This window comes from Panthera pardus, unplaced genomic scaffold, assembly GCF_024362965.1.
Source record: "Panthera pardus isolate Hobbes unplaced genomic scaffold, ASM2436296v1 HiC_scaffold_17, whole genome shotgun sequence".
Lineage (NCBI taxonomy): Eukaryota > Metazoa > Chordata > Mammalia > Carnivora > Felidae > Panthera > Panthera pardus.
In genome coordinates, this window is record NW_026526732.1 from 114,230,318 (window position 1) to 114,302,406 (window position 72,089).

The 72,089-nt window shown below is 45.3% G+C and overlaps 1 protein-coding gene across 1 annotated transcript; it reads right to left on the minus strand.

Moving 5' to 3' along the window:
• Positions 1 to 905: 905 nt before the first annotated feature.
• LOC109252695 (60S ribosomal protein L21-like) lies at positions 906 to 1,476 on the minus strand. The gene has a single exon (XM_053904850.1). The coding sequence runs from the start codon at positions 1,425 to 1,427 to the stop codon at positions 945 to 947; it is 483 nt and encodes a 160-aa protein (XP_053760825.1). The 5' UTR covers positions 1,428 to 1,476; the 3' UTR covers positions 906 to 944.
• Positions 1,477 to 72,089: the final 70,613 nt, after the last annotated feature.

Genomic DNA, 72,089 nt, shown 5'->3' on the forward strand with positions numbered 1-72,089 from the left:
GTGGTAATAGATAATAAGGGATTTAATTCTATCATCCCAAAGCAGATTTTCTCCTTTGATTCCAGTTTCATTCCTCTCCTTTCTCCTTAAAATACATTAGGGAAGGTTCACTTATGACATGCAAGGTGAACAAAGGACAATCAGAAATTCACCAACTTTAGAAAGCACAGGCAGTCTTGGGCAAAGGCAAGTGCAAAGGACCTGGGGCAACAAAGAGCGTTTCCAATAAACAAATTTTTCCTAACACCATATAGAAAAACACTTAACAGGAAATGACAAGGAAAACAATTTAGTGGGAACCAGAATGCTTTAAATAATCTTTTTAAGTAATGGGCTTCAAATGGAAGTTCTTTATCCTTAAAACATAGCTACTTATGACTTAATACAATTACAAGTACTCAACTTCCTGTGCTTAAATGCAATCTCAACAGATAACCTTTCATTTGTTTTTAAAAAAATCTTTTTTCTTAGTGATTTAGAGGAACTATTTTCAAACTACTATAAAATATGTTATAGGTACTATCTGGCAGTTCCTAATCAATTGAGTATATTGTACAATAAACCACATCTTTCAGCAAAAACAAAAACCCCATCATATTTTAACGTTTATTTTTGAGACTCTAGAGAGAGCACAAACAGGGGAGGGCAGAGAGAGAGGGAGACACAGAATCCAAAGCAGGATCCAGGCTCTAAGCTGTCAGCACAGAGCCTGACGCGGGGCTCAAACTCATGGACTGCAAGATCATGACCTGACCCAAAGTAGGATGCTTAACTGAGTCATCCAGGTGCCTCAAAACCCACAAAATTTGAATAAAGCCATCCCCCAGTGAATTCGGATATAAAGTTTGCTTTAAATACTTCTTTGGGGAAGACAATACCACGCTGCTACTCAATTAAAAGAAACATTTGTACAGTCTTGATGTCTTTTATTTTTTTTTCATTTATCACGCCATGAATTCATAGGGAATGGGTTCCAACAGCTCAGGCTCCTTTCCATTGGTTCTCACAAAGCGTGCTTCTCTGGGTGGGGCAGGCTGGCGCTTCAGTTGAACCCAAGTACCTTTCTCCTTGGCTTCCTTCTTTTTCTGATCATTTTCCTTCACGCACTTCAGGAAGCTGTCTCGGCTCTTTGAGTGCTTAATGTGCTCGATACGTACATTAATTCTCTTAGCAAGAATCTTGCCCTTAACTTGTTTGTTTACAACAATGCCAACAGCATGCTGGGTAACATTGTAGACTCTTCCAGTTTTGCCGTGGTAACATTTGTGGGGCATTCCTTTTTGAACAGTGCCCATTCCCTTGATGTCCACAATATCACCTTTCTTGTAGATTCGCATGTATGTTGCCAAAGGAACAACTCCATGTTTTCTAAAAGGCCTAGAGAACATACAGCGAGTACCTCTCCTCTTTCCCTTTGTATTGGTCATTTTGGCGAATTACTGGAAGATGGAGGTTCCGGCCGAAAGGAAGGCTATACAACATTTTTAAAAAATGTTTATTTCACGACTGGGGGAGGGGCAGAGAGAGGGTGACACAGAATCCCAAGCAGGTTCTAGGCTCCGAGCTGTCAGCACAGAGCCTGACGTGTGGCTCGAACCCACGGACTGTGAAATCATGACCTGAGCCGAAGTCTGATGTTTAACCAACTGAGCCACCCAGGTGCCCCAAACTTCTTTAAGTCAGTATTGATTGTTCAATTTTACTGTCCTTCCTATCACCATGTATTTATTCAGCCCAAATTATTTAGTAGCTTACTGGCAAATAAAGGTACAGCTGAAATTCAGTATGAAACACGAAACAGTGGAGAGATCTCCAAAGACCTGTGAGACCACAGAGGAAAGAAAGTTGAACCTAAAAACCGTCAATTGTACAACAATTAATTTTCAAATCACTTTGCAATTAACTTGTGGACTTGAATAGAAAATATCAATTCATTCCCTAGATTGAAAATGACTTCCCAGCAGATTACGTATTTTTTTTTTCTTTATACGATGCCTAACAGAGCCCCTGTAGCACTGGCACTTGATAAATCCAGTTGGTAATTGAGAAGAGTAATTAACCTGTTTTAGCCTATTAATTTCACCAGACTATCAAAATTCTAAAATAAATAGAACAGTCTTCATTATTCAACTTTCCCCAAATAATGAATATTTTATTCGATTTTTTAAAAAAAATGTTGTTTTACATGTAGTAATATCAAGAGTGTAATATCGAGTTATCAGGTATGGAAACCTGGCTTTGGGGTTGGGGAGACCTTGACGTTACAGAGGCCAGTGGTGATCGACACAATCAGAGCTCACTCCTGAGGACACAGGAGGAAAATAAACACAAATGTTCAAAATATTTTTAATGTTTATTTACTTCTGACAGAGAGAGAGAGAGAGAGAGCAGGGGAGGGGCAGGGAGAGAGGGAGACACAGAATCCGAAGCAGGCTCCAGGCTCCGGGCTGTCAGCACAGAGCCCGACACAGGGCTCGAACTCGTGAACCATGAGATCGTGACCTGAGCTGAAGTGGGACGCTCAACCGGCTGAGCCCCCTGGGCGCCCCGAGAATGAGCAAGAGTCACAATTTCAGGAGATGAAAACCTCTTACAGAGATCACCCTCACTCGTACGTTGGGAAAGTGACCCGGCAGCCAGGGAATGACCAGTCATTGCAATCTCTTTAAACCATCTTCCAGCAATTTGATGCCAGAGGCTTAAGGTGGAGAGACTTCACACCAAAGTGCAAACCCTTCCCTGGGCTTCCTGCGGGCTGTGGGGTCAGCCGGATGTCCCGAGGATGGCAGCTTTCCTCTGGAGAGTCACCCGCTGCGGGGTCCATGTCCCTGTCTGCCTTTTGAGAGTTGCCAGCAGCTGTATCCACTGGGAGCCCAAGAAGGTAAAAGTCCTCCCCAAGCCCAGGGCCTTGACCTCAAGGGGTGGGGGCGGAGGGAACCCATGCCTCTGCAGCCGCAGGAACTTCTGAGATAAAACTGATGGCTCAGGTCATGATCTCAGGGTCCCGTGGGTTCGAGCCCCACATCGGGCTCTGTGCTGACGGCGTGGAGCCTGCTTGGGATTCCCTCTCTCCCTCTCTCTCTCTGCCCCTCCTCCACTTGTGCTGTCTCTGTGTCTCTCAAAATGGATAAGTAAACTTAAAAAAAAAAAGAAAAGAAAAGAAAGGAAAGAAAGGCACTGGAGAATATTTTTATAAACTAGTGTACCAGAAAGATTGTCAATTCTGGGACAATTACAAAATAAATTGGGTTCATCATTGTTGCCATTCCTTTCTGCTTTTATTACCCCTGTTGGATGCTGGGGGCCTATTTCTACCTTGGGGCCTCCAACTGTCTGGCTGTTTTCTGTCTACACAGCAATCTGCACTTTGAACTCCTCAGAAAACCATTTTCTTGTGTGTTTTTTAATTATTTTTTTAAATTAAGCTTATATATTTATTTTGGCACAGAGAGAGAGAGAATCCCAAGCAGGCTCCATGCTGTCAGCATAGAGCCCAATGTGGGGCTTAATCTTACAAGCCATGAGATCATGACCTGAGCAGAAACCAAGAGCCTGGCACTTAATCGCCTGAGCCACCCAGGTGCCCCAAACCCATGTTCTTTTTTTTTTTTTTTTAATTTTTTTTTTTTTAACGTTTATTTAGTTTTGAGACAGAGAGAGACAGAGCATGAATGGGGGAGGGGCAGAGAGGGAGACACAGAATCGGAAGCAGGCTCCAGGCTCTGAGCCATCAGCCCAGAGCCCGACGCGGGGCTCGAACTCATGGACCGTGAGATCGTGACCTGAGTTGAAGTCTGACGCTTAACCGACTGAGCCACCCAGGCGCCCCCAAACCCGTGTTCTTAAAGCACACTGTCCATTGAAACCATCCTTCCTTTTCCTCGCCCTGGGTCTATTTCCAGTCTGTGGACCTCTCCAGATTCCTTTCTCACAGCATAACTGATTTCAGGCAAAAAGCAAACTGACCAGTTATTTTTACTAAGGTGTGAACAGCAGCAGCCAGTCACTCGCTCGCCGAGCTCGTCTTCCTTGGAGCCATCAGCCAGCTGACTCGCTTGTTTGCCCAGTCTCCTTTTTAGCCCAGCGTGACCGCGAGTTATGGAGACACAAGCCCCCGACTGGGGGGGGGGTGTATTTGAGAGGGTTTTCCTGACAGGAGGGGACAGACACGTCTGGTAATCTGAAATCCTTCTACCTGCACGCAGCTACGTCAGCCGGAGGTGTGGAAGTGATGCTGCAGCCAGCAAGAGGGAAAGGCCGAGAGAATCGGGCCAAGGCGAGCGCTGGCCTGACTTCCCCATCTCCCTGTGTGGGATCCTCGATCCTTCCAGCATATGCTCTTGCTGAAGCACTCCATTCGCTGTGACCCCCGGCCCCGACCCTCTGCCCCTCAAACCCACCACTCAGGCTCTACCCCTTTGAACAGATTTTTAATTTTTTTTTTTTTTTAACGTTTATTTATTTTTGAGACAGAGAGAGACAGAGCATGAATGGGGGAGGGTCAGAGAGAGGGAGACACAGAATCTGAAACAGGCTCCGGGCTCTGAGCCGTCAGCACAGGGGCCCGACGCGGGGCTCGAACTCACGGACCGCGAGATCGTGACCTGAGCCGAAGTCGGCGCTCAACCGACTGAGCCACCCAGGCGCCCCTGAACAGATTTTTTTTTTTTTTTAATTTTTTTTTTTCAACGTTTTTTATTTTATTTTTGGGACAGAGAGAGACAGAGCATGAACGGGGGAGGGGCAGAGAGAGAGGGAGACACAGAATCGGAAACAGGCTCCAGGCTCCGAGCCATCAGCCCAGAGCCCGACGCGGGGCTCGAACTCACGGACCGTGAGATCGTGACCTGGCTGAAGTCGGACGCTTAACCGACTGCGCCACCCAGGCGCCCGCCCCTGAACAGATTTTTAAGCATCCGACACAGCACTGTGAACTGTAGACACAGCGATGCACAGATCTCCGGAAGGTACTCATCTTGTACGACTGAAATTTTATGTCTTCTGAACAGCAATGCCTCCCCCACCCCGGCCACCACCGTCGTCCTGTTTCTAGGAGGTTGACTGGTTTAGATTCCTCGTGTAAGTGGGTTCGTGCAGTGGATGCTCATCTGTGACCAGCTCATTTCACTTAGCACAGGTTCATCCATAGTGTCACATTCGGCAGGGCTTCCTTCCTTCCTTGAGGCTGGATGGTATTCCGTTGGGTGCACATGTGTGACCTTTTAGCCACAGTTTTAACTTCTCCCCAGGCCCCATCTGCAGCTAGGAACACACCTATCCTTCCCCGAGGCTGAAGGAACGTGGTAAGGACTGGAACTCAGTGACTTTCCCTGGCACTCCCAGCTCCTGAATCTTGAATAACCCTGCTTTCAAGAACACTCCGTGATCTCCGCCTCCCTGTTCTCCCGGTTCTTCCCCCCTGGTTATTACATAGTAACGGTTCCAGTTTCGGTCAGAAAGGCCCCGGTTCCTATCTCAGTTTTGCCAGGAGAACTGGGTAACGTGTGATTTCTTTCACCCTCCAATTCCTCCCTTGTAAAATGAAATCATGGCGCATTTCATCGCGGGTCATTATTACATACAAACGACTTAACATGTAAGCGTGTAGTACGTGTTTAATGACCATGAGCCATGACTGGTCTTATACAAGTAGGGCTTATACAAGTAGCCAGAAACACCTGTGCCACCCTGACTTGACAGCAGGGATGCATTCCCTGGGTCGAGCATCTCCTCGTCCCCCAAACTCCCTTAATTCTGGAGAGGGGAAAAGCGCATTGTTACGAAGACAGATTAAATTAGTTTTTAACTTTATTTTTAATGTTTATTTATTTTGAGAGAGAGAGAGAGACAGACAGACAGACTCCAAGCGGGTTCCGAGCTGTCAGCACAGAGCCTGTTGGGGGGCTCGAACCCACGAGCCCTGAGATCATGACCTGAGCCGAGATCAAGGGTTGGATGCTTAACCCACTGAGCCACCCAGCCGCCCCAGTTTAAATTTGTTTTTAAACGTTCGTGTATTTAGTGGAAGAAGCTGGGATGGAATGAGAACCCGAGAGCTACAGCAAGAGAGAGGAGAGGAGGCCGGGAGTGTTGGGAGGGAGACGAAGGACATCCAGAGGGAAAGCAGAAGGAAGCGGGGCTGATATGCAGTATGTCCCAGAGACAGCCCTAATTACACTCTTTTCTTCTCTGTTGCTGTTTTTGCTTCCTTTGGTTTAAAAATAAAGTGTCCTGTTTTAGCTCTAATTATGCCTTTTAATTTTCATATTTATAAGATTAAAATTGCATAACCTGCCCGGGACAAACTGTGATCTAAGGCATTTGATATCCCTTAGAAAGGGAAGGGGGGAAGAAAGAGCCCCAGGCTCAACCCGATGAGGCAAAATGCTTCCGTACTAGGAGAACCTTCTTGACTTCAGTTTCTGGATTGTTCTCCCAGGCAAGGAAAACCATCTTAAAAAACAAACAAACTTGTATTCTCGGGCATTTCCCAGAAAAGACGCAGGTACGGTTTAGTAAGACGGGATTTGGTTTTGTTTTTGGAGCTTCGGCGGGGTGGTAAAAGGTCAGCGCTGTGTTGTAATCCTCTCTGGTGCCTCGCTCCCGTAATCCTAACCACAGCCCTCTGCAAGCTGTGCAGCGTGGCAATTAGTAAAATGAAATTTCGTTTTCTAAACATCTTCTCCTCGGTGCCTTAAAAAGTTACTGCTGAGTTTTGAAATGCCCTGGAAAAACTCTGGTGGTCGAAATTCCAGAATAATTTCCTTAGGAGGAGACTGCTAAAACTATTTCCCCCTAAAATAAGTTAATAGGATGGAAAGATGGGGGCAAAACAGCGTGTCGAACATGACATGTTGAGAAGGGGTTGGGGGCAAAGGAGGCAGTGCTGTGTGGGGAGGAAGAGGTTTTTTATTTTTATTTTATTTAAAAAAAATTTTATGTTTATTTATTTTTCAGAGAGAGACAGAGCATGAGCAGAGGAAGGGCAGAGACAGAGGGAGACACATAATCTGAAGCAGGATCCGGGCTCTGAGCTGTCAGCACAGAGCACGACGCGGGGCTGGAACTCGTGAACCGTGAGATCTTGACCTGAGCTGAAGCGGGAGCCTTAACCGACTGAGCCACCCAGGCGTCCCCAGAGGTTTTTAAAAATAAGGGCTGTATTGCCTTCTGGCCTGCAAACAGGGCTGTTCGTGGGTAGGAAAGCCCACCTTCTCATGCCCTCGTCTGCTCAATGCACCACCCATCCTGGGCCCTGGGCCTCCACACAGGGCTGCTCCCTGGAGTGAGGGCGTCCTCAGGTCAACCTGGAGCAGAGGCAGCCCCCTACACACGTGAAGGTGTCAAACAAACAGATCCCACGGCAGCGAGCACCGTTAGAACACGACACGTAAGGCGCGCCTCCTGACTTCAAACTGGATGACGGTGCTTCCTTCCGCGTTGGTACTGACAATTAGTTAAGACTCTTTCGTACTCAGTCACCACCTCATTCTTCATCATTGTGATGGGGAGCCACCTATACCCACTGTGAACTAAAAGCCTCATTTGACCCCCAACCTGTTACCAGAGCTTTAGTGCAACAAAGTGAGATATAGGGGCTTGAACTTTATTGTTTTCCCCTTTATTTATTAACTTTTTTTTATTTGAGAGAGAGAGAGAGAGAGGGCATAAATGGGGGAAAGGGGGAGAGAGGGAGAGAGGGGGGGGGGAGAGAGAGAGAGAGAGAGAGAGAGAGAGAGAGAGAGAGAGAGAAAGAGTCTTGAGCAGGCTCCATGCTCATAGCATGGAGCCTGATGCAGGGCTTGATCCTATGACCCTGGGATCATGACTTGAGCAGAAATCAAGAGTCAGATGCTCAACTAACTAAGCCACCCAGGCACCCCTATTAACTTTTTAAAAAGTATTAAGTTTGTATTTATTTATTTTGAGAGAGAAAGAGAACGAGAGAGAGAGCAAGTGGGGGGAGGGTCAGAGAGAGAGAGGGAGACACAGAATCCGAAGCAGGCTCCAGGCTCTGAGCCGTCAGGACAGAGCCCGACGCGGGGCCTGAACTCACGAACCGCAAGATCGTGACCTGAGCCGAAGTCGGACACTCAATGGCCTAAGCCACTCAGGTGCCCCTGTTAACTTATTATAAGCAGTTTGGCAGCAAAATAGAAAAGAGGGTCAACAGCCTGTATTATCTATAAACCATTTAATAAACTCCTAAGTTAAGAGACCAACTCTTTTGTTATGGTTTGAATTGTGTCCCCCCCTGGTTCCTATGTTGATGTTCTAATGCACAGCTCCTCCGTATGGGACCTTATTTGGAAAGGGGATCATTGTAAAGATAATTGGTTAAGATATTGTACTGGAGGAGGGTAGGCCCTACTGCAGTATGACTGGTGTCCTTATAAAAGCAGGAATTTGGACACAGACACAGGCACACAGGAGAACGCCGTGTGAAAGTGAAGGCCGAGGCCAGGGTGCTGCTTCTCAAAGCCAAGCAACGCCAAAGATCGCCAGCAACCACCAGAAGCTAAAGGAGAGGCCGGGGACAGGTTCTCACTCCCGGCCTCAGAAGGAGCCGGCCCTCCCCACGCCTCGATCTTGCACTTCCAGCCTCTAGAACTGGAAGGCAGGAAATTTCTGCTGTGTGAGCCACCTGGTCTGTGGCCCTTTGGACCACAGCCCTAGAGAACTCAGCACGTCTTTGTATGGAAAAAAAAAGAAATCACGGGATTTATACACAGGGCCCTCTGATCATGAAGAGTGTGGGCACCCACGTCACTTCAGACAGCTTCCTGAAGGTCCCCTAGTCCGTCTTGTGTTTGCAGAGTGACGTGTGAGGTTCTCCTGGTCTCAACGGGAATCTTCACCATGATTAAGAGTGTCATTTCTCAGTCATTCGCCCCTGGGTCAGGTCATTAACAGGCGAATTTAGTTCCTGTACAGCTGAGGTCTGATGAAGACGAGAGGGATCCTAATCACTGTCTCCAGCGCCTCCTATGAAAACACCTCACTGTATTCTTCCTGCTACTTTAACTTGCCCAACACGTGCCATCCCCACTCCAAGACCAAGGAAAGACAGCTGACGGGGCCTTGACATCCACATTTCCTCTGCCACACGACAGCGATTCTGCGTTAAACCCTTTGCTATATGGAAGTCTATTACCGACCAGACCAGCTACCAAGGGCGCAGCAGGAGTCAGGAAAGGAGGCGGGAATCTTCCGAAGCACCGATTGATTTCGTTCGGTTTCATGAATGTAATTGCCAGCAGATCCCAAGTGGGACCGTGCCTACGTTACCCAAAGCAGACCGATGTGGGAAGGCTTCCAGCCTGGGATCGCACCTCCTTGTGGCTTGGGGGCACCTGCCTATGCTGGGAAACACTGGCATCAACGGGAAAGCAACGCAGGTTGGATGGCTATTATCAAGCAGATTTTTTTTCTCCAAATGTTTTATTTATTATTTTTTAAATTTTATTTTTTTAAATTTACATCCAAATTAGCATACAGTGAAACAATGATTTTAGGAGATTCCTTAATGCCCCTTACCCATTTAGCCCACTCCCCCTCCCACAACCCCTCCAGCAACCCTCAGTTTGTTCTCCATATTTAAGAGTCTCTTCTGTTTTGTCCCCCTCCCTGTTTTTATATTATTTTTGTTTCCCTTCCCTTATCTGTTCATCTGTTTTGTCTCTTAAAGTCCTCATATGGGTGAAGTCATATGATTTTTGTCTTTCTCTGACTAATTTCACTTAGCATAATACCCTCCAGTTCCATCCACGTAGTTGCAAATGGCAAGATTTCATTCTTTTTCATTTCCCAGTAATAGTCCGTTGTATATATATACCACGTCTTCTTTATCCATTCATCCATCGATGGACATTTGGGCTCTTTCCATACTTTGGCTATTGTCGATAGTGCGGCTATAAACATGGGGGTGCATGTGTCCCTTCGAAACAGCACACCTGTATCCCGTGGATAAATGCCTAGCAGTGCAATTGCTGGGTCGTAGGGTAGTTCTATTTGTAATTTTTTGAGGAACCTCCATACTGTTTTCCAGAGCGGCTGCACCAGCTTGCATTCCCACCAACAATGCAAAAGAGATCCTCTTTCTCCGCATCCTTGCCTACATCTGTTGTTGCCTGAGTTGTTAATGTTGGCCATTCTGACAGGTGTCAGGTGGTATCTCATTGTGGTTTTTGATTTGTATTTCCCTGATGATGAGTGATGCTGAGCATTTTTTCATGTGTCGGTTGCCCATCTGGATGTCTTCTTTGGAGAAGTGTCTATTCATGTCTTTTGCCCATTTCTTCACTGGATTATTTGTTTTTTCGGTGTTGAGTTTGATAAGTTCTTTATAGATTTTGGATTCTAACCCTTTATGTGATACATCATTTGCAAATATCTTCTCCCATTCTGTCGGTTGCCTTTTAGTTTTGCTGATTGTTTCCTTCGCTGTGTAGAAGCTTTTTATTTTGATGAGGTCCCAGTAGTTCATTTTTGCTTTTGTTTCCCTTGCATCAGGCAGATTTTCTGAACTCACTTTTGCCAAAATAATCCATCCGGGTGGCTACTTACAAGTGAACCGATCACGCAAATACGTTTCTTCTTGGAAATACACAGTGAGATGGACTAGAGTTTCATCATCCTCTCCAGGCTGTTTCCTTATGTTTACATTTCCTCACATTACCTCACTTTGATCTTACTTTTTCCTTCCAAGCTCCCAAGCTGGAATTTCAACAAATTCGCACCCCCACCCCCCACAGAAGCTGCTCCCTGCACAACCGGTCCTAATGATTTTTATAAACAGAAAGACAGAAGTCGGGTATAACATGAAGCAGGCAGAAAATTATGGTTTTCACTCTATGCCCCTGAAGGCAGCACCTTATGTCCAATCTGCAAAGTTGCCAAAGAGAGCATTCGGTGCTAAAATGGAGAGAAAGAATGACCCCAAATGGGATCCGATATGTGGTTCTTCCATGAGGGTTTTCCAATCGAGTCATTGCGAAAGGAGAGATTTCTGGGCAAGGTCGTTTTAAGCAGTCGTTTGCAAAAGAAAAGATGGAAGTAATTTGGCAATTAGATGCTGCGCAAGGGATCGAGTATTTGCCTCACACGGGCACGCAGAAGATACGCCTTCTGTAAACCTTCTGAGGGTCTTGCCTTCATTTCGCTTCCCCGTGACTGCTTTGGAGCCCTCTGCTTAAGAGCAGCGACCAGGAACGGGAAGCCACGTGCACTGGGTAACAGTGCTGGAGACAGAAGAGCTCAGCAGCTGCAAGCAGAGAGGCCTGGGTGTAGCCGGGGCTCTGCCGTCTTGCCCCCTGCCGATCCTCAGGAAATGACTTAACCGCACAGGGTTGTTGTGGAGGATTAAAGGAGCTAATGTGTAAAATGCAAGCGTCGATGGGGAGCAAGTACTCAGCAGTAGCTTTCAGGCTGCTGTTCCAGTCCCTGTCGGGCACGGCGGCGGGAAATCCGGGCGGGAGCGTAGTGGGCTCTTTGGCCTGACCCCTCTCAGTCTGCCGCGCGGAGCCCAAATGTGACACAAGCACGAGTATCTGCATCTGTCCCCTGTTTGCGTACTTCTGTCTCAGGAGGTCTATTCAATGTCCTAGCGGATTCATACATGCATTTCTCTTGAAGCTGCTGGGTCCCCCTCTGCCGGCCGCAGCTTCTCATGCATGGTCCCAAGTGCCATTCCCAGCCCTAGGGAATTCTCACCATCCTCTGCTTTCTTTTTCTCGAGCCCAGGCTGCCGGGCACTGTTGCAAAGAGCCAAGAGATGGATCATTCATTCATTCATTCATTTAGCAAGCATATACTGAGCTCCTTGTACGTGTGGAGGGCACTTTGTGAGGGTGGACAGGACAGCCACTGTGGTCTTCATGCTCCCCACACTCACAGCCTAGTGGGGACAGCAAGCAGACGCACAACCACACGCGCCGTGTCACAGAGTGACAAGTGCCATAAAGGAAACGGCCAGAGGCCGTGACTCGGGCTGAGGAAGGCAGAGGGAGACCACTTAGCCAAGCAGCCTAAGAAGGATGAGTGGGGCTGTTCACAGGGAACAGCGTGTGCAAAATCCCCGGGGAGGGAATGCGCCTGGCGCACTGGGGGACCTGGGAAGGCCTGTGTGGCAGGGGTGAGGATATTGGGGTGAGGAGAGGGATACGTCAGGGTAGCAAGGCACACAGGGTTCAGCCTGATTGCCTGATTGCGAATAAATCTGGTTCCCAATGGGTCTCCTGGGCAGACTTCCCAAACCCTTGGTCACATTTTCAGCCCTACTGTTCCTCACCGCGGAGCGTCCGTGCCCCAGACCTCCCGGGGTACATGACCCTGCTGAAGGACGGATGCGAGGGCGCGTGGCCCCCGGCCATCCTGAAGGTTATTCAGGTGAATGCTCTCCAGATCCAATGCTGCAGACATCTGCTCACTGACGTGCAAATGGAAAGGCTTTGAACCCTCTATCCCAGTAAACAGCCGTCCCAGACTAGGAGCCTATATACACTGTACTTAAGAAGGCGAAGAGGGGCTCCTGGGGGGCTCAGTCAGTTAAGCATCCAACTCTCTCGGTTTCAGCTCAGGTCATGATCTCACAGTTTGTGAGTTCAAGCCCTGCATCAGGCTCTGTACTGGCAGTGCAGAGCCTGCTTGAAATTCTCTGTCTCCTCCCGCCTCTCTCAAAAGAAATAAACATTAAAAAAATAATAAAAAAGGCAAAAAGATTATTCTACTCCCTGGCATTTGTTTCTACAGTAAAACCTTGGTTTGAGAGCATAATTCATTCCGGAAGCATGTTCGTAATCCAAAGCACTTGTATATCAAAGTGCGTTCCAAGAACCATCAGCTCAGTTGTGATCGGGTGACATTCGGCTTCACATCCGGCTCGTCGTGCAAGACACTGCTCGTTTATCAAGTCAAAATTTGTTAGAAATGTTTGCTCATCGTGCAGAACACTCACAGGACCAGTTACTCACAATCCAAGGTCTTACTGTCTATTTTACATGTCTGCCTAGTATCTATGACGCTCAAGGGCTAACCCTGAGGACAGCGCGAAGGAGGTATTGTCATGGACCGTGCAAGCATGGCCCCTGCCCTACTGCCGTGTACCTGCCCAGCACCCCTCTTCTTCTGGAGAAAGGATCGGACTCGGGCCACACACAGCTGGATGCAGAATGGCCCATGCCGGAGTCCACGTGGCACCCCCATCAGGGAGCCCTTGGGTACTTACCAAGTTGCAAACTCCCGGCCTCACCCAGACCCACGGAATAAGGATATCAGGGACTGTGCTCGGAGGGCTGTTTCTTGCACTTAGCATGCACTTTTGTTCACGTGCTAACATATGTCAGGGATTTTTTAGTGGAAGGTGCTATGGGGGGTTGGGGATTCATGGCCAATTAGTATGGAGGGTGTGGGAGGCTGGAGATGTGTGGGGGGCATATTTTGAAAACCAGGGGTCTTATTAATAATGTTGAAGTCTCACTGCCTTTGGGTCACAGCACCTGAGTTTATTCATATATTCTGCTCTCAGTAGCTGGCACCTCAAATCTGTGCCAGTTTAGAAATTCTGAAAATAGTTCTGTCGCTGAGCTTTTGAAATGAGCTGTTGGCGTCATGAATGTGACACCCCTCTTTCAGGGGTTTTAACTTCTCCCCACATTCAGTTATAACAATTATATTTCATGCACCGTTGGAGGAGCAAATGGCCAATTAAAGCTATTCAGAGCTCTGCTCCCTCTCCTCTCCCTTATATGCATACAACCAATATATATCCCCTATCTGCACACAATTTCCTTATATAACACAGGGACGTTCAGCCACAAGAAGCCTTCACAACAGATTTGAGTGATTTTTAGAATCCAGCTAAAAGAGTTTGTGGAACAGCCCCATGCTGCATTTTTTTTCCAAAAATAATTCTCATGTGATACAAAAATACTCTTTACTAAGGAGCATTAATATTTTCCAGCCTTAAGTGAAAATTGTGTCTGTATGTACCTTAATTTTATTCATACAGACATGTGTATATGTATATTTAAAGTGTAAATAGGAGGTACATAAAATATGCACATGCATGTATATATGTATGTGCGTATATATGTGTGCATGTATACGTATATGTGCATATGTATGTGTGTCCGTGTATGCATGTGTATATATGTGAGTGTGCATATGCATGTGTGTATATGTGTACATGTATGTATGTGTATATATGTCAGTGTGTGTATGGGTGTGTACATGTGTGTATGCGTGTATACATATGTATGTGTATACATGTGTGCGTGTGTATATGTGGATATGTGTGTATATGTGTATATGTATGTGTATGTGTGTATATATGTGTGCATGTATGTGTGTATATGTCTACATATATACGTGTATATGTGTGTGTCTATATATGTGTATATGTATGAGAGTAATATATATGTATGTATATATGTATATGTATATGTATGTGTGCACATATGTGTGTATATGTATGTGCATATATTGTACGTGTGTATATGTATGTGTGCATGTGTGTATGTATGTGTGTATATGTGTGTGTCTGCGTATATATGTGTATATGTATGTATGCGTACATGTATGAGAGTGTACAATATCTATGTATACGTGTGTATATGTATAAGTGTGTATATGTACGTGTGTATATATGCATGTATGTGTGTATGTGTACATGTATGAGAGTGTGTATATGTATGTGTATATATGTATGTGTGTATATGCGTGTGTGTGTGTATATATATCTCTGAGGCTATCTTTCAGTGCATAGAGTGTGAGAGAATCTTCCTAGCTGGGGCCCATCTTTCCTGCCTCACAGGTTTTAAACAGATGAAGCCTGGTATAAATGACAGCTTTGATTGGTTGCATCCAGAAACCATGGGTGCTCATGAGAATGCCTATTCCTGGGCCCTGAATCTCACTAACTACATCAGAATCTCGGGGGGGTGAAGTGCAAGGGACTTTTTAATAAGCTTCCCAGGAGACGGTCACCGTCGTGATGTCCTATTCCAGAGCATAACTATCACAAACCTCTCCAGTGGAAGGTAGACGTGCTCTTGCCAGGCTGAGTTCATGAGAAAGTGCCTTCATTTTCTAGCGGGGCTGGGTGGCAAGGTAGGAAGCCACTCTTTCCCCTTGGAAATAGCTCACAGCGTATAAGAGGTGCCCCAAATGGATGTGTGCATCATTGCTTCCCCTGCTTTTGATGGAGAAAAGAGGGGTCATGAAATGTTAGTAAGAGAATGGCTGGGCGGGGGGCCTCACGCTAACAGCATTTAACCTATTGCCCCTTATTTTATCGGCCAGCGAATGGTGATTTCTGCTCCATGTCCCAGAGCCCCTCGGACTTGGGATGGAAGGATGGCCCCATTGTGCTCTTCCGGGGCTGGTTCTACCGTCACTGTACCAGTAGCAGACTTTACCCTGAACAGACTTCTTTTTTTAATATTTATTTCTTTTGGGAAGAGTGCCAGCGGGGGGAGGGCAGAGAGGGGGGGACAGAGGATCTGAAGTGGGCTTTGTGCTGACAGCAGCAAGCCCGACGTCGGGCTCGACCTCACAAACCGCGAGATCACGACCTGAGTTGAAGTTGGACGCTCAACCGACTGAGCCACCCAGGCGCCCCAGTACCACAGACGTCTGTTTCATCTTTCCTATTGGCTAAAGACACTTGGACCTCAGACTGACTGTAAATTCTTTCTAGAAATCAAACAACACTTTGCCAAGTAAGTGTAAGAGTATGACTTGATAGTGTCCACCACACCCTCTTCAGAAAAGGGAATACTTGCTTAATGGCACTTACAATCACCCTCATTTCAATTAACCCTCCATGGCCTATGGAATTAAAGGCTTAGAAAAGCAGTATCACAATGTATCTGGCGACTGAAAACACGCTTCAGAATCGGGAAAGGACATGGGAAGACAGGGAAAAGGACTAAATAATTCAAGAAGTAGTTTTTCATATTACTGATATTAAGAGCTGTAGCAATTGTTATAAAGTGTTAGGATTTGAATTTGGGACACTATACACTATAAAAAAAAAACCCACTGAGTTTATTTTTTAATTTTTTTACAGCCCAACTCCAGGCACCATCTAAAGCTACGTATTTCAAAATAATAATGCTGGGGCCAAGTTTTTAACAAAAGAAATTCTTTAAAACTATCATTTGGAGTAACAACCATGCATATTCCAAATAAAAATCTCATTTTGGTTTCCCTTCATTGCAAGATTCTAGGCCTGGCTGGAGCTAAAGTTTTCCTTTCCTGAGTTGGTTGGAATTTCCATGAAGGTCAGGGTGGATCCCTGCAACAGAGGGTTAGACAGGTCAGTGATTTGGCAGTAGAATAAAGAGTTCGGGAGGGACCAAAAAGCAAGATCACAGAGAGCATTAAAGTACAGTCTTACTCCCCCAAATGGAAAACAGTTTAGCATACCATGCACACACATGATGCAGATGAACAGAAATGCTTAGAAACCAAGGAAAGGAGGAAAACTGTTTTCTTTCGCGGCTATTTCCCCCCCCTCCCCCCAAAAAAAATCTTGGAGTCTGCACAGACACGCCCAACACATCTGGCTTGTTCCCAAAACTCCAGACTCTAGTGCTGCTGTAAAAATAGCTGTGAGCTAGGAGGAATGAAGGGCAGCAAAGGTCTGTGTTTCTGAAAGGGACCTTTTTCGGCTTCGGCCTCAAAGATTCTTACGGTGTACCAACTCATTTGTCCACGTGGATGAATGCAGTCACGACGAGAATCACATTTACAGGGCAAATGGTCACACGAAGTGAAAGTCTCCGAGAGTTGTTCACGCTTTGAGGGGAAAAGAGGGAGAGTCATTCCAGATGTTGCTACGATAATGCTGAGCTGTTGCCATAAAAAGCTGTAGGAATGGCATTAGCTCACATGGAAATAATGTTTTAACTAGCTGGGAGTGGCTCCTGGAGCTTGCCCCAATTCTGCCCAGATCTAACGCACCCTGGGTCATCGCAGAAACTATCCTCAGGAACCGAGCTGGTAGAGATCGCTCGGCAGAAATTCTGGTAGAAAGAGACACCACTGCCAGCCTGGGCAGGGGTGAAGATGACTCGGGGACCAGGAAGAGAACTCTTAGGACGGCTCTCGTTCACGAGAGATGCTCGGATGTCACCACAGAGATGTAACCGGGGAGCCCAGTTTCAGAGGACCCGGTGGAACCCGGTACCTCTGCGGCCAAGAAAGGCATCTTCTCCCTCCCGTAATCATTGGGTGAAATCTGCCACGGTTCAGTTATATATGTATTTTTATCCATTCTCTGTAATAAACAATCCGGGTGACGTGAATTGACTTTACATGATTTGGGTGCTAATGAAATGTCGAGATTGTCAGCTCGAATGAAAATCTTTTTTATTTCAGGGTGAATAAATATGAAAGTGCTCTTTGGAATTAGGCTTTGAGCTTGAGTCTAGAGCTCCTGAGGAAATTATGCGACACCCCTACCCGCCCCCCCCCAATCCTAGTACTGTATTATAACATAAAACAGTGTAAACATGCTCTCAGATGTGCCTCTGCCTTAACCACATGACGCTTAAGAGCTCACTCCTCACTCCCCACAGGGCCTGTCCGAGCATCCATCACTGAGCACCTTGTAGAACTCTGCCTTAGAGAGGCTCACTGTAAGAGGGACTTCTCTCCTCGGCTCGGCCGCTGTGGGCACTACATTCTTGATGTGAATACTTTAGGCAGGATCTAGCAGATCTGTCTTGCTATTAGGGGTATTAGCAGAGAAGGGTGCAGAGAACCATCTGGGCCTCAATCCCAAGTCAGCTGTTACTTGCAAGGAGGCAAGGCTGGCTCCCAGCTGTGGGTTGGGAAGCAGAGGGAATCTACAGATGACAGGAAGGGGTCGCCTTGGGAAGCAAGAAACCATCTGAAAAGCCAAATGGTGGAAGAGTGGGTAGAAGAGGAAAAAACTAGAAGAAAAGGTTAAGAATAGAAAACCACCCGAAGGACCCAGCGGGTTTGGAAGGCGGGAATCTGGGAGTGTTTCTTGCAGCCACTGGGATTCAAGGGAATGAGATTTTACAGAGAAATTGGAGAAACATGTGGCGAAGCTATTGAGGACATTAAGTCAGTTCAGAGGACCACAGAAACACCTGGACGGCCTTGAACTCAAGTCCTTATGAGGAAAACAGCAGATTTGGTTGAGAATGTTGAATAGGATGACTCTCTAAATGAGAATTAGACTCAGTTTGCACTTGTCCTGCAAGATACAGGGTAGATATTGCACAGGACAGATGCACACGAAACAGTTATTCACTGCGGATCTGAAATTCACATTTAGCTAGGCATCCTGTATTTTTATTTGCGAAATCTGGCATCCCTGTGATTACTTGTACAAAATCAACTACAAAGTGTACACAGTGGGGTTCACACATGCCTCCGATCCTGTTTCCTCTAAGGAACCAGGGGGCAGGAGAAGGGTAACCTTTAACATGATGCAGCTTCGGAAATAGTTCCCCTTGACCGCCAGTCTTCATGCTACCGTGCACACCACATGTGGCTTGTGAACCACAAACCACACCAACTGCACTATGGCGGCCCCTTACTGTCCCCAGGCCCTTACCGCCAACTCTTCATCTCCCTGATGCATTTCCTCTAAGTACGGTTCTTCAGCACCAAGTCTATAAATCGTTATAAATTAGCTTCTACAGAAGGCTTTGTTTGCCTTTGTTTGTAAGCCTCCAAAGGCTTAATAACTTACATTCCTCATTAACTTAGGAAAAGCGGCACAAAATGGCACAGCATCCGTTTTCTGTGCCATAGTCATTCTCTACATGGTATAGCTTCCCAATTGCTATACTTTCTTCTCTGTTTTTTCTTTCTCTCAGGTGCAGGAGACCAGGCCCCGTGGAGCTTTTCTACACCTCTAGAGGATTCAGGGTGCCGTGGGATTCTGTTTCCATTTTCCAGGCCCGTGGCTGACAATCTTACCCTCTGCCATGCTGCCAACTAATAGCTCTGTGGGGATGACTGAAACCCCTGTCTCCAGCTGTGGTCTCTCTCTTAAGTTCCAGACCTACATATTCAACTGCCCGCCCCACCTGGCACAAGGGTGCTTCATCAAAAGACCCAGAAAAACATCTTGGACCCACGGACTGCAGGCCATTCCTAAAAAGGCATGACAGGAGACGAAGCACCCTGTAATCACAGGAAGTGGTTTTACACTGGAAAGAAGACTGCTCTGCAGGTGGCCTTTTTCCAGGGGCCTTTGAAGGATAAAAGACCATGGACTCACGGATGGGAGCTCTACTTTGAAGAGTAGATATGGGGCAAACAGCCCCATTTTCTGAGACAGAGGGGCCACGGGAGAGTCTCTGTGGTTCAAGGAAAGTGAGAGAAGCTCCCCAAGGCTTGATGGAGGAGTGAGGGACAAAGAGGGGCAGAGGAGAGGATGCCACATGGGACTGGGGCTGCGCCTGGCTGGAAAGGAGCTTCTCTTTCCTTCGTTTATATGAACGAGGTCAGGCGAGTTTGGGGTTTGTTTTGTTCTTTCCACAGTCTTATGCAGGCTAACATTTCACGGGTGGTAACTAGAAGTTCCATAGCACCCTCCTTAAGAATAAGAGTGGTAGCATTTCGCCAATAGTATGATATGCAGGGACTGGTGGTGAACCAGCTCTGTGGTTCCAATGAGCTCTGGCTTTGGGTGACATAGGTGACTCTCCTCTTTAAGGCAAAAGCATCTGAAAAGGCAGATGTGGTCAGTGCACCGGAATGTTCTCACAGCTTAACACTTCAAATTAGATGATTGACTAGGTTAATTTTCTGTGGGATATTGGATTTGGTTTGCATTTCAAAATAAGAGTTCATTAAATTTGCAGTGCAGTTGAGTATCTCCCATTAAGAAGCACATCTTGGACTGTCATTACAGGGAAATGTGTGTGTGTTGACTTGTCCTTAGTTCCAATGCTAAGTATGCAAATATAGGCGCTTGCTGTTGCTTTCACTAAATTTCACTAGGCAGCCTACACCCATATTTTATTTTAAATCCCCATTCCAGTTTCTTGAAAAATTAACATCACTACTTACATGTAACTCAAAGCAAGGCTAGCCTTAGAAAACTGCTGTTAAATTTTATGGGTCCTTCACATAACGAACAAAGAGTAATTCAATGAATAAAGATGCTTTAAACAGTATCTCTGCCTAACTTAGCAAATATATGAGTCAATACCTTTTGAGGACAACTTAACTTATAAGTCTATTTGAGAGTTGGGTTTTGTTTTTGTTTTAAATACCACCATCCTTCTGCAGGTTTTTAAAGCTATATTGCAGATTGATAATCTAGGGGTGGTGAGTCAGATCACAGAATCTGAGCTCAGGAAAACCATCACTTGAAATCATGAAATCAAAAATATACTTAAGACCAAAGAAATAATCCTATGAAACACCAAGTCAGCTTTGCAGAACTGAAAATCTCTTCCAATTAGCTCTGGCTTCGGGTGATACAGGTGACTCTCTTCTTTAAGGCAAAAGAGTAGGTTCAAAGGAAAATGAAAATTTCAAAGGAAGAGCTCACAACTTGCAAACAATTTTTTTTTTAACCTCTCACTTGCAAGAGACCAGGACTCCTGGAGGTTTTAACCAAAGCTGCTGAGATCTGGGAAGTTCTCACTTTTTTTTTTTTTTTCTTTAACAGCCACACTGGAGACCCCATGCCTCAGGATAATACAGGATAGATGCAAAGTGGCTAAGTCCTAATAAAAGTGTACAAGTGTTCTACCTTACTTCTAAATTCTAGAAGCCATACGTTGTCCTTTCTGTTTTCTCAATAGTCAAATGAGGAATTTTAGACAACACACAGGAATCCCACGGTAGAGGCTAGGTGTTTTGTTTTTTTGTTTTTGTTTTTGTTTTTGCCTCATGCGGAAAATTTGCCCCATAAGGCAGTACAATTTAGTAAGGCAGAGTGTGAACTGTGGTCACACCATCTATCCACCTGTTCAAAGGGGCAAGGAGTTCTATGTCTGGTTACTGTCTCAGAGTTGGAGACCCCTTACAAACACCACCTTCCAGCTTCCTCCCAGGTCTTAAGCTCAAGAAGTCATGAGGACAGCAAGAACCCTGAATACATGTTTTTACAGCCTTGGGGTTGTGATCCCAGATGCTCCCCATGACCACATGTCCTCTTTGTTTAATGTATCACAGCCAGAAACTAAAGGAGGAACCAGAAAACCACATCCTGGTCACTAGAATCAAAAGTTCCACTAACATGCTTTCGACACGATTGGGTTTTTCTCTAGGAAAAGCCATATCCAAGAAGGCTTGCATAGGAAAATGCAAGTTTCAGAGGCCAAGTAGGCAGTAAGTTGGGAAAGAAGATAGTTACCAAAGGTTAAAACCCTGGCAGACTGGAGAGTCAGCACAAGGCCAACTCAATAGAAGTCAATACAACAAAAGTATAAGGTTAACCCTACAGAGAACCCAGATGTAGATTCAGGTGAGCATTGATTCTCAGCTCTGGCTAAACATTAGAATCAACAGGGCTATGTTTTACTCCAGATTAAATACCCAACCATTCCCCATACCAACTGAGTTCAAATTTGGAGCATGGGTATTTTTATGTTTAAAATAGGCAGAATAAAAAAAAAATACTTTAAAATAGGTAGCATTGAAAAGCCTTACGCTAAAGATTTCTTAAAAAGGCAAGCTGGGGCACGTAGTGGTCTCTGTCATGGACGATGAGAGCTTAATCCTACGTAAGAACAAGAATAGATCCTACCTGGCTGGAAACAGAGTGGGAGAAAGTAGATGAAAGTAAAACTTGATATAGATGATCAAGCAACTGTAACTAACCTGGTTATAAAACATGTTGGGGCCAAGGAAAAGAAAAGAAAGCCGGATCCCCAGTCTGTGGTCGTCACGTGGCAATCACTTGGCTATTGCTCCCCAGGTCTACACACACAATTCCTTCAACGTCAAGTGGCTTGGCTGTTGGCTCCACTCCCTCAGTGCCAGGTTTGTCAGTAGGGATCATGGCACTCTAGTCTCCAGTTAAACCCCCACACTCCCAAGGTCCTGCCACCTCAGAGGCTCTGAATGTGCCTGAGCTCAATTATCTACCTCCAGAAGGACCTGCATTCCCCCATTCATCCTTCCCAGTCTCCATGCATCCAACACAAGGATATTTCAGACCTGCTCCATACCTAGCAGGAAGGAGAGTTACCACATGTATATTTCTTCCAAAAATATCTTTGAGTGTTGTATTAAAATCTTGCCACCTTCTTTCTTGTCTGATTATGAATACCTTGAGAAGCACTAAGTCCTATCAAAGCCATCTTGCAGAAGGCAGTCATTGAGAAGAGATAATAATTTCCTGGTCAAGTTCAAAGACGGCAGGACTTCCTCCTCGGGTGACTCAGTCTACCCTCTAACAATAAACACAGTCAATCCCCAGGTGATTTCTCTGTTTCTACAATAATCTTCCAGGATTAACAGATTGTGGATACTTTTCCCACATAACTGGAACCATCCTGACTTTTACCGTCTTACCTTCTGGGCATCATTTTAGATTAAAACGGTTTAGCAGTTGAAGTTCCTTTGTGTGATAATTCTGGATTCTATTATTAAACCAGTATAGAAACCACCATCTGTTTTTAGTGTTGACGTCAGCACTTCCTAGGTTAGGGGTAGAATATATCCGCCAGAGGGCTCCTTCTGGCTGTATCGATATTCCCCAAATTGACCATTGCAGTTAAGAAAACCAGCACTAATAGAATTATTTTTCCCTTGACAATCATATTCTCTTTCATGCTTCTCTCTTGCTTTCATTCTCTTAAACCTTCAAGAGTTGTCCCTGTTACACCCTAAGACTCCCAGAACACGAAACTTAGCCTGCTCTCCCATTACTTTAATAAATCCACTTAAAGGGGGCACTTTATGATGTTTTTTTTCTCTACAGATCTTACTGGAGATTTGTGGATTTGCAGGAAGAAGTCACCCTGCAGACCATCTGGCCTTTGACTCTCTCATTTGCTCTGTCTTTATTTCTCTTCTCTATTGCACCACACTGAAAAGATCTGATAAAGGGTTAATATCCAAAATCTATAAGGAACTTACAGACTCAACACCCAAAAAAACCCAAATAACCCAGTTAAGAAATGGGCAGGAGACAGGAATAGACACTTCTCCAAGGAAGACATCCAGATGTCTAACAGACACATGAAAAGATGCTCAACATCACTCATCATCAGAGAAATACAAATCAAAACCACAATACCAGTCAGAGTGACTAAAATTAACAAAAGGAACAACAGGTGTTAGTGAGGATGCAGAGAAAGGGTAACCCTCTTGCCCTGTTGGTGGGAATGCAAATTGGCTCAGCCACTCTTGAGAATAGTATGGAGGTTCCTCAAGAAACTAAAAACAGAACTGCCCTAAGATCCAGCAATTGCATTATTAGGTGTTTACCCAAAGGATACAAAGATACAGATTTGAAGGGATACCTGCACCCCAATGTTTATAGCAGCATTAGCAACAATAGCCAAACTATGGAGAGACCCCAAAAGTCCATTGACCAATGAACAGATAAAGAAGATGTGGTATATATACATATATACGTATATATATATATATATATATATATATATATATATATATATACACACACACACAATGGAATATTACCTAGCCATCAAAAAGAATGAGATCTTGTCATTTGCAATGATGTGGATGGAGCTAGAATGTATTAGGCTAGCAAAATAAGTCAGTCAGAGAAAGACAAATACCATATGATTTCACTTATATGTGGAATTTAAGAAACAAACCAGATGAACATAGGGGAAGCAAGGGTTAGAAAAGAGAGGGAAATAAACCATAAGAGACTCTTAAAGATAGAGAACTGAGGATTGATGGAGGATGTGGTTGGGAAACGGGCTAAATGGGAGATGGGTATTAAGGAGGGCACCTGTTGGGATGAGCACCGGGCATTGTATGTAAGTGATGAATCATTGAATCCTTCTCCTGAAACCAGAATCTCATTGTATGTTAACTAAAACTCAAATTTAAAAAAAAAAAAAAGAGAAGAATAAATCTTCTAAAAACAGTGCTCTCGAAGGAACCATAATGAAAATGTGGTATCTCCCTCTCATTGCTTTCAACAGAAAACTTTTACAAATCAACATTTGATGTGTTTGTTGGAAACAAAGCCTTTCAAATGATTTTTTTTCTTCCTTTCCTTTCTTTCTTTCTTTCTTACCTTTCTAAAAAGTCATTTCTAATAGCCCAAGGTCCAGAGCATCCCCAAATGCATACTTCATAAGTTCATTAGTTCATGGTACCCATCAGGAACGCTATAGCTTTGGCTTTGGAAGTTGACTCTCCCCACAATGGGAATGGTTTCCTGAGAACTTGTAAGTTTGTTTGTTTGTTTCTTCCCCCAACAGACTGTTTTTCACAGCAGTTCACAGCAACATTAAGCGAAAAGCACAGGGAGTTCTTACATATCCCCTGCCCCACATAGGCACAGTCTCTACCACTATCAACATCCCACACCAGAGGGGTACATTTCTTACAAGTGATGGATCCACACGGATACAGAATTGCTATCCAGAGTCCATAGTTGACATGAGGCTTGCTCTTGGTGAACGGAAGCATTTTTGGCAAAGGGTTTATGATACCTGCTCTGTGATTTGGGCTCCGCTAGGTTTTATGAACTAATGAACTTATGAACTGCTAGGTCTTATGAACTAATCTTGTATCCCCCATCAGAGGCCAGACAACCTAAGGGCAGTGACCTTAACCCTAACTTCGGTCTAATTCCAACTGCCTTCAACGTCCTGCATAGCTATTGCTATGAACTGACCTTAAAGTTCTGGAACAGAAAAATGAACCCATCTTAAAGTTCTAGAACTGTCACAGGAATGACTTTATTAGACAAGCCCTCAGGGGCTGTTTCCATGACACCATTCGCGTGAGCTGTCAGGACAAGGGCGTCTGTGGCGCCCTATACGGTTATACGGTGAGCCAGAAGAATCCACTGATACTCGGGCAGGGCCCGGTGCCGGCTGTTCAATTCCCACCCGCAGTGTGGCAGCATTAAGATGTGGGTAACAAGTTTTAAGTGTTGTTGAGAAAGAAGAGAGAGCCTGGTCCTTGCTTCTTCGATTACATCTGGATCCTCAGCTTATTTCTAAAACAGTCTTCGTTCCAAAGCAAACGCATCTCAGTTAACGTGCCCTGATGCGTGCCTCTGAACCCGACCAGGCTCCGACAGTCACTCTCTGAGGAGTCTCGAACACACCACAGCTATTGCCGACTTTCCCACTGTGCGACTGGGAGAGGCCTTGGTTGTCAAATGATTCCGAAGACTGAACTCGTTTGAGGGGACGCTTTCTCAGGGAGCCCATGGATAACAAACTGAGAATTCTGAGGACGGTTCAGCGTATTTGCAACCCCTAAACTTCCTGCTAACACACTAAGCCGGAAAGTAATCGTAATTTTTTGGACACTGGAATCCAGGACAACAGGAGAGCCACTGCTACTTGTTTTAAGTTTGTGGAAAAGCAGCTTTTCTTTTTTCCGGAATCAGGGCTCATTTAAGGGACCACGAAAGAATGGAAATTAACCTTTCCAAGGGGCCTTTTCCACAGTGAATGAGGGTCATTTTAACATAATCAGGAGGAGCGCTTCGCTTTTGTTGCTTGCTCTCTTAAAGATAAAGCTTGATCACTCTTAAATACAGACAACAAGCTGAGGGTTGCTGGAGGGGAGCTGGCTGGGGGGGATGGGCTAGCTGGGGGACGGACATCAAGGAGGAGACTTTTCGGAATGAGCACTGGTTGTCCTGTGTAAGAGATGAATCACTGGGTTCTAGTCCTGAGGCCAAGACGACGCTGTATGTTAACGAACTTGAATTAAAATTAAAAAAAAAAAGCAATTAATAAAAAAATAGTTTGGTCCAGCAACTTTGTAAAGTTGTAAAAATTATCATCTTTAGGGCGCCTCAGTGGGTTAAGTGTCTGACTTCGGCTCAGGTCACGATCTCACAGTTTGTGAGTCTGAGCCCCGCATCGGGTTCTCTGCTGTCAGCACACAGTCTGCTTCGGATCCTCTGTCCCTCTGACTCTCTGCCCCTCCCCCACTCATGCTCTCTTTCCTCTCTCTCTCTTTCAAAAATAAATAAATATTTAAAAAACTATTAAGAAAGTAAAAATGATCATCTTTGGAGGATAGAATAAAAGGAGATAACATTTTCATCTTTTTAAAAAAAATTGTTAGCATTTATTTATTTTTGAGACAGAGAAGGACAGAGTGTGAGTGGAGAAGGAGCAGAGAGAGAGAGGGAGACACAGAATCCGAAGCAGGATCCAGGCTCTGAGCTGTCAGCACAGAGCCCGATGCGAGGCTTGAACTTATGAACCATGAGATCATGACCTGAGCCAAAGTCAGATGCTTAACCGACGGAGCCACCTAGAAGCCCCAGCTTCTTTTTTTTTGCTTCTCTGTAGTATCTTAATATCCCATAATAAATATGTGTTGCTTTTATCATTTTTAGACCTTGTTTGTAAATAAATACACATATACTGACAAATTATAGGGGCGCCTGGGTGGCTTAGCCAGGTAAGCATCCGACTTCAGCTCAGGTCATGATCTCATGGCTTGTGGGTTCGAGCCCCGTGTCAGGCTCTATGCTGACAGCTCAGAGCCTGGAGCCTGCTTTGGATTCTGTGTCTCCCTCTCTCTCTGTCCCTCCCCCCTCTCAAAAACAAACAGACATTAAACAAAAGAAAAAGAAAAAAAATCCTAGGGTTCTTTTAAGACGAATTAAAAGCTTTCTTGCGCATCGATAGGGACTAAAAATAGGGGTGATAAGGTTGACTTATTTTAAGGATACAGCAAACTCTCTTAGATCAATTTGGCCATTCCCTACACATCTCCAGAGGCTGGAGGCAGCAGTGTGCAGGTAAATGTGTGCCAACCAGCCTTCCCACAGGAAAGAAAAAGCCCTGATTGGTGGCACTATTCATTTTCGTGGTGGACTTCAAGCTGCCGTGTGATGTCACGAAGGCAGAGGAGAAGCAAGGTGTGCACGCTGACCTCCTCTGAGCCCACGTTTCCTTGCCGGTGGGTACCAGGTAACAGAATCAGGGCCAAACTAGATGACATTCCAAGAGTACAAGTGACCGGGCTTGCCGCATCCTTAATGCCCGTCTGTACGGGGACAGAGGACAACAGACGGCCAGGAACCACCTCTGGGCGGGTGTTCTTGCCCAAAGTACATACTACCCACTCCATAGTAGAGATTGAACACCCACGTCTGTAGATCTCATGCTGTGCTTGTGGAATGAATACGCCCCTGGGGCTAAGGAAAGCTGGTGCCAGCCCGGCCCCACAGCGATCCTTCCGTCCCACTTCTGATCTGCCTCTGTGAAGGCAGAGCAGCCAGGATGAAGGCCTTTGGGCAACTGGACCACTGGTGGCTCCATTGGCCATGCTGACCTAATGTCCTGGTCTCTAGATTTGCCTGCAGGACAAGTCTACTTGTTCAGTCCCATGGGCTTGGGTAAGCAGCCAGGCTTTGGGGGTTACTTGGGGGAGGGAGGTGGTAAAGACAGAAGATAGCCAAGCAGCCCACAGAACACTCAAGGCAGGACATCGGCATTGAGATACATGATGCTTCCGCGGGCTCATTTCATGGGATCTCGGCCAATGTCCACAGGCACCGGTCACGTGACCTCGGGCAAGCCACCTAGTCTTTGGGGGCCCCTATTTCCTCGTCTGTAAAACAGGGAGATGGTGTGATCGAGTAGCTGATGAAAGAGAGCCCATAAAATGCTGCCACACACACTGCAGCCACTCAAATTCTGAATATTGTTATTAAGCTTGACGAAGTGACCTCAGGCGGAAAAAATCATCGTTATTAATCTTGACTAACTGACCTCAGGCGAAAAAATCATCGCTGATGTCATGTGACAAGAAACTCTGTCTTTTTTAGTTTATTTTGAGAGGGAGAGAGGGAGAGAGAAAATCCCAGGCAGCCTCCAGGCTGTCAGCGCAGAGACTGATGCAGGGCTTGATCCCACGAACCGCGAGATCATGACCTGAGCCGAAGTCAAGAGACGCTCAACCGACTGAGCCACACGGACGCCCCAAGAAACTCTTTAAGGACATGAAATCAGGTCTTATATCCCTCGTTGCCACCTTCCTCCTCCCTCATTCCCGTCATTTATTCTGAACCCAGTTTCTTGAATCAGTTTATCAATCTACCAATTAATGAACCCCCTTATTTTGTTTCTTCTTTTTTTTTTTGTTTATTTGTTGTTGTTGTTTTGAGATTATATTGATTCCTGACTTGAGAACCATGGAGAGGGTCTGCGCAGGAAATGGGAGAAAACGCCCCGTTAAGCACTTTTACACACTAACAAAATAAGAGCTAAAAATAGTTCATCGATTATTCAGGAACAGAAGATCGGGATTTGGCAATCTCAGCCTGTCATTTCTATTTCTGCTTGACTATCATGCCTCCTACTGTTTTAACCTAGTTTTTAAAAAATTTCTTTTGCGCTCCAGAAGCATCCTGCCTGTCACGAGTAGTTTTTTATTGCTGTGATATGTCATGCCAGGAGATTTGTTGCTGCTGAGAACATCTTTAGGGGATAACATGATTTAATGATCAAGCCCCTGTAAGTAGATGTGTAAGCACTAACATATGCAGGAACACATCATCCGTAGACACTCTCGTGTTAACAAAGATTTTCCAGTTCCGAAAAACTGGCCCAAAACTCAGGACTTTGTGCTTTCCGTTCAAGTTCCCTCTGATGCCGATTACACACTCCGCAAAAAGTGTTCAAGTGGGGTCTGGCGGGCAGGCCCATGACCGCAGCATCCTTCCGCCCTGTCAGCGCCGCCTGCTGAGGGCCTGGCTGACAAGGGGTGAGCCAGGGCACAGCGCCGAGGCGGCCGGCCAGGGAGGGGCAGGGGGAGCTCACGCCTTCCCTGCTCCCTCTGCCCTCTCCTCACAAGCCTGCAAGGCCAGCGAAGGCCTCATGCCCGCCCGAAGCGCCCCCCCCCCCGCCCCCGCCCCCGCCCCGAGGCCCCCTGTGCATCATCTTCTGGGGCTGTGCCTGCTGCGCCTGTGTCCTTGCCTTGTATCCAGGCTTCCCTCAGGACCGCCTCCCGGGCAGGTGCCCCAGTGTCGGCGGGTCCCCGTCACCAGAGACAGCATTCCACCCCCCGCCCCTGTTTTTCCCCAAGGCCCCATGTTAGGGTGTAAAGACCAAGAGGCAGATATTAGTCTAATTCCTATTTCATGGCAGAAAAGATGATGCTCGTACCAAATAAAAAAGGGAGGTGATTGCTCAGTGGGGTATGTATTTAAAAGAATTTTTTTAATGTTTATTTTGAGAGGGAGAGAGAGCGAGCTCATGCAGGCCAAGAGTGGGGGAGGGGCAGAGAGAGAAGAGAGAGAGAGAAAGAGTCCCAAGCAGGCTCTGTGACATCAGTGCAGAGCCCGACGTGAGGCTCAAACTCCGTGGCCTGAGCTGAAATCAAGAGTCAGATGCTTAACCGGCTGAGCCGCCCAGGCGCCCCTCAGTGGGGCTATGGAAACATTCGCTCAGGCAGAGGCAGGTGCCTATGGCCCTGATGGACACAGTTCTGGACAGTGGTGCAGAGCTGTTGCAGCCAGAGGGCATCAGTGCCACCTGGAAGCATCGCAGACTCTCTACCCTCCACTCCTTAGCAGGAGGGGGAGAGCCCGAGGGCAGGAGGGATTCCTCTTCCACCCACAGCCACAACAGGATGCCCTGGTGGGGCAGATTCACGAATGCCCTGAGTATGGAGGGGAGCAGAGCCATGCATCCCTGCACAGACACAGAAAATCCTCTTTTCCCTCTTAAATAAAATGAGCTGGCCAGCTCCTGGAACAAGGAAGAGGGGGGAAGGTGGGCTACTGAAGCAACAAGGAAGCTGTTCTGCAGAACAAAGTGTTGGGGGTTTGGGGGTGGGAGGAGAGCCTTCAAAGCGGGTAGGAAGGGAGGGAGGAGCCCCTTACAGTCCCCACTGAGGTCTGACTTCCCTCTGGGTACTTAGGAACGGTCACCTTGGCCTCTCTTCCCTGTTCAAGCCCCTGCTCCTACTGTCGTCTCGCCCCAGGTGTAGATGGGCCTACCTCTACTCAGACTGGGCTGTAGGTTGGGTTCGATCAGGCTCTGGGCTCCAGGGAGAAAATCTCCATCAGCTTCTTGTACTTCACTTACAGTCCCAAAACAGTATTATAAGCACATAGAGATAATAAACGTATCCAGATAAGCACATATAGGTAACAAATGTATATACAATCAAAGCATATAAACCAATGTTTTATTTTAAAAAAATCTACTTCTATTGACTTTTCTTTTCAAGGGCTTTATTTAGCTCAGTGCCTAAAGAAAAGAATGATATTGAAGACTGACACATACGTCTCTATTAAAGATGCCTTTGTTATGGGTTGAGCTGTGTTCCTAAAAAAGATGTGCTGATGTTCTAATGCCTGTACTTGTGAATGTGACCTTATTTGGAAGTAGGGTCTTTGTGGATGTGATTGAGTTAAGATGAGGTCATTGGGCTGGGCCCCCTTTTTTTTTTTTTTAATGTTTATTTTTGAGAGACAGAGAGACAGAGCATGAGCAGGGAAGGGGCAGAGAAAGAGGGAGACACAGAATCCGAAGCAGGCTCCAGGCTCCGAGCTGTCAGCACAGAGCCTGATGCGGGGCTCGAACTCACGGACCACGAGATCATGACCTGAGCTGAAGTCGGACGCTTAACTGACTGAGCCATCCAGGCGCCCCTAGGCTGGGCCCTTAATCCAATATGACTGGTATGTTTCTGAGAGAGAGACGGGTATGTGAAGACAGGGACAGAGCTGGGAGTAATGGAGCCACAGGCCAAGAATGCTTGGTGCTACCAGAAGCTACAAGAGGCAGGGAAGGATCCTGAAGGATTCAGAGGGAGCACAGACCTGCCGACATCTTGACTTCGGACTTCTGGCTGTAAGGAAACCAACTTCTGTCGTTTCACACATCCCACTCTGTGATGCTTTGCTTTAGGCAGCAAAGGAGACAAACCCCTCCATCTTTCACGGGCCTAGAGGCCTTGTCCGAGTATCATGACCCTTTACCCTCTGTTCCCTGAGGATGAGCTCCTTCCCAAGACAGCGGCTCCTTGGGTCAAATGCAAATGGACCTTGGCGGGCCCACCCCTGGCCTTCCAGATGCATCTGAGTCCTAGAATGAACACGGCTAACACTCTCCAGCTAGAACTTCTGCTTTTTTTCCTCTGAAACATGTCTTCCCCCTCGCCCCCCGCCCCCTGCCTAAATGTTGTAGACAGAAAGACCCCCTCAAAACCTATCTTCATAATTTCTCATTTCCAACCGCGTTTACCGATGAACTACCATATTCCAGCTACGACTTGGGATCAGTGGGGCAGGTTCAAGTGACGTAAGACAGTCCCTGCCTTCGAGAAGCTAATGTTCCTCTTAGAGGGAAGAGAGTGTATATATTTATATGTTTTCCGTGGGCCCTAACTAATAGCATCTAATTCAATGTGAAATACAGTGTAGAGCTCAGGTTCTCAGAGTTCTGAGAACAGGCTCCATGCAGACGGTCTTGGCGAACAGGAGGGTGGCAATATGAGGACGGGGAGAGGAGGGGGAGGTGGAATACTGCGGGACAGGGATTCAGCCACCTGCCCCCAGCAAAAGACCAGAGAGTCATGAACAACAACATGCTCCCAAGATTGTAGAGGGTCTTGGAGCCTGAGCGGGGGGAGGTCCACTTGCCTTCAAATCACTAAGGGAAGTTGACTGGTCTGCAGGGTAAAATGGGCAGAACGATAATCAGCTAGGGTGCCCCCGAGTTACGATGATTTTTTTTTTTTTTTACCCTCTGTTTCTATGAGTTTCCAAAATCCTTAGGGACCAGCTGTAAGTAGTCACTCGTAAGAGCAATTCTCGAAAGATTAACAGAGCACTGAAATGTCACGGCGACTCTCCCAAACATTTCGTCCCTCCCTGCCATAAACAGAAGGGCAGCACGTGGTGGGGAGCAAGGCTAGGAATGCACGAGGTGTCTTAAGTGTGCTCTCCGAGACAGGCTCCACAAATAGCCCCGCAAGCGTTCCTCAGCCAAGAGCCGTGGATGCCAGATGCTGTTAGCAGCTCGAGACTGTGAAGACCAGAAACGGGCTGTAGCGATACGGCCACAATCTAGCTCCTGGTGGTAAGGCTCTTATCACACTTACTCACCCACCTACTGAGTGGAGAACATTCTTCCTCCCAGGAACGGCTCCCGGCTTTTAGCTCGGCTGTTGGCGTGCCTGGTCTGTGAACACCGGGCAGCTGAGTGGAGGGGGCCGAGCTCCAGAGAGTCGTTGAGATGGATTTTCGGAATGCTGGCCTCCCTGAGTGCTCCGGACCGTCGAAGAGTGGAGACCCAGTGGTCCCAAACCCCAGCTCGCCCACCACGGGGGCCAAAGGATGAAATGTTTGCGGTGTCACCCAGACGTTTCAGTGCTCTGTTAACCTTCTGGGAATTACTCTTGCAAGTGAATACCTGTCTCTGGTTCCTAAGGATTTTAGAAAACACGATGCCTCTCTCTGCCTGTTCCATAGGCCCAGAGCTGCGTCCTCTTCTGCCCTTCCTTCTCCCCGGGTGGAACTGGGCAGTCTTCCAGGATTTGCTGCAAGTGTCCAGACAGGTTCATCACCCAAGTTATTATCTGGAGAAAGTCTGTGTGTGGGTATTTTGCTACCTGCCTGCTAGGTCTGGAGACCTTCCCATTTGATGTACGTGGTGAGGCAGGCCAGGCCACCCGCACCCTGAGACAAGGATCCATGCCAGGGCCCCTGCCCAGGTTCCCAAATGAAGGAGAAACACATCTGGCCATCTCTCCTTCCGCAGACACAATGTGTCCTTGAACAGAAATTATTTCTCATTAAATAAAAAAGGGGTCGGCACACTTCTTCCGGGAAAGGGTCAAATAATAAACATTTCAGGCTTTGCGAGCCCCATGGTCTCTGTTTCAACTACTCAGTTCCCCATTGGAGTGCGACAGCAGACGCGGACGATGATAAACACGTTAAGTATGGCTGTGTGCCAATAAAACTTTATTTATAAAGGGCAGTGGGACAGAGTTAGTCCACGGGCCGTTCTCCTGTCACAGATGTACATACACATAACTCTTTTTGAACGGCCTACTGTAATGTTAGGTGAGCTCTTATGGATACCTTTATTTCTCCCTACACCGGCAGGCAGGTAGGCCAGTGCCGTATACATTCATTTTTTCTATAAGGCAGTTGAGGCTCCCTAATAACTTATCTGATGCCAATAGTTAGTAAGTCACAGAGTAGAAGATTCAGCCCCAGGCCTATCGTTTCAGAGTCCCAACACGTCTTCCAGCACACCAGTATGTTCCAGAATGCGTCTCTCCCTACTAATACAGGTTATGTGAAAGAGGAATTCCGGAGTCAAGTAAGTTTGGGAAACTCCACTTTAACGGAGGTTAAGGAGGCTTTTAGTGTTTATTATCAATTTCCAAGCGGGGATTACAACATGCTGAGTTTTCCAAACATAGTAGACGCCAGACCCCTTTTATTTTCCTGTCAAAGCAGCTCTTAGGACTCCATGCTTCTTGGATCAGCGTCTAGGAAATCCTTTACGAAGCATAAATGCAAGCTACAGAGAAGAAGACGTTAGAGAGAAGAAATGTCAGATGGGGAAGTGGGACAGGGTGAGGCTCCATGGCAGCCCGCTTCGGGCAGACCTAGATTGTGATCAAACATGGGGGCAGCACAGAGATAACTGAACGAAACAGAACCCCCTGCACCCCGGACTCAAGCTCGGTGTAACCCAGGTAACCAGAAAAGTGAGGAGGGAAATGTAGTTGGCTTTTCCCACACCAGATGTGCCTCTGCTTTTTCTCCTCGCTGGGAGGGGTTACTAATCTGATTAGTCACCATCCAAGTTGATAACTGGGCCTCTTTTCCCTTGCCATCTCGTGAGTAGAGGGCACGGGACCCAGTCAAGATGCAGCATGGGATTTGGGTACAGGCCATAGTTTCTATAGAAATGCTCCTTTTTATGATGCCAGATGCCAGTTCCACTGAATACAATATTTCATTGAGCCAATCATAGAAGTGAGTGTTCCCTGAGAAAGGTTTTGATGGTGTTTTAAAGGCATTTTGACTAGAAACCCAGGAACGTCTGAACCCCGTCTGCAAACACCCCATTGCCCTCCAGGATTCTGGAAGGAGTGATACTAAAGGAACAATGAAGGGTAAGAATCCATATTAATGTTATTTTTTATTGCTATTACAATTTTTTAATGTTTATTTTTGAGAGAGTGAGAGAGAGAGAGCGAGAGTGAGCATGAGCAGGGGAGGGGCAGAGAGAGAGAGGGAGACACAGAATCCAAAGCAGGCTCCAGACTCTGAGCGGTCAGCACAGGGCTCAAACTCATGAACCGCGAGATGATGACCTGAGCCGAAGTCCCATACCCAACTGACTGAGCCACCCAGGTGCCCCTCCAACTCTTTTAAAAATATTTATTTATTTTTGAGAGAGAGAGAGAGAGAGAGAGAGAGAGAGCACACAAGTGGGTCAGGGTCAGAGAGAGAGGGAGACACGGAATCTGAGGCAGGCTCCAGGTTCTGAGCTGTCAGCATAGAGCTGGATACAGGGCTCAAACTCACAAACTGTGAAATCATGCCTTGAGCTGAAGTCAGACGCTCAACAGACTGAGTCACCCAGGAGCCCCCGTATTTATGTTCTTAATAATGGCACCAATGCTCCCAAATCCCCAGTGCTGACTTCCTCTGGTGAAACTAGGACTGGGGCCCACAGCCGAGGCTCGCGGTCTAAGTGAGGGCTCTGCTCACCCTTTTCCATCAGATCCACTCAGATGTGTTTGTGAGGAGCTAGAGTTTAAAACATGGCAGGGCCTGCCCTCACAGGGATTCTGGCTCAGTTTACCAGTGATGCTGCATGTAGTAAAAGAAGATGGGCAAGAGAGGGATGGCTTGCGAACTTCAGACCAGGGACAAGGAGACACAGAAGAGGGGAATGTGGCTTTCAAGTCTCCCTGGAGCTTGTTGGCCGCACTGCCTACTGCAAGGCAGAGAAGTTAATACTTGTCGCCAGACGCCCTCTGTCTCTTCATCTCCGGTCACCTCACCAGGGAGTATTCTGGAATGCTGAGGACATCTCTCCCCTTCAGTCCTCAGGAGCACTATTCAACAAGCAGTCGATGAGGGTCTGTGACTGCACGAAGGCAGAGAGTCACTGCCTCTCAAAGAGCACGTGAGAGAAGCGTGCTGGGAGGGGAGGCCCCACTGGGATGAGGAGGTCCTCGACGGAACGCGGGCAAGACGGCAAAAATACCCGCCCCCTCCTTTTGTGAACGGGTGCTCCTCATGCTTGGGGGTGCCCGATAAGGGCATGCAATCCCCAGGGACCGCAGGGTCTCGTCGCAAGAAACATACAGAACACACGTGACTTCTCTTCATGAGCAACGTGTGACCTCGCGCATCCATCTCAAAACCTCTCTGGAGCAAAGTGAAGTGTACCAAAGAAACAAATACATCTATGCCATTCAGTATAATGTATAATATTACAATAAGGCACCTACTTCTAAACATTTTGCTGTGGGCAATCAACCAGTTTTGGCTACTACAGTGGCAAGGTGGTGTGTCCCCTCCCCCGCAGAAGAGATGTCCAGGTCCTAATCCCCAGAACCCGGGACGGCGATCTTATCTGGGTTATTTAGACAGGTGTAGGTGGAATCTAAGTGATCAGCAGGACGCGGGGAGCCCAGCATCCTCCTACACCGCCATCTTCCCCAGGTCCCGGCGATCTTATCTGAAAAGAGGGTCTTTGCAGACGGAAGTAAGTAGTGGATGTTGAGATGCAGAGATGGTTATGGGTTATCCAAGTGGACCCTGAATCCAATGACAGTTGTCCTCAGGGAAGACACACAGACGAAAAGGTGATATGAAGACGGGGGCAGAGATGAGAGGGATCTGAGTGCAACCAAGGCAAGCCAGCCGTCCCGGGAACCAGAAGAGGCGAAGGACAGATTCTCCCCCAGAGCCTCAGGGGAACACAGCCTCACGGACACCTTGCATTTGGACCGGTAGCCTCCAGAACCATGAAAGAATGAATTTCTGTGGTTTTAAGTCTCCAGAGTGTGGTGATTTGTTATAGCAGGAACAGGAAAGGAATAAAAGTACTCATTTTTTAAACGCATTTTGTGTCATATTTCAAATGTGTGTGCGCGCGACTGTGTGTGAGAGAGAGATTCACTCATATAGGGCTTCTGCAACTCTATACCTCCCAGGATCAAGACCTCACAGGTGGCCCGTCACACAGACCCAGTCTCAGCCCCTCTCTTGGCTCTGGAACAGGCAAGAAGCATCCTCCTTGGCTGCAAAGTGCAGCACTGTTAGGTGGGAGAAAGATCCACAGGTGGAAAGGACGGGATCCTTCTCAGAGGGCCACCCGAAGGAGCCGGAGGTGGTCGCGAACGTTCACCAGGGACTCGACTTGTGTTTCAGAGAAAGAGTTAAGGTGACCCCACCACACTCAGATTCGCCTTCCCTCTCTGCTCAGAACAGCTGGGGACACCTCGTTGACAGCTCCTTTCTGAGTCCTGAGATCGGGTTCCACCAAGCTGACTTATTGAGTGCAAACCTCCTCATTCCCTCGTCCCAGTCAATCTAGGGCGCTGTGACAATTGTGTCTCATTTCACCACCTTGGAAGAAGTTGCTGTTTCACCCACAGTGGATTTTTGTCCCCCTTGAGAAACCACAGGGTGAGGGTAGAGCCTGGGTGAACCAAGGCAGACGGTTCAGTTGAGAAAATTATCTGGGTGCCCGACTTGCACAATTACATGGAAGGCTTTTTGTGTTTTAATCAATGAGGCCAAAAGGCATAGCAGATTTGAAAGAAATGAAATGACCAAAAGGCACCTCCCCCCGGGGTTTGAATAAGCCCATTTCAATTAAGTTTGTGACAGGAAGGCACTTGATTTTTTTCTAATAAACAGGTATCCAGCAAGAAGGCAGCTGTAAGCAAATTCTAGGAAGAAAGCAATGGGCAGTGTTCTCAGCAGTCACTTTTTGACTTTTAGGGTCTGGTGCTGTATTTTTCCATTACCAAAAAAATAAAAAAAAAAATAAAATAAATAAAGACTAGGCATAGAAAAAAAAGAAAAAAAAGGAAACTGGAAGTTACTGCCAAAACAGATCAGTTCCACCAAAAATGCACCAACGAGCACTCTTTTCCCTGCCCTGGAAATTATGTGGCTCTCTCCACCCTTCTAAATTACACTGTCCTGATATACTTTATTTTCCCACTAACTATACAGAGTGGAGATATTAGCTGATAACATGGCCTGTGCTACTTTTGGCAGAATGTGGGTTGTGTTTTGTTTTTTTTTTTTTCCAAGAGCACAACCAAGTTCTGGATCACAAGGCCTTTAGACATTATGGCCAGTATATATATATATATTTTTTTTTTTGCAAAACTGTGGTGCCTGACTCTTATAGCATACCACAGATGGGACCCAGAGGCTGCAGCAATAATCCATACATAATTGTTTCAAAGAAATCACAGCTGAAGGAGGGGTACATTAATACCGATTTGGATTTTACCCAATATGTGTGTGTCCCTCTATTTGTGGCAGATGATATTCCATAAATCATAAATATTCCAGAGCCTTAGAGAAAAGAGTGACAGTGGCATCGGTGTCTAAGTTAAAAGCAACTATAGTGCTGATGTAAAAACAGCGGCCAACAGCCTCAGTGTTGGTCACGATTTGGGTTCAGGTGGGCCTGCAAAGAAATCCACCAACATGAGAACCCTGCCTGGTCCCGACACTTACTTCCCACAGAAATGAGAGCGTACGACTCCTTAATGGTAGTTTCAAATAAAGGCAATAATTTGTTTCCAGCTGGTACAATTGTTTAATAAAATGCCGGCTGAGTCTCCCCAAGTAATATTCTCCTCTCCTCAGCAACAATGAAAATTACCCCATCTTGGGGACCACTAACTCAATCCACACAAAATGTTCTCGACTTGAAGTACCATAAGATTTTCAATGACAGTCATTTGCCATATGGAGGAATGAGAAAAAAAAGGTTTCGGAGATACATGGTAAACTGGAGAAGGAAAAAAAAAAAATCTTAACGGAAGGCTGAAGCCATTTCGCTATTGTAATAATTATTCCGGTAATGTTTTAACCAAAGGAAGCAGCCTGTGTCCCTCCCCTCATCTATATTCAAGCCATCACACTTTGTAGGTGTTAATCTCCACGCCTTCAGGCGGTTACAAGGCAGCGGATATTGGCAGTCCCTGAACTGTAGACGCCCGTATGATAACAGTACCTGGCACTGCCCTTAATTATCTCAATTATGTTGATATGTGTTGTTTGTCAACAGCTAGAAAGCGGACGAGACCTTTAGGCTGTTGGGAGAGATCGGTTTGTAGATGTAGGTTTGGGCAAGAAGGTTTCCTTTCTGCTAGGATTTTTCTCAACTTTTTAAAAAAGGATTTTATATTTATGAGAGTAAAAGAAGAAACTAAAAGATCACTCATAATCTCAGCTAGCACGCATTTCCTTAAAGTCATTCGTCCAATGTGGTTTCAGTAGTTTTGATTTCTTCTTCCGCCCAAGTGACCGAAAACAATGTAAAAATATATAACAAACATAAATGAATGGATGGATGAATGAACGAGTACAACAAATGTTATATACACAGAATATAGGGGATAAGTGATTTGTTTTCTAAATAAATAAATTTTAGCAATTAAATTTAATGCGATAGCCCAGGAGCACATACTTTTGAATGCAACAGGGAAGCATTGTGGGCTCTCCGTATAAAAGCAAACGATGCTATTCAGTATTTAAAACCCTAAAACTAGCTGATCTTTTTTCAGAGCAGGATAGTGAAGCTTGTCCAATAAGCATCCTGGTCATTTTTCTAGTTTCCTGGCACAAACTACCGTAGAACCCAGCCTAGTCTACCCACCCAGAAACTACAGAAGTGAATTTGATTAATGGCAATTGAATTATTGTTAGTCACTGATGAAACACACACAGGGTATGTTCCCATATCAGCAAGGGAAGAGAGAAAGAAGTATGTGTTGGTTTTCTTTTCTTTTCTTTTTTATTTGAGAGAGAGAGAGAGAGAGTGCACGATAGAGCAGGGGAGGGGGTGGGGAGGGGGGAGAATTGTAAGCAGCCTCCATGCTTAGGAGGGGCTCAATCCTACCATCCCTGGGATCATGACCTGAGCCCAAACCAAGAGTCAGACGCTTAACCTGGGACTGAGCCACCCAGGTGCCCCAGAAGTGTGTGTTGTTTTCCTTAAGCCATATCCTCTTTATTACCTACCCTGAATTCAAGCTTTTATGAGTGTTTCCCAAGCCACCTGGGCTGAGCACAGCCTAATCGCTGGAGGGAGAGAAAGAGAGCAAGGGCTTGCCTGAATGTCTGGGTTCTAATTTCAACATCTGGAGCCACAGTCTCCTCATCTGCTGAAATAATGCTTATCAAACTGGTTGGTTGTTTTCATGTTTGTTTATTTCAGTAGGGAGAGAGGCAGAGACAGAACCCCAAGCAGGCTCCACACTGTCAGCGCAGACCCTGATGTGGGGCTCGATCCCACGAACTGTGGGATCATGACCTGAGCCAAAATCAAGTCGGATGCTTAACTGACTGAGCCACCCAGGCACCCCTTTCCCATCCCTTTTTAAAGCCAAATCCTGGGGCACCTGGTGGCTCAGCCGCTCAAGCGTCGGACTTGATTTCGGCCCGGGTCACGAACTCACGGTTCGTGGGTTCGAGCCCCGCGCCGGGCTCTGTGCTGACAGCTCGGAGCCTGGAACCTGCTTCGGATTCTGGGTCTCCCTCTCTCTCTGCCCCTCCCCTGCTCACCCTCTGTCTCCCTCTCTCTCTCTCAAAAATAAATACACATTAAAAAAATTAAACAAACAAAAAAAAGGCAAATCCTGCTTCTCCATTCTGAGTACTCTTATTTTCACTGAGATGCTGCGCATGCCACCTCCTAGAGTGAATTTTAGTGCAATGCATACAACACCCAAGATTTTCCACTGAGAAGCCACATACCTCCTTGGTCACGTGTTGGAATTTAATTCCATGGAGAAAGAAAAAAAAATGGTCTCCTTCCTGCGAGAGGGGGTTTTCTGTTTTTTGTTTTCGCAAAACAACGCTGATGGGAAATGAGGCCAAACCCAGTGTAAGTTTGAGGTTTCTGCCTCAGAAGAACTGGAGAGAATTTAGTTTGCAGGGTCCCCGATCAGAGACAAGTTGACTGGGACAGTGGGCCTTTTCCTGCTTTGCAGCCAGGGTGGGCCCGTGCCATGGGGGTGGGAGGGAGCCGTGGTCCCCTTGTCGCTAGCAAGGCAGTGGAACCCGGGTTAGCGGGCCTTCCCAACAAGATATGAACTGGGGTAGCGTTCCCAGAGACAACAGAGAACACCCAGTGAAATTCGAGTTTCAGATAAACAACGAATACGTTTTTAGAGTAAGTATGCCCCAAATATCGCTAACTCTGGCCATCCTAAACTGTTGCCGCAGGAATCACAGCAGTCCTCCAACTCAGTCTTCATCTTACGTATGAGAAAGAGGAGGCCCGAGAGCTAAGGCTGCTTGTCCCCTAAACAGCCGCAGGCCCAGGAGTGCCCAAAGGAGCCGACTGTCCACCTCCAGCAATCTTATGACTGTTCTTTTTTAAAAAAAGGCATTGAATACACAGCACCCTCAATTTTTCTGACTGTCTGCTCACCTAAACCCAGGAAACTACTGAGCTGTGATTAGTGGTTTTGCTGTTTTTATACCGAAGGCTTTGTGTGTTTGTGGCCAACAGAAACAGCAAGCGCTAAAAGGTTAATCAGTGACCGTCTACACCTACCTCTGCTGACCACAGGAGGCAAGAACAGGAGAGGGATTTGTCTAAGGTCAGTGATTTCACAGGATTTCCACCATGAGCTAACTTGAGACAATTTGGCCATCAAGCCAGAAAGGGGCACATTAGAGAGAAGGAAGAGAGGGGCAGACCAGGAATGGGCTTTTACCTCAGAATGGAGAATCGGGGGCACTCGGGTGGCTCAGTCGGTTAAGTGTCCGACTTGGGCTCAGATCATGATCTCACGATTTGTGGGATTGAGCCCCACGTCGGGCTCTGTGCTGACCGCTCAGAGCCTGGAACCTGCTTCGGATTCCGTGTGTCCCTCTCTCTGCCCCTTCTCCACGCGCACTCTGTGTCTCTCTCTCAAAAATAAAACAAAACAAAACGAAAGAGAACTGAGAATCCAAGTATATGTGTTTGGTCACAGTCCCACCCTTTTGACCTTTGTCCTTTGACCCCGATCTACGTGCCGACCCAAGGATGCCCTTGTCTCGTTCCCCTTGCACAGCTGGGGTACTTGTGGGTGCGCCCATCCCTCTGTGTGCCTCCATTTCTTCTCTAAGATGGACCAGGGAGAGAGCGTTTGCACACAGATTTCTACCTCAAGGTCGAAGCATGCAACAAAAAGCCGCGTGGCACAGTTCGAGCTGGGTCTGAAAGAAGGCTGGAAGGCTCACCGTGCTTTAGGTGGATACAAGGGGATAGACGTGATACTCTAAGGCTTCCATTTCATGAATATAAACCAGTACTTTTTTTTTTTCCTTTTCCTTTCAAATATTTTCACCTTGTGCTATGAGACACTTGGTACACACAGAGCATTATAAAAAGAACGCTAGGAGACAAGCTTTGTCTCATCAGTTTTTCTCCCCACACTTCAGAGCTGGCCAAAACACTCTAGCTCTGTAATTGGCCGAGTCTCAATGCCTGCAAAGTGTTTTTGGAACTGATATTTATTGTACCCTCTTCTGCGACTTTCCTTTCACAGCTCACACGGCCCACCAAGGGACTTTCCCTTTCGCGTTCAGCAGTTAGCACCGAATCTCCCTGGCAAGGCTCTCGGTGACTGCACAATCTCACACCTGCCAGTGCTGGAAAGTTCTGGAAATAAGGGCTCTGTGCCAGACATTCCTTTGGAGCACTTCACCTCAGCCAGTTCCTCATTCTCCCGGCTGTTAGACAAGCAACCAACTTCTCGAACTTAGTTAAACTTTTTGCAGTGACAGTGCGCACAGAGCATATCCAAGATCCGAAGTGGATGCCAAGGTCCCCGGTTCTAACACTGGCTCTCACGCTGCCTTTCTTAATGCCTCCCTTTTTTATGTCATGCCTCACACTCTCCAGAGGGCCCTCGCATCTGTTCCTCCTTTGTTCTTGGTGACGGTTCTGTAGGATGGAATGGGCAGGTTCAGATCAAGGGGCACATTCGGAGGGTTCACCTCGTGCCAGGCTCTGTGCCGGGCATTTTCGCGTAGTCTAGCTCATGTGATCCTGCTCGCAGTCCTGCAAGGTGGGCAAAAGGAAGGTACCCCCCATGCAGAGGAAAAAACTTGAGCATCGGAGAATGGGATGCCCCAGGGCTGAAAGTTGACCCTTTTCTGCACTATATATCCTCTGCTTTAAATTCTGTGCCTCCGTTACAATTCGCTCCCTAATTACAGTGAGCCTAAGAAATGGCACCTGCTCAAGTGAATGGCATCTTACTTGCATAGAGGTGCACTCACGTTAGACTTAAAAACAAAGACCACAACTTGTTACGCATGCCCATGCATGGCCTCTTTATTCCTGGACAAGGGAACTTTATTCCCTACCCAGCCCACTGGATGGATAATGCTTCTCGAAGTTAGAGGAACAGTGCTGGGTGCCTCTGCTCTGAGCTCCTGGAACCCCCTCAATCTTCTCTGCAGCATTTTATTAGGAATAAAACTGCTGATGTTAAAATTCTCTATGTTTAGTATTTTCCCGAAGTAATACAATATGAGGCGTACGAGAAAAAAGCTAATCATCTACCCAATCCCATCTTCCCGCAGTAACCAGATTAAAACTGTGCTAGATATCTGTACACACATTTACCCTTAATCAGATAAATACATAAGAGCTTATACTTATATTTGAGTTTGCTGGCTTTTCCCTGAAAGAGACTCATGCATTTTTCATTACTGTAAAACTCTTTGTGTCTTTCTTCTTCTTCATGGCTTTTTGTTTTGTTTTGTTTTTTGGTTAATAACATATCATGGATATTCCTAAATCTAATTCTTCCCTAATTTCTTTACGCATACACACACACACACACACACACACACACACACACACACAATACCACCTAATGGGATATCATACAAGAAATCATGATAGCACTAAAATTCCCATGTAGTGGCTATACCGTAACTCCCTTTTATTTGTTTCTGGCTTTTGCCACTGTGAGCAAAGGTGCCATGAACACTGTCGAATGTGCAGGGAAGGGATAAAAGCCCAATTTTTTCCTCTTCCCACTTAGGTGACTGTGGCCTGCTTACAAAAGTGATGAAAGACAGATTCACAGGAAAAGAGTTCTCTTCACGTGCACACAGGAGTTTTACAGGAAAAGAGGGGGAGGCACAGCAATGGTTAAGGCCCCAGAGTGTATATACTATTTTAACAAAGGGCGATGAAGTGTGGAAAAATGACCGAAGGCGAAGGGGTTTGAGTTTCCCAAACGGTAAGCCGTAGGCGGCTACACATATGTGGAGACTAGTGGAAGACGGCGGTTAGGCTTGTTTATGGAGCATCAAGGAAACGCTGTCCCCAGTGACAAGGAGGGAGTATGGGGAGACCTCTACGAAGGGAATACGTACCCTGTTTTAGGAGAGAAAGGGAGGGCAGGGTTGCTTCCGTGACTCCTCAAACTCAAAATAATGCTTCTATCACAGTGGCATATTTTGGGGATGGCATACTCTGATCTTGTTGAGACGTATGTTCTTAAATACAATTTCTATGGGATAAATCCGCACCCCCTCCACCGCCGACCGCCGACCGCAGTGTTAAGAGTATATGTGCATTTTATATTTATAGATGTGGTCAGATTACTGCCCTGGAGGGCTGTAATAATTCACCTTTCACCCAGCAAATGTGAATCTGTAAGCACCCCAGTCTTCCACATCCTGGCTGGCTTTGGTGTTTGTTGGTTAGTTCGGGTCAACCTGATGGACGGCAAGTGGCACCTCCTTGTGATTTCAATTTGCATTTTGTTCCCTACCAGGGAAGACTTAACGTCTTTTTCACATGTCTATTAACCATTTGAAGTTGCTTTCTCTGAGCTCCCTCTAATTGTTTAACCGGTTTCCCTCTCTCCCTGGGGTGTAAGCTCCACTACAGCGGGTCCCAAGTATGTCTTGTTGTTCTGATATTTCTTTCCGGCTCCTAAGAGAGTTGCTGGCAAATAGTAAGCACAAAATAAAGAGTCGCTTAATGAATTGGTGAATAATCCTTCTACCTAGCATTTCTTCTCATAGGAACTATATTAAAGAAATAATAATGGCCATATATAAGGCTAAAGTCATGAAAATATTCATTACAGGACTGTTTATAACTGGAAATAAAATAGGTAATGATATTTGATAGAGAAGGCAATAATAACTTTTATTTAGTGTAAACTCTTAGGTAGTAGGTTAAAAGTTTTTTTATATAATTTATCCTGTTTAGTCCTACTATAGTACATTTTAAAAAGCTACTGCAACACTGCATGCATAATAAAATCCTAATTGTTTAAAGAAATGCTTCTGTATGCATAAATAACTGGAAAGATACATACTGTTGGCAGTAGTTTATTTGTGTGATTAAAAAACAACATATTATTTTTATTTTTGTTTTGCCTACACCTACTTTTACCTAAGTCTTCTCCACCTCCTGCAAGAAGAAAAAGCATGTGAGAAAAGCTAACCCTTAATGATATTCTAGTATGTAGTGCTTTCTTCTTGGTTTTTTTAATAAGGTGCTGTATGTATACAGACATATGCATAATATACATTATTATATGTAATAAAGTATATATAAGTATATACACACAAAATAATATATATCATATATAACAGAGTGTATATATATTCTAAATATATCTGTATATTCATAGAGACCTCTCTTCAAACACACATATATAAATATATATGTATATAAAAGCCAAATAAAGTGTTATAATAAAAAACTAAAGCTGATAAATACCCAATGAAATAGCTCATTGGCCATCTCATTTTTCCTAGATAATATATGTCCTGGGGCTTGCTTCCCCATGAATGAGGTATATTTGTCTCCTCAGTCTTTTAGGGTCGGCTCAAAGGGCCATTAATCATCCTGTCTGGAGTTCAGAGAGAACCCTCTGGAAACAGGAACAGGGTAACAGGCCCATCCAGCCTCAGCAGCAGTGATGGAGGTGCCCAGCCACTGCGACGGAACTGGGCACAGGCATGAACGTGATGATGAAGAAGGTCATTTCCTGCCTCACTGGCCCGCACTGCAGGTGAGGTCCCCATGCGCCCCACTCACACCCTCAAAGCAGATCTATCCCCTCATGTCACACGAAAGTGAATGAGGTTTTCCTCCCGGTGGAAATCAAGACTGGGATCCAGACAGCAGAATTGAAATGGATAGTGAGCACTACAACATGAAAACCAAGAAGCTATTGACAATTATACACAAGGAATCTTTCTCTTTAGAGGGAAAAACACCCCAAAACCAAACAGATAAATAAATCAGAAAAAAAGCCTACTCTAGTACTTTCAAGCGTTTCACCCAAAATTCCCTTTCTGGGGAGCAGTGACCTCAACGGAAGCTGCTGTGAGCAAACCTCCCCATTCCCTGTCCCCAACCTTGGGCTGGTTGATTTCAGCTACCTCTAAGGACCTCGTGGGCATGAAGCAAAGCCCAGACCCTGTCCAGAGGCTCAAGGAAACCTGGGTGGAGACAGTGCAAAGGACGCAGGTCAATCCCCAAAGAATCCAAGTAAAAGCCGTAATGTAAGTATGGGAACCGATCAAACCCTATCTTCCTTCATGGCCTCTAGGTCAGCGAGACTCCGCCCCCAACCGTCCTGCTGTGCATGTTTCTGATAGTCCAATGACAAGATACCCTGGCCTCTTCTGTGAACCACAGTCAGGTGTCGATGGAAATCAGCCAGGGGGGGGGTATGCCCACATGTCCTTACTGATCCGCATAAACTAACTACAGCTCCCTTGACCCAGGTAGTTATTCCTAGAGAGGCAGGTCCTCAGCTGGACAAGGAGGGGCAGAACTGAGCTGGTGTCAGGTGCCCATGAGCTCCGATGGCTATCGTCTCTTCTCCTTTGCGGCTTAGCCCTTCTCTTCCTTATCCCGAGTGTGTTTATTTGCCCTTCTACACCTGGCCTGACAGGGAGCCTCGCCTGTTCCTGACTCCCTGGGCACCGCGCTGCAGAGGCACGAAGCCTCCCTCCTGGCCACAGAGGGAAAGTGCCAGAAGTCAGGGAGGGGCGGGGGAGGCAGGCACAGAAGCAGACAGCCCAGTCCCAGAGGATATTTGGGGAGGCGGCTGAACCAGCACACAGAACCCCCTTCAGTTGCCGCGGGAGAAAATAGAGAGATTCTGTCTGGAGCATCGTCGGCTCACGAAAGCCCACGATTCAGCTTCTCGGCAGGTCTGGGAGCCAGCTGGGTTCCCGCTGGAAGTCTCAGCTCTGCCAGAGAGGGAGCACTGAACCACAGAAATCCACAATGACTATCTGCTGCGAACGAGGGCTCTTTTGGGGGATGTTGGAGAACTGGTTGTGAAAACATTCGCAGGTGGCAGATGTCGGTCGAGGGGAGGCCTGGGTCCCCTCCCGGCTCTTCCAATGGCTGCGGGGTCCACACTGGGGCGTCCCCAGCCTCCCTGTGCTCCCTATGGAAGGACTAAAGGAGTAAACGGAGTTAAAATGCTGGAAATTCTGTCTGGCGCCACGTATTTTCCATTATTACCTATTTTTTAATACTTTAGGGCACAGAATGGATGAAGACTGATTAAAACACAAAAACACTTCCGTCCCATGTCCCCTGAACCTGAAGGTTTAACAAACTAGTTTCGGGGTTCAAGTGGGGCCGGCTACTTGAAGATGTCTAGGTACTAGAACTTTTCAAAGTGAGCTGAGAAAATGAGCAGAAGAGAAACAAGGACTCCTCAAAGACGCAAAGAAGAGGGAACACGTAGATGTCAAAATGCACGACGGCCTCCTCGGCCCACCGCCCGACCAACACACACAGTGGGGGTGAAGAGACGCGACCGTGGTCAGCTGACAGCCTGTCAAGTCCACCTGAGAGGCCGAATTCCTTCGTAGCAATTATTCACATGGTGTTTTCTCTGTGTACAGAAAAAACTCCCGGAGCACTGAATTTTCAGATGCAGAAACCTCAGGGACTTCTGACGCGTTTCTCAAAGCTGCAGCTGGAGCGAAGCATCACCGTGAGGTGCGTGGGGACCAGTACATATCTGGGCTTGGGTTTTTTTCCCCATATGAAGACAGTTTTATCTTGTCCAAGTCTTCACTCACCTGGCAGTCATAGACAGAGATTCAAGTTCGGATTCCTGTTTCCCGCTTTTCTTCCTAGAGCACGTGGCCCACTGCCTTCTTTTGGACTCTTTGACTTCAGATGTTTAGCATTTCGGGGTGGGGGGTGGGGGCTTTGCCAAAAGTATTTTGTTCTCACGCAGAACACAAAAAATAGCTGCATTTAGAAAATGACCCAACTGTTAGGTTTCTGATTTTTGAAACCCTCCAACCGGTTTAAAAGAAATTGCTGCCATTTGAAATAATCACCTGAATCTCCTGAGCAGCTTTACATCATGATAGGCAATTAAACGGATCCCCGGCTTCGCCAAGGCCATCTGTGTGTGTGGGTAGCACGTAAGCAGCAGAGTGGAGCCAGAGGTAATAAGAGGAGGACACGTGCAGGTGTAAGCGAGGTCTCTTCCCCAAGAAGAGACCGCATCTCCAGGGAGCTCTGGTAACATCCCCACGACTCTTGTCAGCATGATGTGTCCAGCACAGTTTTGTTGAGACTCGAGGCCTTTTGTGACGGCAAGACCACGTGGGCTCGGACCCCACCCTTGCTTTCTCACATTTAAGAAGTTAGAAGAAAACGGAGGTAGAGAACACACTTCTAAGACATAAACTTTCTTTTTCACGATTATTTAGAGCAGAGCGGGTGCCTGAGAACACAGCCCGTGGGGGAGGGGGGAGGCTACCGTCACGGGATCACCCTGGTACCAAGGAGAACAAAGGGGTCATCGGGCCCCTGAGCATCGACATCTACTGGACCTGGTGACTTTGAGGCACAGAACGGACGGCCAAGAAGAGGAACCACAATGCACGTAGGCAGAAAAGAATGCTCCAGCCTCAAATACATACCCTGATCGAACACAGCTTTTGACTTGGAATCACTTCACTTACCAACCTGACAATTCCTTCTGACGGAATAAAAAAGGCTGGTGAGGAAATCGGAACAGACCTGCGCGAGGCTAGGCAACAGGCGAGCGAGGTCTGTAACTTTAGTGCGTGCGGTACCTGTGGTGACGCCCGGTACCTTGCGAGAGCTGGGTGACAGACCTCCCTGGAAGCCCTCCGGCAGCAGACGTGAAGAGAGAAAGACGAGCGGTCATGGCGACCGAGGGCAAATCCACTGCTACTCTCTTGAGAGCAGCCAGGAAATGAGTTTCAGGAAAGGCAGTGGCTGAGGGTTACGGGCCAGGAATGTACATGAGGTCCAGACAAAACAGGCAGGAGGCGAATGGACGTGGATGAACCCAGGACGGGAGTTGAGGGCAGCTAAATGAAACTCAAGGATCCTTCTAGACTTCACGAGCAGAAAGGCGGCATGCAAGGAGCTTGAGCCAGGTTGGGGGTGAGGGATGAAGACGGGACAAAAGATCCTAATCATGGACTCCAGAGCAGCGGACGGTGAGCTAACTCAGAGCAAGGTCAGGGGAGAATGCTGTGTTAATGTGGGCAGATGCCTCTCCAGAAAGGACCTGCTTTATACCCAAGCCAGTGGTTGTAAGAGGAAAACTCACCCTCAGATCTGTTTCTAAGCTGAGCGCCCGGAATCATATCCCGGTGGATAACTTACACTTCTGTATTCCCCATTCCATACTACACATTGCACTGTAGAGGCTTCCAAGACTATATCCGAAAGAGGAAAATCCTTTGGGTGCTGGCCCTAGAATCTACTAGAAGAAAATAGAGAGAATTTTTGCTAAATTTCAGGCATAAACAGAGATGAGAATCTGTCTCTTAGGAGTGATGGCATCGATGGTGTGGAAGAGAAGGTTTTCTCAGATTCTCAGAAGATGCTTTTAGATCCACGGAAGAGAAACAGTCAAATGTGGATGTTCCTGACAGCATCTCACAGCTTTACTTGGGAGAAATGTTAGCAATGTTTTCTGAAATTTGGAGAATTTTCAAATTTATATTCTGTAGCTTTTTTATCTATATGTATATAAAGCTATATTCTGTAGTGCTGGAAAATTACTCGTCTACCTTGTAAAAAACGTTACACTTTGGCTGCATGAGGTGCCAGGCTGCAGCGGAGGCACCTTTGGGAGGTCCCAGGACAAGTTCCATTATTTATTAGCTACGCGACATTGGGGAAAAATCGCTCCAACTCTCCAGCCTTCAGTTTTCCATCTGTAAGCGGAGGGTGACGATACTGTCTTATGGAAATCGTCGGGAGGGATGTGGATCAAATCGGATGCAAGAAGGTGTTAAAAGGATTTAAGAACATAGTATGGAGCTTCAGCGGCATAGCAGATGAACCTGATGTCGCCTGGGACGACGGTTACGGAGAGACCCAAACGTTGGGTGAAACAGAACATTGAAAGATGTAGAGGAAAATAAGGGAAACTGCTGGGTGCCAGAGACGAAAGAAACCTAAGCCCTCGGGGGAGTACACACGAGCTGAGGAGAAGCAGCGCCCGGAGTCTCCACGGGATGGGTCTCCAGTGGCCATGAGGTAAGAGGTGGAGGCTTTGCCCGCAGAAGGTGATGGGGGGATAACGTCCTGGGTGAAGAGCCACCGCCACCTTTCAAAGGGCTGTATGCATTTGCCCAAGCTGCCATCACCAAACACCACAGAGCGAGTGGCATATGGGAAATTGATTTTGTCATAGTTCTGGAGGCTGAAAGGCTGAGATCAAGGTGCTGGCAGACTGGGAGTCTCCCGAGGCCTCTCTCTTGGGTCCTCCTGGGGACTGTCCTCTGGGTGTGTGCATCCCGGGTGTCTCTTCTTACAAAGGACACCACTCGCGTTGCACTACGATGGCACTGAACCTTAACTGCCTCTTTAAAGCCTTCCCTCCAAACACAGTCCTATCCGGGGGCTCAATGTATGAATTCTGAGCGACACAACAGAGTCCGTGACGAAAAAGCTCTACGTGTCAGGGAGGCAATAAGAAAGCTTGAGAAGACTTGCCATTTTATCAGGGCCCTTGGTGGGAAGGGGCACAGATCACCAGTAAGAAATAAAAGCCCAACCTTGCAGCAGGTACTGGTGTGGGCTTTGAACCCATCATCCCTACACGTAAACTAAGAAACTACTGTAACGTGCTGGTCTAGGGGCACTGAAGTTTCTGGAACCCCACCCGAAACTTAAAAACAAACAAACAAACAAAAACAAACCCATCCCAGAACAACTAATGGGAACTAAAATTTTACAAGTCAGGATATAACACACATTTTTTTTTATCCTGCTGAAAAGTGAATTCATTAAAAATATATACCTAGGGTGGCTGGCTGGCTCAGTTGGCAAAGCATATGACTCCTGATCTTTATATATATATATACATACACACCACACAAAGAAAGTATGAGACACCAAATGGCATCAAATACAATAGACCAATCATTCTCAAGGTGTGTTCCCTGGACCAGCAGCACTCCATCACCTCGGAACGTGGTAGATGGACAAATTCCTTGGGTCCCATCCAGACCTGCTGAATTCAAAACCTTGTGAGTGGGGCCCAGGGATCTGTATTTTCACAAGCCCTCCAGGGGATGCTGCTGGCTGATGAAGGGCGGCGAGCACCGACGCAGGGGGATGGGCACCCCGGTGGCTGCGGAAGGTGGCACTCCCAGACAGCAGCCCCACCTGGTCCCCAGGAGCTGCCAGCCTAGACCGCCAAACACGCCGTCACTCCCCCACCCCGCCCCGCCTTCCCCCGTCAGCATACGTTTAAAGCCCGGGTCACTTGCCTGCCTTCCGGGAGGGATTTGCCCCAGCTCACTAGACTCCCCTGTGCTCTCCTCGGGGCTTGGCACAGAGCTGGTACTCAGCACATTTTTTTATTGAATGAAAGAAAAAATGAGAGCTGCACATGGCACTGGGCTATGTGTTTTGTTTTTGTTTTAAATGTTTATTTATTTTGAGAGAGAGAGCACGGGGGAGGGGCAGAAAGAGAGAGGGAGGCAGAGAGAATCCCAACCAGGCTCCATGCTGTCAGCCCAGCGCCCGATGCGGGGCTTGAACCCACGAACGGTGAGATCATGACCTGAGTCGAAACCAAGAGTCAGATGCTTAACAGACTGAGCCACCCTGGTGCCTGTTTTCTTTAAAAACAAAAACAAGGGGCGCCTGGGTGGTGCAGTCGGTTAAGCGTCCGACTTCAGCCAGGTCACGATCTCGCGGTCCGTGAGTTCGAGCCCTGCGTCAGGCTCTGGGCTGATGGCTCGGAGCCTGGAGCCTGTTTCCGATTCTGTGTCTCCCTCTCTCTCTGCCCCTCCCCCGTTCATGCTCTGTCTCTCTCTGTCCCAAAAATAAAAAAAAAAAAAAAAAAAAAAAAAAAAAAAAAAGAAAAACAAAAACAAGAACAACAAAGACAACAACAAAAACCCCTTGAATCCAACATTTGGTATTTAAAATGGGGATGGTAGGCTGCTACCCCCAACATGGCCACGTCTAGACAGACAGCGTATCAGTGGGGCGAAGAAAGCCGACTTGGCAGAAGGATCCTGAATTCACCCTCTTGGGCTGTCTAAACAAAGTACCATGGTTGGGGGGCTTAAATGACAGAAATGTGTTCTCTCACAGCCCTAGAGGCTGGAAGTCCAAGATCAAGGTGTCCCGTAGAGCTGTTTCCTTCTGGGGAGGTGTCTCAGACTCCTCCCCCAGTCCCTGGTGCCTCGGGCATTTCTTGGCTTCCTAGAGGTATTCACCCTCTGTCTTCACATCGTCTTCCCTCTTTAGGTGTTTCTGTCTCTTCCCACGGCATTCTTTTTATGAGGGCACCAGTCATGGGGACTCCCCCTCCCCCAGGATCGTGACAGCTAATTACACCTGAACTGGCCCTTTTCTCAAAGAAGGTTGCCTCATGAGGAACCGAGGGTTAGAACTTCAACGTATGAATTTAGGGGGACAGAACTCAACCCACAACAGACACATTCAGCATACTATGTAAAATTTTAAATTACATGAAAATTTTAAAATACAAAACAATGCAGTGTATAATTTATGGGCATATAAATGCTTAGTGGAAGTATAAAAACATGTGTGGGAGAAAAAAAACCACCTTCAGCATGGTGCGTCCCTCCAGGGAGGGAGAAAAAGGAGTGAATGGGTACCTAGAGGGATCTGGAAAGGGGATTTGACTGTATTCTGCACCATTCAATTCTTTTATAATATGAACCAAAGACAGTTCAGTGTTAACTTTTGCTAATGTCAATGGGGGGTATTATTTTATTCTCTGGATTTTTTTTTTCACATCTGAAATATTTCCAAGTATTTGTTTGAGAAAGTAGCATCAGGGAAGAAGCATCCCTTGCTGTGATGAACACGATGTTAAGACAGACTCACATGCAAGGCAATATCGACCCAGTGTAGGCGAAGACAACTTGAAGGGACAAATGGAAGGGCTTGGAACGAAGATCCGGGCCAGACTGCAGGAGGTGGGACGGGCCCCCCGTCAGGCCGCGAGTCCCAGGACACGGAGGACCAGGCAGGTGCACACAGGGGAGCCCCAGGGGAGCCAGGTCCGGAGACGCTACCCAGACAGAGGAGCGTCCAAGATTCAAACTTGCTGCGGGTGGTAACTCATACTGGTGCAGGAACAGGAAGTGTAACCTGTGAAGCAGGGCTGGACTAGAAAGTTTACCACAGAATTCTAGAGAGAGAATTCCACAATTTCCCAACTGAAGCTTGGAAAGCGAACGACCACAGTTTAGCACAGGCCCCCAAGCAACCAGGGTCCGGGGAGGGCGGGGTATTAGCCTTGACCCCTCTCTGCCTAACACGGAAGAGCTAATGTTCTCCAGGCTTGCAGCTGGGTGCTTTACAAGCACCATCTCATTTAATCTTACCCCATGAAGGCGGTACTATTATTTCCTTGTTACAGACGAAGACGCTGAGGCCGGAAAAAGGGACAGAGCTCGTCAGGGACGCAAGGCCAGTAGGTGGCAAAACAGGAATCCAATCCCGGGGTGGTCGGATCCAGAACCCGCAATCTCATTCCTGTGTTTCATTCCCATCAGAAATACCTGCCTGACTCTGTGGCTCGTGCTGGACGTACAGCACTGAGTTTAAGTCCGATGAGGTCTCTGTGTTCACGGCACTCGTGTTCTGGAAAGGAGCTGACCACCCCCATCTTAAGTAGCATATGCAGGATGAGAGGCTTTTGGAGAACACGCCCCAGTAACCTTGGCCTGACATTTTTTCGTCAAGCGGGGGAGGAGGGGAGTTTGAGGGAGGAAGTGTAATCGAGAGGGTGTACAGGCACGAGGTCCTGCTACGTGGAAAGGCCGGGATTTCTAAAAGATACTTCTAATCGTTTTTGATGTGACAGGACTCTAACGATGACCTTTGAGCTAAGAGGAAGAGAAGGAGGCCCATCCCGACGGGATGCCCACTGACAGGGAGGCCCTGGTCTGGCCGAGGTGCACAGTGACCATGATTCCAGCCCGGGGAGAAAAAAAAAAAAGTCAATTCACAAATTGCTTGTTCATGTCATGGTAAATCCTTAATGCTTTTAATGAAAATTCTTCTCCTTCATGAAATATTTTCTATTTTAAAGAAGAATAGCAAATTAATACAGCATTTCCAATAGCCTTTAAGTCAGGTTTAATTGGGGCAATTCCCTCCAGTGAATCGAAAGATGACATTCGTCTTCATTGCCTGGGTGGAATGTTAAACTGGAAGCAGGGATGAAATGTCAAGGTAAAATAATGCTGATAATTATTCTGAATGTTACATTCCCCTTGACCTTGGAATTTAAAGGGCCAAGATGAAGGCTTTTTGTCAAAAGTCAAGAAGTCATCTAGAGACGCTGCTGACATTTATGATTAATGTAATCTGGGATTATTAGGGGAGAAATGCAGAATATGATTAGCTTCTAGTATCTCGGTAATTCATTTTTATATCATTATAGAACCGTATAGTATATGGACGTAAAAAGAGCTGACATGCTGTGGATAATCCTAATCTCTAGGAATTTAAAAGGGAAACCTCTAAAGATAAGTAAGACTTTTTAATTAAAGCAGCAGTGACCAAATAATTAAATTTATAGGTCTGTAGGAAAAGAGGGAAGAAAATGACCCCCATCTAAGGCAAGATAATGATTTCCTCTGCATAATACACATGTACACACAAAAGAAATCAAGCCCCTATCTGCTGGGGCCTGTCGCTTCAGAGAATTTTCTGGTTCATTTGCAGTGACAAGAGAAAGTGCAGCTCCGGGAAGGTTCCCCCGGCACTGTGCCCTGAGCTGGCAACTCAAGCGGCCCCTGAAAAATGAGACTCTGGGTGACAGCGAGGCACCTAATGGGAAAGAGGGCTCTCTGTGTTTGCTGAGGGAAAATGCAGCTCCCGTTTTAAACAAAGCTTTTGGTCCAAAGCTCGAGCTGGGAGAAGTGCAAAGGTGCGGAGGAAGCCCCACTTGGTGACCGGGCTTTCCTGCCCGGCCGCCCAGCCCAATACATCTCAATTCTTCCTGTCCCCTCTTCTCGCTCAGCCTGAAGCAGGAATGCGGGGTGGGGTGGGGTGGACGGGATGGAGTCTTAGAAAGAAGATAAATAAATAAGAAAGACTCACATATAAACTAAAACCAAAGCGCGACGGGGAATAAAAAGGGCTTTTGAGAGACAAGGAGAAGATAGTTCCATTCTGAAGTGAAAAGCTGGAAACCTGAAGCTGTATGCCACACAGTCATGGAATCCTAGACTTCGAACATATGTCCAAACGGCATATATGCACGTGAGGGGATAATACGTGATGTGTAAGGCGGTCATTTCCTCCATGGTTCTTTCCCCTGCCAGGGACAGATGAGGGGTAGTGAGGTGAGGAAAGGCGAGGAGGTGATAGGGCCAGAGAAGGGCATGGAAGGGAGAGGGAGGAGAAGCGGGGGCACAACAGAGAGAGGCCCGCATGCAGGGGCTTTTGTTGCGTCCTAGGACCGCGGGGGCGCTGCGGACAGTTGGTGATCCGCTTTCTGGTAACCGGAAGCGGATTGCCTGGTTTCAAGTCTCTCTCTCCGGGTCTGGCCAGGGGGGCCCCAGGCCTGGTAGGTTTCTATGGGGGTGCGCAGATCAATACGCCCCACGTGTGGAAGCTGTGGGGGCCAGAGCAAGGCTCGCTCTTCTGTGGGTCTGTGCCGTCCGCCTCACCCCGTGGGCGCTTGGCATCCTCCTGATAAATAATATTTCAGGGGAAGTTAAGACAGCGCTGTTTGAAAAGGAATCACGTGAGCATTTCTTACGTTGTATTGGAGCTCCCTGAGAAGACAAATGAGTGGGCTTGCAAGATCCCAATAAGGTTGAGAAAATGGTGATGGAAAATCCCACTGAATACGGGGGCGCCTCGGTGGCTCAGTCGGTTAAGGGTCCAACTCTTGGGTTTGGCTTGGGTCACACCTCACAGTTCGTGGTTCGAGCCCCACATCGGGCTCTGTGCCAAGACTGCAGGGCCTGCTTGGGATTCTCTCTCTCTCACTCTTTCTCTGCCCTTCCCCCCCCTCTCGCTCTCAAAATAAATAAATAAACTTTTTAAAAAATTAAAAAAAAAAGAAAAGAAAAGAAAATCGCGCTGAATCGATCCAGCCAACACGAGGACCTGAGAAACCTTTGAAGCGTCTGAAACGAGACGATAATCACGGTGTATTCTACTCGGCCCAACCCCCTAGATGTTGCAGTCTTAAATACGCACGCTTTAAATGGACACCACCAGCACCTTCAAAAGCACAGTCATGGTCCGAGCTGAAAGACGCAAGTGGGAAAAGCCTCTAAGTGCCACAATTCGCCGTGGCCAACAGGCAGATGGGGGCTGTGACGGTGACCACTAAAACCTCAGAAGTAGCTTCATTTCATTTCAACGAACCTTCTCTGTGGACCACGTGCAGACACTGTTCTAGGACCCGAAACATGGCGGGGAGTAAGCCACGGTGCTCGCTGTCTAATGGAGGAGACCGACAAGCAAACCAACCACCAACGGGTGGTACAGGCATCAACACGCAGTGCTAAGGGGTGTCGAAGAGCGACCCTCACCCACTATGTCCCACCACTGGGTGGGAGGAAGGGGGGATCGAGTTCCCCGAGGAGGTAACTCTTGAACTGAAGTTTCTAAGAAGGAACGGGAGTTGGCCAGGACGAGGAGGAGGGGATGTCTGAGCGGGTGTTGGGGCAGCTAGGCTGTGGGGGTGCCCCAGCGGCAATTCCCGCCACAGGGAGATGATGCACGAAGACCACTTCTCCGTAAATGGCACCGCTGTCCACCCAGTGGCTCAAGCTAAAACCCGTGGAGTCACCTTGATCCCTTTCTTTCCCTCACCGCCCGTATCTAACCACGGAGCCCTGTTGACTTTACTCCAAAATATGTCCCAAATCCATCTAGTTCTTTCTCCAGGCTGCTTCCTAGCAGAAGCCCTGTCCTTTCCCCTCTGGACTCTGCAATGGCTTCCTAACTTGTTATGAGCTGAATTGTGTCCTCGGCCCCCACTCCACCCCCTAATTCGTATACGGAAACCCGAACCCTCAGTGTATCAGAATGTAACTACATTTAGAGATGAAGCCTTAATTACGTAAGTTAAATGAGGCCATTGGGGGGCTCTAATCCAATGTGACTGGTGTCTTCACAAGAAGAGATTAAGACACACGAAGAGATACCAGGGGTACAAACGTAGAGGAAAGACCACGTGAAGACTCAAGGAGAAGGTGGCCATCCGCAAGCCAAGGAGAAGCCTCAGGAGAAACCAGCCCGCTGACAGCTCAGTCTTGACTTCCAGCCTCCAGGACTATGAGAAGTAACTTTCTGTTGTTTAAGCCACTCAGTCCGCTTATTTTGTTATAAACCGCCTGAGCAGACCAGCACACCTGTCTTCCTGCCTCCACTCAGGCCTTCTAAGATCCACTGTCGGGCAGCTAGACCATCCCACACCGCCACCTGGTTTAAAAATCTCCAGCGGCTTCCCCTACCTTTAGAATAAAACACAAACTCCCTGTCCTGGTTCAAGAGGCGCTCTGGGTAAGCTGATGTCCTTCCAATTTCAGATTAAATGTCATTTCCTGGGGCGCCTGGGTGGCTCAGTTGTTAAGCATCCGACTTTGGCTCAGGTCACGATATCGCGGTTTGTGAGTTCAAGCCCCGTGTCAGGCTCTGCAGAGCCTGGTGTCCGTTTCAGATTCTGTGGCTCCTTTTCTCTCTGACCCTCCCCCCTCACACTGTGTGTGTGTGTGTGTGTGTGTGTGTGTGTGTGTGTGTGTGTGTGTGAAAAATAAATAAACATTAAAAAAATTATTTTAAATGCCATTTCCTCAGAGAGGCCTTCCCTGGTCCCTGGTATATGTGCTTTCTTTTCTTCATAGCATCCATCACTATCTGGTAGTTTCTTGTTTATGCAGTAGTTTATTTCTGCGCCTCCTACTGGAATGTAAGCTCGTCCCTCTCCCTCCGGAACTTTTATCTGTCACATCCTGTCTCTTGAGCTCAGAACACAGAAGACGCTCAAATATTGTTTTGATGAATGAACGAGAGCAGAGTGCATGACCTGTTAGAGAAATGCAGGTAGTTCAAGGACGGGGGAAAGGGAAGGGCCTGGAGAGGTAGACAGGAGCCAGGATACAAAACATCTTAGATGAGCAGGAGGCCAACAATATCATGGCTGAACAGAAGTGATACCCCCCTACTCACACCCAACACCTTCTGTCCGTTCTGGTCAATGTCTCCTTAATTGCTATGGAATAATTATATAGTCACAGACTGTTATATAAAAGGGCTAAGGAGCCCCACGAAGAGGGACCCAAATCTTGTCCACAACTGGGGATCAACAGCCACTAACATGGTTGACGGATCCTGGGAATGGGTCAGGGCTGGAGCTGGCAGATGACACAGGAACAGACAGCCACCGACAGAAAATCACCAAGCCAAGAATGAACCTGGAGGAATGGGCTAAAGAAGGTGACTGATTGTGCGTGACAAAAGGTGGCGGTCAGGATGCAGGGTAAGGTTCACATTTGCAGCATCCCTACCTGTCCCAGAATATCTGTGTGCCATGGAGGGGAAGAGGGCTTTAAAGGAAAGTGGCAAATTTTTCTCACTCAGGACTGGTTCCTCTGCAGCGGTCCTTTCCTCTCAAAGAGATGGGCGCTTCCAGCGGGAGAAAGAGTGAGAGCCAGAGATGGGAAACAAAGGGTATTTGTGGGGTAAAGTCCCTCAGCAATGGAGAGTCAAGGTGAGCCATGACAGCCCTTCTCAGAGACCTGGAGATGTCAACAGAGACAGGATTGACCAGCAGAGAATCACAGCTGGAAGGGAGGAAGGCAGAGTGGTGGCACTGGGTCCACGTGAAGCGTCTTCCTCCTGCCGGTGACTGGGAGAAATGGAACTCTGGGGACCCCACTGAAGACCAACAGGTGTGAGCTTTTGGACTTCAGGGAACCAATGAAAATGTCAAAGTGGGAATACACCAACTTGCCATTTTAAAAGATCACTCGATGCCAAATAGGATAGAGTGCAGGGAAGAGAAAGTCAGTGCTTCAGCTCCCCACAGATGGAGGGCTCTGACCCTCTCCAACTCTCCAAGAATCCTGAAAAACTCATCAGGGTGTCTAAATTTCAACTCAGTTTGACAATGTGACTTTTATAATTCCCAATAATTACACGGTGAATAATTGCGAGACAAGAAGATTTCTCCTATTCAGTGTCACTAGAAAACCCATCTCCATAAAAAGAAAGCAGGGCTCTGATATCTACAGATACTGCAATTTGTTAAAAATTGGTCAATCACATAAGTAAAAACCTCAGTACTCAATTAGGGTATTCTGTTTTCAATTAAAAATTATATTTCCCAACCTCATAGACCATCTTGATCATCAAATTTGGCCCCGAAAGACCCCCATTTGTTTCCAAACGTCAAATCATCCCTCTTAGGGCAAAGACTTGTTGAAAAAAATCCTGAGACAAGTCTTGGCACTGTTTATTTTAAAAAGTCAGAATAGGTTTGAGCAACAGAAATGTTTGAGCAACATTGTTTTAATAAGCTTACAGGCTCAGAAAGTGCTGAGGTGACAGAGGTCACGGGGATGTAGTTTCTAGCATGTGTGTGTTTTAAAAATCAGACTTATGATTTTACATCATATATTTGTGTGCACTGGAGTGACAAGAGACAAGGCAGGGAATATATGTATATGTATTTCGTACATGAAAGCCATTGTCAAGATTCTAATGGGATACTCCTAGAATCTCATTATTCTTGAAATGGGCCAAACAAAATGTATTTCTGGTGCATGCAAGCCAGCTATATTATAATCAACCATTCTGTTCAGTTTCAGTTTTATAAAACAAAGGAAGTAATAGACTTTCTTTGGTTCAGTTTCTAAATTTCTGCTGCCTAAAAAAATGACACTAATTTGGATACACTAATACACATTTATGCAAGAGCCCATTAAATAGTCATAGAGAAAGGCCAATTACTCTTGCTTCTGACAACACATCTTTTCCTGGCTAGCCCACACTGGCTCGAACCAATTCAGAGGACAAGATAACAGTTACAGTCTGTACCACTAACTCTCCTCTTCTCCACTAAATATATTCTCCCACCAAGTTACAAAAGGTCATTTTTAAAAATCTGCAGTGAAATTCATGAACTATTGGGGGTAGGTGATGAATATTCTGTAAGAAAATCTACCGTTGGAATTAAATGTATTTCATCAGCATAAGTACCAATTACCCAATTACACAAATACATCTTGAAACACTGTTGGCTGGCTATTCTGCTTACTGCAGTATAAGGGTTGGTGCCAGAACCAACCTCAGATACGTTCAGCATTTAAAAAGTCAACCAAGAGACAAAGGGAATTAGAGATTTCTCTTTTCCAACTTGACTGAGATATAACTGACAGACAACACTGTGTTAGTTTAAGGTGTACAACGTGTTGATTTGATGTATATTACAAAACGATTACCACTAGGGCATGAGCTAACACCTCCATCACGTCACGTAATTACCAATTCTCTTTTGCGCCGAGACATTTAAGATCTACTCTCTTAGCAACTTTCAGGTATGCAACTCAGTATTATTAACTATAATCACTATGCTGCATATTAGATCCTCACAATTTACTCATCTTATAACTGGAAGTTTGTAGCTTTTGACCAACATCCCCTCAACCCCAACCACCAACTAAAACCAAAACCAAAACCAAGGCAAAAATCCTGGTAACCACCATTCTATTCTGTTTCTAGGAGTTCAGCTTTTTCTAGAGTCCATATATAAGTGAGATCACACAATATTTGCCTTTCTTGGCTGACTTATTTCACTTAGCGTAATGTTCTCAAGGTCCATCCATGTTGTTGCAAATGGCAGGACTTCCTTCTTTCTCATGATTGAATAATTTTCGTGTGTGTGTGTGTGTGTGTGTGTGTGTGCATGTATCACATGATCTTTATCCATTCCTCTGTTGAAATATACTCACATTTTTCCCCATATCCTGGCCTTTGTGAATAATGCTGCAGTGAACACAGAAGTACAGATATATCTTTGAGATCCTGTTTTCATTTCCTTTGGATATATACTCAGAAGTGGAACTGTTGGATCATACGGTAGTTCTAGTCTTAACTTTTTGAGAAACCTTCATACTGTTTGCCATAGTAGCTGAACTAGTTTACATTCCCACCAAAAGTGCACAAGGGTGTATCTTCTTTGGTAAAATGACTACTTAAATCTGCCTATTTTTTAATTGGGTTTGTTATTTAGCTATGAGAGAGTTTTAAAATACATATTCCATATAAAATCTGTCAGATTTGCAAATATATGATTTGCAGTAAGATTACATATGATGTATATAACGTGTGTGTGTGTGTGTGTGTGTGTGTGTGTGTGTGTGTGTGTGTGTGTTGTGGATACAAGTCATCTATCAGATTTGCAAATATTTTCTCAGTCTGTGGCTTGTCTTCTTATTTTCTTTTTTAAATCTTAGAGCATACGATCAGGGGAGAGGGAGACAGAGGAAGAGGGAGGAAGAGGGAGGGAGAGAGAGAGAGAGGGGGAGGGAGAGAGAGAGAGAGGGGGAGGGAGGGAGGGAGGGAGGGAGAGGGAGAGGGAGAGGGAGAGGGAGAGAGAGAGAGAGAGAGAGAGAGAGAGAGAGAGAATCTTAAGCAGGCTCCACACTTAGCATGGAGCTTAGTGTGGGGCTCGATCCTACTGGGATCATGACCTCAGCCGAAATGAAGAGTCAGACCAACAGAGCCACCCAGGCACCTCATTGTCTTTTTATTCTCTTAATGGTATCTTTTAAAGGGTAAAGATTTTTAATTTTGGTGAAGTCCAATTTATCCATTTTTTTTTTGGAAAAAAAATGGAAGGTGACTTTTTTATGGAAGGTAACTTTGGTATTTATCTAAGAAACCACTGGCTAAACCAAAGTCAAAAATACTTTTTCCTATTTTTTTCTGTACTTTTTCCTATTTTTTCTGGAAGTTTTAAAGCTTTAAATCTTATATTTAAGTCTATGATCTATTTTAAGTTCATACTTGTGTGTGGTATAAAGTTTAGGTGGAGGTTTCTTCTTTCCTACAGAAAAAAAAATTGCTGGGGCACTTGGGCGGCTGTCAGTTGAGCATCTAACTTGATTTCAGCTCAGGTCATGATCTCATAGTTCACGGGATCAAGCCCTATGTCGGTCTCCACATTGACAGCATGGAGCCTGCTTGGGGTTCTCTCTCTCTCCCTCTCTCTGTCCCTCCCCCATTCACGTATGTGTGTGCTCTCTCTCAAAATAAATAAATACAAACTTAAAAAAAAGACAAAAATTGCCAATTCCTCCTGCAACATTTGTTGAAAAGTCTGTCCTTTCTCCCACTGACCTGCCTTTGTACTCTTATCAAAATCAATAGATAAACTTAAGAGATTATTTCTGGAGGGGCTCCTGGGTGGCTCAGTCGGTTAAGCATCCAACTTCAGCTCAGGTCATGATCTCATGGTTTGTGGGTTCGAGCCCCGTGTCAGGCTCTGTGCTGATAGCTCAGAGCCTGGAGCCTGCTTCAGATTCTGTGTCTCCCTGTCTGCCCCTCTCCCACTCGCACTCTGTCTGTCTCTCTCAGAAATAAACAAACATTAAAAAAAAAGAGATTATTTCTGGATACTAAATTTTGTTCCATTGATCTATATGCTCTTCCCATGCCAAGAGTACAGTCTTAGTTGCTATACCTCTATGGTGAGTTTCAAAATTGAGTAGTGTGTATCATCTAATTTTGTTCCTTTTCAAAATTGTTTTGGCTATTCTAGACCCTTTGCATAATCACCTACATTTAGCCAATTCCTACCAAAAAAACTCAAACACGAAAACAAAAACAAACCTGTTGAGATTTTGATATGGAGATTGTTGAATCTACAGATTAGGGTGGGCGGGGGGAGCAGACTCTCATCTTAACAATATTGATTGTTCCAATCCACGTTCATGGAATGTCTCTCCCTTTACTTAGGTCTTCCTACACTTCTCTCAGCAATTTTTTTTCAAGTTTTCAGCATAAAAGATTTGCTCTTTTATATTTTTCCTAAATATTTTCTTCTTTTGTAAGCTACTATAAATGAAATAGTTTCCCAATTTCATTTTTGGATTGTTTGTTGCTAATACATAAAAAAAAAACCAACTGATTTGTGTATAATGATCTTTTATCCTGGAAATTTGTTAAACACACTTACTAATTTTGGTAGCGTATTTGTAATTTCCTTAGTATTTTCTATAGAGAATCATACTCTCTATAAACAAAGCCTTATTTCTTCCTTTTCATTCTACATACCTTTAATTTCTTTTTCTTGCTTTATTTCATTAGCTAGAACCTCTATATGATGTTAAAAGGAGTGATGAAAGAATTCAGTTTATTATGAAGTATTTTGTCAACTGTAGATTTTTCATATATGTCCTTTGCCAAGTTGATGAAGTTCCCTTTTATTCCTTGAGTTTTTATAATAAGTTGGTGATGAATTTTGATAAATGCTTTTTCTGCATTTAATGAGATTATCATTAACTAACCATATGAGGTTTTTTTGTGCTTTATTATATTAATATGGTATGCTACATTGCTTGATTTTGGATGTTTAACCAACCTTGCATTTTGGGGATGAATCTCACTTGGTCATACTATATCATCTTTGTTGTTGTTGTTGTTGTTGTGTTTGTTTGTTGACATTACTACACTCACTTTGCTAATTTTTTAAAAAGATTTTTGTATCTATGTTAGTGATGAATACTGACGTGTGGTTTTCTTTTCTTGTGATGTCTTTGTTTGGCTTTGATATCAGAGTAACACTGGCTTCAAAGAATGAGTTTGGAAGTGTTCCTTTCTATTCTATATTGTGAAAGAATTCGTCTAGAATTGGTATCATTTCATCTTTAAATAGTTAATGGAATTCACCAGTAAGCCATTTGACACTGGCATTTTATTTGTGGGAAGATTTTTGTTACTATTTCAGTCTCTTTACTTGTTATATATCTATTCAGATTTTCTACTTTTTTCTTAAGTTAATTTTGATAATTAATGCCTGTCTGAAAATTTGTCCATATTATCTAAGTTGTCTAATTTAGTGGCATGAAATTATTATATTCCATTTGTAATTTTTATTTCTGTAGGGTCAGTAATGTCCCTTCTTTCATTTCTGATTTTGATGATGTGAGCCTTCCCTCTTTTTCTCTTGGTCAGTCTGGCTAAAGGTTTATCAATTTTCTTCATCTCTTCAAAGAACCAACTTTGACTTTATTGATTTTTCTTTACCGTGTTTTTGCTTTCTATTTCATTGATTTCTACTCTATTTCCTTCATTTTCTTTTCTTTGGTTTTAATTTGGTCTTCTTTTGCTGGTTTACACTGGAAGCTTAGTTTATTGATTTGAGAACCTTTCTCTAACACAGTTATTTAAACCTACAAATTTCTTTTAAGTACTACTCCAGCTGCATCCATAATTTTTGGTATGCTGTGTTCTCATTTTCACTCAGGTCAAATATTTCCTAGTTGCCCTTTTGATATCTTCTTAGATCCATGTATTATTTATAATTGTGTTAATTCCCAATAAGTTGCAGTGTTCCTCAAATTCTTTCTGCTATAGATTTCTACTTTAAGTCTGTTATGGTTAAATGGTTATGGTTTTTAAAATTATTAAACTTGCCTTCTGATACAGCATATAGTCTATCCTGGAAAATATTCCTTTTGCATTTGAAAAGAATATGTATTATGCTGTTGTTGGGTGGAGTTCTATAAATGCCATTTTACCCCACTTAAGGTCAAATTTGATAGTGTTGTTCAAGTCTTCAATGTCTTTGCTGATTCTCCATTTAGCTCTTCTATCAATTATTGAAGTGGGAGTATGAAAATCTCTAATTGTTGAATTTGACATTTCTTCTTTCCTTCCCTCAGTTTTTGGTTCATGGATGTGGGGCCACTGTTGTTAGATATATATACATTTATCAACTGGAGTATCATCTTCATGTGTTGATGTTTTTATCATTTTATCATTATATTTTATCATTTACAATTATCTTATCATTCTTTTCTACATACTAGTAATTTTCTACTGAAGTCTATTTTGTCTGATACTAATATATTTACTCCAGCTCTCTTAATGGTTACTATTTGCATGGTATATCTTTTCCTACATTTTTACATCCAATCTATTTGTACCTTTCATTTGTTGCAAACAACATATTGTCGGACCTTGCTTGTTCATCCAATCTGGGAATCTCCGCCTTTTGACTTGGGTGTTTAGTCCACGTACCTTTAATAAAGTCATTGATTTGACTGGATTTACATTTGCCATTTTGCCATTTGTTTTCCAGGTCTCAGGTCCTTTTTTTATTTTGTTTTTCTTTTTACTTTTTTATTTTGTGTTAGTTAATTTTAAAAATTTTTTAAAATTTCTATTTATTTTTGAGAGAGACACAGAACATGAGTGGGGGAGGGGCAAAGAGAGAGAGGGAGACACAGGATCCAAAACAGGCTCAGGGTTCTGAGCTGTCAGCACAAAGCCCAACGCGGGGCTTGAACTCACGAACCTGAGATCATGACTTGAACTTAAGTTGGATGCTTAACTGACTGAACCACCCAGGTACCCCTTAAATATCTATTTTCTAGTGTGCCATTTTGATTCCTTTTTTTTTTTTTAATTTTAACTCTCTTATTGAGCTATTTTCTTAGTGGCTACTCTGGGGATCACAGTATGCATCTCAAATTAGAACTGTCTACTCCAAGTTGATTCTGACCAAATTCTAGTAAAATACAGAAATTTGACTTCACTATAGTTCCATTTCCACCTTCCTCCTTTGTTATTATTGCTACACATATTTCACGTATATATATCATAAACCCAGCAATACAGTGCTACAAGACACACTATGCAATTTTAAATGTCTTTTAAGGAACTTAAGAGAAGAGGAAAATTATCAGTCTTTTATTTTTACCCATATATTTGCTATTTCTAACCCTCAGCTTTATTTTCTTCCCATATGTTCTCTACCTCAACCTTCTCTTCTACTTCCCACGAAGTGGCCCAGCCATAGGAAATATCGTAGGTTACCATAGGTGATAACCACAGAAAACATCCCGAAACTAAAGACTGTCCAGAAGTCAGATTTCTGAGATAAATCACAAAGGGAAGACACTTTTCCAAAAAGGATTTAAGTACCATCGTCTCATGCAGCCTTAGAAGCCATCTTCCAGTGTGAAACAAAAGAGGATTTCAGCCTATGGCCTCACGTTTTTCTGTTTGGAAGGTAACTTACTACAAGTCATGAACCTCATCCTTGAGTCATTGCTGACTTCTTCTTTCCCACAGATATTTCTTGCAGTCTCATGTGTTGTACAGTTCTAAAATCCAGGTGTTTCCCTTTACGTCTCAATGAGCTGGTTCATTTCCTTGGTGTGATTCTTTGGAATGATCTTCCTCGGTATTTTTGAGTGAGGAGGTTAGCAGGAGGACATCTTTCCGACCTGCAGCAACTAAACCCAGACTTAAATTTATATTGAACACCGCGCTAGGGGGAAAAATCCTTCTACGTGCAAACTGTTTCAACTGTAGGATAATTAGAACTCTTAGATGTCTAAGTTTGCATTCACCAAACAAGAGTAAAATAATTATTTTTGGACCTGTTAAAACTTGACCATATATTTCATTAAGATATAATTATGGTTTCAGAACATCGCTAAGGAAATATTCCAACATGCCATATCCGTTTCATTGTATGTATAAACCTATGTATGCAATTGCTTCATAAACATAAATACATGTTTGCTTTTTATTTATTTTTTGTTGCTCTCTCTGTCATGCTGGTGGTTTGGGTTCCTTAAAATACTGCCGATACAGCTTCTCACCATTTCCAAGTAGGAATAGAATGTTTGTAGGTAGGAGGTCACTGACAGTGGGGTCTGCTTAGTACAGTTGAAAGGAAAACAAATGAAAAAAGGGGAAAAAAAAGAGAGACAGAAAGAAAATATAAGCTAAGAAATGCTGGTGAGAATTGGAAAGACGTTATCGGTGTCTGAGTCCTTTGCTTGATCTAATTATTGCCTAGGAGAGCAAAACCTTGGAGCCCTGAAGAAAAGGAAGAATAGAGAATGAGGTTCAGAGGAAAGTCTAAAGAAATTGTATGTTAGTCACCAACGTGCTTTAATTAAAAAAGGTAAAAAGGACATTCCTCTCCCTCTAAACAAAAGGCCCATTGAAATGGAAACTAATGACATCTTCAGGAAAACAGAAAGGGTTTGATGCGGAAAATAACTAACATCCTACACAGTAATATTTTGTGATTGGCAAACAGAAAGCAATAGTTCAAAATTTATCAAGCTTATCAGTTCCACCTAATTAAGGATAGAGCCGGAGGGTATCGTAAACAAAACCCTAATAACTCACTTTTCAGCTCTGGCCCCAGTGAAATCTAATATCCTTCTTGAAATGTGCTCGGTGGTCTCTGCTCATCTTGACCTTTGTCAAAAAGGCGACCACATGGAAACACTGCGCTCTGTGGAGGCTAAGGATAAAATTATTTGGAGATTACATTCTGGTCGTTTATGACCAGACTCTTGTCTCCAGCCAGAACACTGCCAGAGGATGCATGAAATTTGTATGTGGTTCTTTGAGAACCTGGAGGATAATGTAAGAATTTCTATTTCCATTATCGCCGCCATCTCCACTCCATTTGCTTCAAAATGAAGCCCAGCATTTCCCCAGAAACCACCCCTCTCAACTTAGATGCTGCGCAGTGAAAGTTGTATGTTCATCGGGGTGCTTGGATGAGGGTCACGAAAGGTTCTCTGAAGCTTAAAATTAGAAACAGTTTAGATATTCGGTGAATGCAAATCCAAAGACACTCAGGCTCCTTACTTTTCATCTTCCACCCGTGTCCCAAATTCTCTTTTCTTCAGAAGTCACTTCGTATCCCCTTTCAGTCTTCTTTCGGCCAGAGAGAAGAGTGTTATGACTAGATGTTTGTGACTACCCAGATTCATATGTTGAAGTCCTAACCCCCAAAATGTGATGGCATTTGGAGATGGAGCCTTTGAGAGGTGATTCAGTTTGGTGGGATTAGAAGGGCGGTGCCCTCATGATGGGAAGAGTATTCTTAGAAGACAAGGAAGAGGCCACAGCCCCTTCTTTCTCCATCATGTGAGAACACAGTGAGAAGGTGACCATTTGTAAGCCAGGAAGAGAATTCTCAGCACAACCCAACATGCTGGCACCCTGATCTCACTCTTGCAGACTCTAGAACTATGAGAAATAAATATCTGTTGTTTAAACCACCCCATCTATGTATTTTGTTGTGGCAACCCACACAGACTGAGAAAGGGAGATGTCCTTGAGAAGAGATGGTTGTCCTTAGACCACATCTCTGTCATGCTGAGATATGGGTGGCCATAGGAGCCAGCAGCCAAGAGGAACAGGGCAACATGAGTCAGGCAGGTAAGACATTTCTGGCAAGAGTGCTTGTGACTGGAGGGCCAGGTAGATAAATGAGTCAGACGCAGGAACACCACTTCTCAAAGGCATCGAATGCAAGAGGGAGTAGGCAAATGCTGGATATACCGGGTGATAAGTCACTGGGTACTCTTTGGCCAAGAGTTCAGAGAAGCAGAGAGAGAACTAGAAAAGGCCTGAAGTGGATGCATCCTGGATCTGCCTCCCTACAGGGTGGTCAGGGTCCTATGCTCCATAGCTTTGATCTTCTGCAATGTCCTCCCATAATAAGTAGCCTAGTAAGTGATCCCTGGGAGTGGGACTGGCCCCACGCGAGGTGGTCATACCCTGGAATGATAAAGTCTAAGAACTCAGAGCTAAGAGAAATAAGAGAGATCAGTGAGCCATCCTGAATTATGCAGAGGCCAAGGAGTCCCCAAAAGACTAGATGATATTTTTTCTCCAAGGTTATAACCTGAGGAGTTACAAAACTAGTTAAGTTACGAAACTTAATGACCACTTCAGAGCTTTGCCCATTACCCCACGATATCTTGTGTTACACAGTGTTTGAGACTATCACACAGCCTTTTGGCTTAGATCTCAGCATACTGTCCAGGCACAATCTTGTCTCAAAGAAATAATTCCTTAATGGAGAAGTACTTTGGGGCCAATAATGGAAGACCTAGAATGCAAACTTATGGAATTGGATTTTTCTAGAACTCAAGTGTCTTCATATGAAAATGTTAAAGGCTCCTGAAAATTATAAGTAAGGAGTGTATGTGTGTGCATGCACGCACTCACACATTTTCCTGGAAAGAGCTTTTATTTAAAAAAAAAAAAATTATCATGTAGGTTAAGAACCAACGTTGTAGATAAAAGGGAGTTTAGCTGGAGAATGTCATGGCCCAGAATCTTTCCTCCTGGGTTGTAAAGAAGTTGAAATTCCGTTTATAAAGTATTACTTTTAACAACCATCGTTACTTTCAAAGAACGTTAAGGGTTTTTGTTTTTTTTTTCTGTCTCTTATACCCTCTCAAAGAAACAGATTATGTTACTGTTAGAAACCCCTTGTGAGCAAATACTTCCAGGAATGTAACTCCCATTCTTTCCAATTAGAGCCATGTTGTCAAGATGAGGAAACCCATTCATAGGTCTGAGAGTGCCAAGGAACTTGTTCTGTGCAGGCAGAGGAGAAAGGAGAGTTACCCCGTCCACCCCAGCCTTCACCTAGTGTTCTGGGAAACCATACTTCAGGGTCCGGTTTGCTCTCTGCCATTCTGCCCTTCCACCATGCGCGACAGGAGAGTTTCCCGTTCCCAGTCCATCTGCAGGGATCGCCCTCAGCAGCACTGAAAAGTAGGCAAAGTTTGCCTTCATTAGTCTCTGCAAACTTTCTGGCTTTGGGCTTCTAAAAATTGAATCTGACAGTTAAGCACTTTGTGGTTTTCAAATCATATTGCCTGTCTCGCCATAAAATCCTCCTTTTAACCAAGCCCCTTCTTCCTGTTTCATTGACATCTTCAGTGCCTCCTCTCTGTCACTGCCATATCCTAAGATACAGATTCGCAACTGGGTCTGGGACATTTGTGCCTTTGGAAGTTTCTATCAGTGTGCTACTTCTCCCAAAGCTTGCTAACGTATAGAATTTATATCCAGATGTAGAATAAAAGGCTTTCTCAGGGAGTAATATTGTGAATAAACTACGTGGAGAGCTAGGGACATTTTCTGAGTGCCTACAAATCATGCCAGAGGGTCCTGCCTGTAGGAAAAAGCTGTCTTGCCCATATGCACCTGTAAGCTTGGGGTACTGGGAATTTTCCTTTAACAAAATGTTCGGAAGGAAAGCGAAGAATCCTGGCTCCAAAATAGTTACACAGAAATCACCACAAAATCTCTTCAAATACGTATTTAAAAATTTTTTTTTTTAATCTTTATTTTTGAGAGGGAGAGATGGTGTGAGCAGGGGACAGGCATAGAGAGAGGGAGACACAGAATCCGAAGCAGGCTCCAGGCTCCGAGCTGTCAGCAAAGAGACCAACACGGGGCTCGAACCCATGAACCGTGAGATCATGACCTGAGCCAAAGTCAGATGCTTAACCAACTGAGCTGTCCAGGTGCCCCTCAAATATGTATTTTAAATCTGTTGACAATTTCTCTCTAAGTACTTGTGTGCATATATGATGAATCAATCTATTTAGCACTAAAAAAAAAAGGCTGAAGAAATTCTCAGTTCTACATGCAAATGTTTATTTTTTTAAAAAATGCAGATGTTGCTTGGCTCACAGATCCGCCAGGCATGTAGAAGATCACTTGACACTAGGACTCCCACAAGGAACTCTGAGGGGCCAGGGATTGTGGGCTCATTTTTCATACAAGCCAGAGAATTGTTTTAAATCCCTTCCACACAATTTTATTTGCAGAAGTCCTGCTAATGCAAACCATACTGTCTTGAGTTCAGTAAATAGCAAACACAAAATGACTCAGCCTTTTTAAAGATATTATTCCTTCGCTAACTTTGAGAGAGGAACCAGAACACCATTTTGAACGCGGGAGAAGCCCAAAGCCAGCTTCCAGATCTTTCCCCGCGGCCACTGGGGAACGCAAGCCTTCACCTTGATTGCCTTGGAAAAGGGGCAGCATTCTACCATTTTTAAATCTGATGTGGTCATTTCCAGCCTGCTCTGTCCTGGCCAGAAGCACATTGCCAAGTTCTCTGTTTTTCTAAAGGCTGAACAAGTATGGCTTACAAAAATTCATTCTGACAGGGAGTTTGAGGACTTCAAATCACATGGTATGCCTTGCTGTAGAATTCTAACATTGTAATCAAAACGGTCTGTTTTCGTGAAATCTAATTTTGACCAACTAGTTACAGGCAATGGGCATTATCAGACGGGCAATTCCATAATCCAAACAGACCAGTTATCCATCTTCTGCATTTCAGAAGAATCCTTGATGGGAGTTGAGTTTTTCCAGTTTTCTTCTATATCCATCGATCTGCTGTGTGACGGGCAACATCCCTCTCCCAGCTTCAAGTTCCATTATCTGGACAAGAGACTCAAAAATGCCTGCCCCTCCCACCAAGGAAGTAGGAAGAACATTCTAACATGATCCTGGGTGATTTGTGGCCCCCTTCTCATGAAAGTAATCCCTAGAACCACCCCAAAACAGGAAAGATGAGGGAATTCTGGTTCTGAAACCAGAAGATATCTATAACTCACACAATAACAGATAAAGACAGAAAGAAAACAGAGGAATGGTAAATATCACAGAGGAGGGAAAATTCAAACTTAAATGTTGGCAGGGATGGCCATGGTGAGAAATAAGCCCTTCATTATCTCAGAAATCTGGCAAAGGTACTAGAGATAATCACTTTTCAGCATGAAGGAGGTACATATGCAATAGGAGATAAACACAGGGAAACTGGAGATTTGCATGGAAAACAAGTTGCCCCTGGTCTCCTTCTCAACATTTATTGAGGGAAACTTCCAAAATAGAGAAAACTATAAATAAATACCCCTCCCCCCAAAAAACTCAGAGGAAATTAAAGTAATGCAGAAAGAAGAAAACTTCACGATACTACATGCATGAAATAAGATACCATTTAATCATAATCATAATAATCAGCATTTAAGAGCTCCCAGAAGTTAAAAACATGAAAGCCAAACTTGCAAATTCAATACAGACTTTCACAAAATGATAAAGATGGATAAGAGGACATAAAAGGCAAGAAAATTAAGGGTTAGATGAGAATGTCCAACATCCAAA

Excerpts from the sequence above, each read along its gene's own strand:
- LOC109252695 (XM_053904850.1), bottom strand. The coding sequence starts at position 1,427 with ATGACCAATACAAAGGGAAAGAGGAGAGGTACTCGCTGTATGTTCTCT.